This window comes from Trichosurus vulpecula, chromosome 4, assembly GCF_011100635.1.
Source record: "Trichosurus vulpecula isolate mTriVul1 chromosome 4, mTriVul1.pri, whole genome shotgun sequence".
Taxonomy (NCBI): Eukaryota; Metazoa; Chordata; class Mammalia; order Diprotodontia; family Phalangeridae; genus Trichosurus; species Trichosurus vulpecula.
In genome coordinates this window covers 422,539,267-422,611,355 of record NC_050576.1, presented here as the reverse complement: position 1 = coordinate 422,611,355, position 72,089 = coordinate 422,539,267, and positions in this window count along the sequence as shown.

Genomic DNA, 72,089 nt, shown 5'->3' with positions numbered 1-72,089 from the left:
TTAAAAGCCAAACAGAATATTTTTATTTCATCCCTAAGGTGATAGGGAGCCACTGGAGCATATTGAATGGGATGGAGTGGGGGGAGATGGGCAGAGCTGTGTTTTAAGAAGAATATTTTGACATCTGAGTGGAAGATGGACTGGAGTTGCAGGGACTTAACATAGAAAGAACAACCAGATAGTTATTATGATAGTTCAGGTATGAAGTGGTGAGGTCCTATATCAGGGTGGTTGCAATATTAGAAGAGAGCAGCGGCATAATAAGCAAGATATGTTCCAGATGTAGAAGTGACAGTATTTGTCAATTGATTGTGAGAGGGAGGACTCAAGGATGACAGTTCATTTGTGAGCCAAGGTGACTGGGAAGATGGTGGTGCTCTTGACAATAGTGAGCAAGAGGGAAGGACATATAGGGGAAAGATAATGAGTTCAGTTTTGGACTCGTTGAGCTTAATTTATCTTTGGAATAGCCAGTTTTTAGATGTCTGCTAGGTAGTCATGAGTCTGGAGATTGGAGAGAGTTTAGGGATGGATAAATGGATCTGTGAATCATCTGCATTAGGAGGATAATTGAATCCATTGGAGCTGATGAGATAATTGAGTGAAATAGCTTAGAGGGAGAAGGGAAGAGAACAGAAGACAGAGCCCTCGGGAACATCCATAGTTAGATGGACCTGAATAAAATCCAGCCAAAGAGACTGAAGATTGATCCGACAATAGGAGGAGAATCAGAAGTGAGCAAGATCACAAAAAAATACAAACAAGAGAGAAGCTAGTATTAAGAAAAGACTTTTAAAGACTATTAAAAGCTATTGGGATGTCAGCAAGGATAAAGAATTAGAAAAATCCATTAGCTTTTGCAATTAAGAAATCTTTGGTAATTTTGGAAAGAACATTTCATTGGAATGATGAGGTCAGAAGCCAGACTGCAGAGAGCCCAGAAGAGAGTGAGAGGCAGGGAAGTGGTGGCATCAAATGGAGATGGCTTTCTTATGGGAATGGAATGAAGAGAGATTTGTCAATAGTTTTCAAGATCAGGTTAGGTTTTGGTTTTGGTTTGTTTTGGAAGAAGACATGAACGTATTTGTAGAGAAATAGCTGGCAGTCAGAGAGAGATTGAAAATTAGTGAGAGAGTGGGGGGTGATACAGGGAACAATCTGCTGATGAAGGGTAGGATTGAGATCATTTGTTCAGGTAAAGGGTTTTGTCTTGTCAAGTAGAAGGAGGCACAGGATTAGGCAAGGGTAAAGGAGGACATAATAGTAGAAAGTGTCATGTGAAAGAGGGGTGAAGGAGGAGATAGTAGTGCAAATCATCTTAGTGCTGTTAGATGTGGAGGAGTGGAAGTAGGGAGAAGGAGTTCTTGACAAATTGCTTCAATTTTTTTTTCAGTGAAACATTAGATTTCTTAGCTGAGATAGTCAAGTTTAGGAAAGCCACAGGAGGTTTGAGGAGTGATGAAAAGGTTTAGAAAAACCATTTTGGTGAGTAGGACAGTGAATTCACTAGGGAGGTACCAAAATGAGGGTCCAGTTGAGATTATTTAGCATAGACCTGTAGGGCACCCAAGTTCAAGGATATGCTGGTAAATGTTTGATAACTGACCCCCCAAGAAACAAATCCAAGTTCACCTGACACATTTTAAAGTTTTATATTTATTAAATTGACAGTTCTCTATTATTTTTCTTAAGTCTAGAGAATCAACAAAACAATGCATCAAACACTTATTTGTAGTTTTTACCAATTTCTGAAGTGTAAATGTTTACAATGAAATTTTAACAGTTGACCCTCATAAAGTGAATTGAGCTGGTTCCAGCATACTCCTGACCCAGTTAGCAAGGTTTCAGTGATTTTCCCTAGCTTTATTTATTATCAGGTGAGTAGGAATGAAGGCAAGCATGTGGTTCATGGGAGTAATGGAAACCCGAGTCCAGGCAGGGTAAGATCAGAGGTAGGAAAAGAGGGCAGGGGGCTTGAGGGAAGTGGATAATGTGGAGTTGAACTAATTCATCATAGAGTCAAGATGTTTAGTAAACTTATTTTGTTAATTGTTATAGGGTCTGTTAGTGCCTCCTTTCATTTCAATCCCAGATTGGCACAAATCAAGCCTGGCATAGAATATCATAGCACAATTGGCTGAAACAATTGGGGACATTTAGCTTCCAGAAAAGACAACTTAGTGAGTACATAAATACTATCATCTAACATTTGCAGGGCTTTTAGTATGTGGAAGGGTGATTAAACTTGTTCTGCTCTATTATCTCTTCAGATAACAGAAAGAGTAGAAATATATGGAAGCTAGAAGTGAATTTGAGTTAAGGAGACCTTTCCTAACAGTCACTCAAAAGTGGGACTAATTTTGTGAGACATAGATTTCCTTCCTTGAAGGCTAGAGGTCTTCAAGCAAAGACTTGATTATTTTCAGATGTGGAAGTAATATGGTTTAGGTATGGGTTGGATTAGATGATCTTTAAAGTTCCTGTAAGTTCATAGGTTTTGTAATTCACTGATTCTGGACTTTTACAGGAAACTTTTCCTATTTATAGGACCTGTTAGTTTTTCTTTGGTGTATCCCAAAGGCTTTCCTCTAATTTCAATGATAAACAGATTTATGTATTATTAGAGGAATGAAATTAATGAATACCAAACTTCTATTTTATAACACTTCATTTTCATATAACACCACCATTATACTCAAAATTTAAGTTGACTTAAGTTTTTCAGAGCTTGTTATTATTAGATAAATATGTAGAATTTATTTTCATTACCAAAATATTAGCAACTACAAGTATTTTACTCTCTTGTGGAGACGGTACTCTAGAACATTTATCTATAATCTTTTTTGATGATTTAAATAAAAAAATTAGCATATGCCTTCAATATCTAATTTTATCAAATAATATATGTGAGGTGTTATTTAATGATTATCATTAATAATGATATTATTAATCATGACTTATAAAGTATATGCTTGCACTTTTGCAGCTAGCTGACACAGTTCAAATTTGTCTCAAATATTTACTGTCTATATGACCGTGGGCAAGTCATTTAACTTTTTCTGTCTCAGTTTCCTTAAATGTAAAATAAAATGTAAAGTATTATTAAAATGTGTCATAATAGCACCTACCTCAAAGGGTTGTCAGGATCAAATGAGAAAATATTTGTAAAGCACTTGTCACAGCGCATGGCACAGAGTACACATTAAAAAATGCTTATTCCTTTACCCCCTAATGATTATATAGATTATCAGTCACAAAAAGAGAAATTTTAAAAGGATGAAGTAAAAGTGAAATAACATTATATTCTATAGTCAACAGTCAAAGAGTCAGACCCCAGGAGTTACTGAATAGAGGGGACTTGCAATTGTGCTTTAGGAAAATCATTTGGCATCTCTGAGGAAAATGGAGCCCAGTTATGAGGTCTTTGCAGTAATATATAGGAGGAGAAAGATAATTGGGGTCTGAACTAAAGTGGTAGCTGAGTGAGGAAAGGGAAGGAAAAGATGGAAGAGATATTGTGTGAATAGAAGTGGTGACTGATGGGATTTGTAGGCTGAGTAAAGAGTTGAGAAGGATTAGGAGATGATAAAATGATAATTATTGGAAAGATAGTGTAGTGGATAGAGAATTGGCCTGGAAGCTAAGAAGACTGGACTTTCTAGTCCTGCCTCCAACAGATACTGGTTGGGTCACCTTGGGCAATTCACTTGAGCACTGAAAGGCCCTCAAGTAATTCTCTAAGTCAATGAGATGTGGACAAGACACTAACCTACACTAGTAGAGGTATTTTCTTCACCTGTGAATTCCTCATACCAATTAAATGTAAGACTTGCATGTCATGTGATCTGTACATACAAGGTAGAAATAGAGGAACTTCATCTTTTACACCCAGTTAACAGTATTGGTGTCTAGCATTGTATCAGTTAAGACTTTGGAATTCAAATGACTGGAATGTAAAACTAAAACTAGCAATTAAAAGTTAGGTAAAATGTTCTAACAAATAGGATTTCTGCTTTTGTTAAATCTACCAAATCCTCATTGAAATAAATATCTTTTTATGTGCCTCATCCCTTTCACTGCTAAACTCCTATAGAGTTGTCTACCTCCACTTCCTCAACAGTTACTTACAGTCATGCTCTTATCCTAACGATATCCTGAAAGTGATCTCTCAAAGCTTATTCATGACTGCACATCTGATGGTCTATTTTTGGTTTGGATTTGCTTTAATATCCCTTCAGCTTTTGACATTATTAATTATCTTTTCCAAAATAATCTTCCTAAGTCACAGATTTGACTGTCATTCTCCTGCTTTAAGAAATTCTCTAGTTTCCAATTGCTTCTAGAATCAAATGCAAACTTCTTGGCTTGACATTTAAGGCCCACCAAAGTCAGGCTCCAACATATTTTCCAGCCTAATTTATATTATCTCTAGTTTATAACTATGCCCCATTCCTGAAGTGCTCAGTTTCTCATCCTTGTCTTTGAGAATGTGTTTTCACTTAAAGCTGAGCTTATGTAAGATCTCCTCCATGAAGATTTCCTCATCCATTACCCTACACCCAACCTGAAGTTGCTACTGACCTCATCTCCTCCAAAATACTTTCTGTTTATTTATCCATACATATGAAACATTTTTAACAATACACTGGAAGTTTTTTGAGGTTAGGCACTCTTTTTTTGTCTTTGTATCCATTTTCCTTAGCAGTAGTGCCTTGCCTATCATCAACATTCAGAGTTTGCTCAACTGAATAGAAAAGTGTACTATAATAAGAGAAATGAAACTTAAAAACAGCAAACATTTTAAGAAAAAATTTATTTTAAGATTCTGCTTTTTTTTTCCTTCTCAATATACCCCATTTCTATGGAATAGGGAATTTTCATTGGTCTACAAATAAGACACACTGATTTTTCTGGGTTAAACCAAAGTCTGAATGATTTTTTTTATTTTTCAAGGGCAACTGAAAGTTATAATTTGTGCCATAGTGACCAAATTGAATTCAAAGTAGTGTAAATATAACTCAAAATAAGCTTATTTCTTACTATGAGAGGTTCAGAAAAGCTTATAAATCATATGTTTATGATGATGTTTTTTTTCTATTTGTAATTGTTCATAGTCTTGAATTGATGAATATAATGGTTTGTACTTATGATTCACTTCTAATATACTTCAGGAGGTTCTGAAAATTCTTCCATTCATTGCCTCATGAAAAATTATAATTATTACTCATTTGAAAAAGGCACTGCAAAAATCTCCTTGATTCATGTATGTACACATATTTTAACCTTTTTAAGCAAAATAACGAAAATAATACTTCCGTACCTCTTCACAATAAAGGATCTGAAAATGTTTCATGTATACAAAGTAACTGTGGTTCTCAGTATTCACTTCTTGACTTTCACTAATTCAAAATTAGTACATGAATATTTTATTATTGCTTATTAAATTTGCAAAGAAAAAAATCAACTTGATGATATTACAATATTTATTCCAGGTTCCATGTTCTAGGTATGGGGTTCACAAATGGATCTTACATCAAGGAATGAAAGTAATTTGTATTTAGTTCTTTTAGTATTAGGCTAAGAATTTCTGTTCACTGGAAAATATCTCCATTCCCTTTGGAAATAAGATGTGTCTATTAATCTTTTTTTTAATCTAGAAGAATTACCTAACAATAATGTGCTAGATCTTTTCCTTTTGCTTCCATTTCCAATTCTCTAATTTGCAAAGTCCTTTTAGCAGGGAGTGAATCGCTTCTGAAAATTAAAGAGTTTTGAATTCCTTAGAAATCCAACATGACATATTATAACTTTTTTTTCTTTTCCATCTTATGTTTGCCAGTGCAACCTGGGAAAAAAGAATATTGCACTGGAATTATATTTTAGAGTTGTAGCCCTAACTCATATAACCTATTAGTTTGTGACTTTCATCCTTTATTCTTATGTTTCATTTTCAACTCTTTCAGTCTGAATTAGTTATGAGACCTTAGAAAAATTCACTATGCTCTAGAACTGTCGAAAATAATACAATGATAATCATAATGCTTTTCACAAGGCAGAACTAGAATATAAAAATGTTTCAGAAAAGCAAAATAGTATTTATGCATTTTATGCAGATGGAACATCTTTTTCTTTCTTTCCTAGGGAAAAAATTACTCTTCAATCATAAAAAAGCAGTAAAAATAAATTGTTTCAGTGGAAAAATTCACCCTCTGTATTGAAGCATTTTTTCCTCTTTGCATCATCAGTCTGTGATAGGTATTTATTTTTACCCAAGTTTGAGTACTTATTTTATGCAGAGTGACAATCTCTGTATCCAGACACTGTATACTCATATAGAAGATGAAGACATGGCATGATTTATGCATTTGCTCTTCATCAATAGATTCATGTTAACTTCCTTTAAAATATTACCATGTCATAATTCATTTGCTAAAATTAGGAAAAGCTTTCAAAATCCTCTGTATTACAAAAATAGATTTGAAATTTTTGTCTTATTTATTTGTATTCTTTGCTGTGAAACCCAAAAGGCAAATGAAGAATGCTTGCAATAAGAGTATTGTTTATGACGTTTCTTCCAATGATGGGTTTAAATAATATGTAGGGGAGACCTCAATATTTGTAAACACTTGTAGTTTAACTTTAGAGGATTAATGTAGTATCTGGTTTGTGTTTTATTTGTAAAATGATCCATCAAGGTTATAGTAAAAAATCTGACACCTGATTTCTCATCAGTGCCCCTGGAAGCAAAGGTGAAGAAATGGGTTTCTGAGCATGCGATTGCATCCCTTACTGGATTTGTCTTAGTGTATTTTTATGACCTTCTTTTTCTATAGAAACAAGTTGAGATGAAAGTAGTTGAAAGAAAAAATGTGCTAAAATATATCAAATAGATTTTTTAAAGAAAGCTAAAAAAAGCCCAAAATGAGTTTGAATAGTTCTTGTAAAAAGAAATGGCAGCCACCACTTAATTGTGTGGTTGCAATGCATTTATGAAACTCTGTCTACATGGTTTAGCATTTTTCCATTTATGTTTTGAAGCTGATCAGAAAACCCTTCAATTTTTATGGGACTAAAGTGCCCTTCAGATTTAAGGAATGTAATAGAAGGGGGACAACATGAGCACCACATAGAACATAAAAGTTTCACTGAGCTACAACACTAAAGAGGCAAAAGGCTGAAGAGTTGTTTAAACAACTTACTGTTTAAAAAAAGAGTGCAAGCTCTTTCTTTGACATAAACTAATAGTTAACATAGTGATTCAGTCAAGTAGCATTTATTAAGAGACTACTATGTACTGGATACTATGCCAAAATAGTGGTAAGACATAGTCTTTGCTTTTAAGTAACACATAGTATCAGAGTATAGACAGCAAGCAAATAGCTATGTACAGACACATTATCGGGTAAATTGGAGATAATCTCAGAGAGAAGAAACTAAAATTAAAGAAAACTGAGAAGGGCTTCTTGTAGAAAATACAACTTTATCTGAGACTGCAAGCAAACCAGGGAAGTTAAGGAGGTGAAGAAGAGGGAGAGAAATCTAGGCCTGGGGGACAACCAGGATAAATGCACAGTCTTATGATGGAATGTAGTGTTTGAACAGTGGCAAGAAGGCTGGTGTCATTAGATGACAGAATACTTTTGAAGTTCTAAAGTATAAGAAGACTAGAACAAAACAGGTCAGGATATTATATTTGGTCATGGAGGCAGTAGGGAGCTATTGGAGTTAATTGAGTGGGGAAACACTAGGCTTATAATATTCTGTTTTAGTCATTTTGATTTTTTCTGCCTTTTCATTTTTTTGTTTCTCTTTAAGTAAAATATGCGAGTAAAATGCAAGTATGTTTTGTTTTAAGGGGACAGTATTGACCCAGCCAATGTAAGAAACCCTACACAGATCAATTGTTGCGATGTGCAGGTGTTGTTCTAACAACTTTCCAGCTCTCACTGTGCTGTGGAAGTTTCTCCAAGATTACACTATGCACAATTTGCCTAAAGTTTCATCGTAGCTACATTGCTAAGATGATTCTTAATCAGACACTGTTATATTATATTAGGAATGAGTGATTATTAAGGAACAAATTGGAATATCAAATCCTTCAGATGTCAAAATAATAACAATAAAAACTTCATTTCTTCTTTCTTTCTTTTTTTTTTGGTGTGTAAGCTAGTCAGGGTTAGATGACTTGCCCAGGGTCACACAGCTAGTAAGTGTCAAGTGTCTGAGGTCACATTTGAACTCAGGTCCTCTTGGCTCCAGGATTGGTGCTCTACCCACTGTGCCACCAGCTGTCCCTAAAAATTTCATTTCTTTACAGAAACAATAATTTTATATATATATATATATATATATATATATATATTCTCTAATCCTTTGTCAAAAGATTATTCTTCTTCTTGGCTTTTTTTACAAACTAATGAATTCCTGGGGACATTGAGGCAATTTGAGAAATGTCACTTTGGGCATGTGTCACAACTGAATACATCTTAGCACAAATTTTTCCTGCAGCCTTAAAACATTATTTGTATTATGTATATATATTTATATGTATATATGTTATAAAATATATAATTATATGTAATGTTATTTTCTATATGTACATATATGTATACACACATATAATTGTAGATAAAGTGAAACTTCAAAAAGGTATTTTGAATTGTCTAATAAACTTTGGAATGACCTTTCAAAGACTGATGTTATTGGTTTACGTATTGGCCTTTCTCCTATACCTGTCACTTGATTATAATAAAAGATACAATCTATTTCTTTGTTAAATAATACAAAGTTATAATGGAGAGATTTGATATATTACTCAAAATGCTAACCATCTTTGCTGCCATCATGAAATATCTATTTCACTGTATTTAACCCATAAGATTTTTCTAAAATCTACTTTAAATCATCAAATACAAGAAAAATTGAAATCAGATCACTCTTGCAGTCTTAGAAAAGCTCTACCTATGCAGGAAAACATTATGGCAATTTTTTTGATAGAACTTAGGTAAGTCAACTTCACTGCAAATAAGGCAGAATGGGCAGTCTTTCCTGTGGTACTGCCAACAGCAAAGAACTGATTTCTATTCTGTACTTCATTCAATCAGAAATTGCTGAAGACAAGTATGATATCTTTAAGAGCTCTATAAATAAAACCTAACATGATGCTGTTATCTTAGATAAAGAATGAATCCTATTTTCTTTTCGGGAAAACCATCATAATTCTTTTTAGAGAAAGCACTGACATGCAGTATCACATTTTCTAAAACACACAGGATCTTGGCAGGCAGTGTCTGGAAAGGCAGCCCACGTTGTGGCTGAAAATCCTTTGGATTTTGATCTGGGCCATCGAAAAGACTTAGAGGAGGACATTTCTGCTCTTTTATGTCTTTGTTTTGTTTTATACTGTGGTTAGACTATTCAGCAAATAAGATATATCATGAATAAAAGAAAGATACCATAAAACAGTTTTAGGTGATTATTAAATAAATTTGAAGCCTATATTTTTAAAAAAATATTCCTTAATCGGTAAAAATATTTGAATAAAGTTCTATGTTCATCTTAGAGAACAGGTAGAAAACACCACTGGCAAGAAACATTTATGAATCTTAGAAAAAAATGTAGTTATACTTGGAAAAGGTGATTTTAAAAATAGGTATCAACAATACCTCTTTCATAGACAATTATTGAAAATGTAATTTTCCTTCAAATGGGGAAGTAAAGATCCTGGAAAGGTGAAATCAGAGTCAAAAGAGTAGCGTTTCTTTTCAGAAATTTTGAATTAAGATTATTGTCATTTTTTACTAACAGGCTTATTGTAATCTTTAAAATGCTGTTTAAAATGAAAATTAGAACAACTTTTGGATATGATCTTTCACCTATAAGACTGGTTAAAATAATAGATGCCCTTCACTCGGGGAAGGGCCAAATACATCGTGGTGTATGATTGTGGTGGAGTATTACTACATTGAATGGAATGATGAGCTGGTGGATTTTATTTTTTAAAATTTATTTAATTTTAATTTACAGAATAAAACAAGCATTTCTACAAACATAGTATCATAAAAAGATGATTGCATGAAACTGCAGATCTTTCTTCATATGTCCTTTATAGTTAATTTGAATTTTTATAATAGACGAAATAACAATCACTCAAAGTCAGTCTTAAAACTATTGCTGTTAACATATGCAATGTTCTCTTGGTTCTGCTCATTCATTCTTTATTATTTTATGCAAGTCTTTCCATGTTTTTCTAAAGTCATTGAGCTCATCATTTCTTAGAGCACAGTGGTATTCCATCACAATCAGACGCCACAACTTGTTCAGAAATTCCCCAAATGATAGGCATCCCTGCAGTTTCCAGGTTTTTTGCCACTACAAAGAGAGCTGCTATAAACATTTGACAGCATATGGGTTCTGTTTCTTTTCCTCTGATCATCTTTGGAAATAGAGCTAGTAGTGGTATTGCTGGGTCAAAAGGCATGGGTAGTTTAATATCTCTTTTGGTGTAATTCCAGATCGTTCTCCAAGATGGTTCGATCATTTCACAATTCCACCAACAATGACTTGGTGTTTCAATTTTTCCACATCACCTCCAACATTTGTCACTTTCCCCTTCTATCATTTTAACCAATCTGATAAGTGTAAAATGATATCTCAAGGTTGTTTTAATTTGCATTAATCTGATCGGTAATGATTTAGAGCATTTTTGCATATGACAATAAATTGTTTTGATTTCTTCATTGGAAAATTGTCTATTCATATGATTTGACCATTTATCAATTGGGGAATGAATTGCATTCTTACAGATTTGATGAAGTTCTTTATATGTTTTAGATATGAGACCTTTCTCTGAGAAACCATCTATAAATTCTCTCCCCCCCCCATTTTTCTGTTTTCCTTCTAATCTCAGATATATTTGTTTTATTTGCACAAAACCTTTTTAATTTAATGTAATCAAAATTATCCATTTTATACCTAACTTTACTCTCTATCTCCTGTCTATTCATAAATTGTTTGCCTATCTATAAATGTGATAAGGAATATGTTCCATGTTCTTCTGATTTTTCTTGTAAAATCTCTCTTTATAGTTTTGTCATGTATCCATTTTGACCTTATCTTGGTAAATGGTGTAAGATATTGTTCTATGCCCAGTTTCTGCTATACTGCTTTCCAGTTTTCCCAACAATTTTATCAAATGTTGAATTCTTATCCCCAAATTTTAAGTCTTTTGACTTGTCAAATCCAAGGTTATTATGTTTATTTGCTGCTGTAAATTTAATGTCTACTCTATTCCATTGATCTGCCTTTTATTTCTTAGCCAGTACCATATAGTTTTGATAATTACTGCCTTACAGTATAGCTTAAGATTTGGTACTGCTAAACCTCCTTCCTTTACATTCTTTCATTATTTCTTTTGATATTCTTGACTTTTTGCTTTTCCAAATGAATTTTATTTTTTCTAATTCAATAAAATTTTTTGATAATTTAGTTGGGTTGGCATTAAAATATAAACTAGTTTGGGTAAAATTGTCATTTTTATTATATTAGCTCTGCTACCCATGAACAATTAAATTTTTCCAATTATTTAAATACTGATAAAATTTTCATGTATCATAAGTAAACAGTTTGACCTTAATCAGTACCTTGTACTTAATCTTCATGATTTCCTTATATTTCTTCTGGATCTTTCATGTCAGATTTTTCCACTCAGTTCTCATCTTTTTGTTATAAATTCTTGAAAATCTTTCAGTTCTTCAAATGTCCATTTTTCCCATTCTGGATTATACTCCACTTTGCTCAGTAAGTTATTCTTGGATGCAACCCCTGGCTCCTTTGCTTTTCAACATATAATGTTCTAAGACCTATGGTCTTTCAGTGTAGAAGCCATGTGGTCAACAGTAGCTTTTTTCTATTTCTATTTTACCCTCCTGTTCTAAAACTTTAGGGCAGTTTTTCTTAATAATTTCTTGTGATTTTGTATCCAGATTCTTTTTTTAAATTGTAACTTTAAAGTTGTTAGACAATTCTTCTATTGCCTCTTCTTGATCTCTTCTCCAAATCAATTGTTTTTAATGAGATATTTCAGATTCTTTTTGTTTTGTAATTTTACTATTTCTTGGTGTCTTATAATATCATTTGATTCCATTTGCCCAATTCTAATTTTCAAGGAGTTATTTTCTTCCTTAAGATTTTATATCTCTTTTTCCAATTAGTTAACTTTCTTTTCATAGTTTTCTTGGATTTCTTTTTTTTCCTTATTGTTCCTTGATCTCTCATATTTGATTTTTGAATTTCTTTTTAAGTCCTTCCAAGAACTCTTTGTGGCCTTGTGACCGTTTGACATCACTCTTTAGGGTAGGAGTGGTTTTTTTTTTAACCTTACTATCTTCCTCTGAATATGAACCTAGATTTTCATTAACACCAAAGTAGCTATCTATGATCAGGTCCTTTTTCATTTGCTTACTCATTTTTATTTTGTTTTATTTTATTCTTAGCAGGTTGTTATTATTTTTAAGTTTTAATCCTAGATTGTGGGTAATGCTGCCTTACTCTTCAGATCCTCCTTACCGTTGTTTTCTGAATTCTCTCCAGGGATTCAACCTCAGGGAATCTTCTCTCCTGAGCCACTGTCAGGGCCCCAGCTGCACTGTCCTGAAAATATTCTTGTTCCCTGTGGTGCCCCCTGAGCTTGTGCTTGCTCCTCCTCACCTACAGCCACAGCCTGAGATCATGTCAAATCAGCACTGCTAGGCCTGGCTTCAGGAAATAGCAAGGGTCCTTCAGTCTTCCCCCACTCAGTGTTCTGTTGTGCTGAGGTGAAATTTCTTGAGGCTTAGTACCCTCAGGGCCTGTGTGTCGATTCAGTGGAGTCAGCCTGGAGGTGTCTACACTTCACTCTGGCTGAACCTCAGCTCCTGGAGGGTCCTGTCTTTTGTTAGGCCTTCTCAGGTTGTCTTAGGAGTTCAGCTACTTTACTCCCTTATTTTCGTTGCTCTATCTTCATTCCTTGGAGATTTTCTGTCTGTTGTGGAGGAAATATGGCGAGCCTCAGAATTTTTGACCTACTCTGCCCATCTTCCTAGAATGCAGTTGGAGCTGGTTGATTTTAGAAAAACATGGAAAAACTTGGGCATGTGAAGGAGGATGCTGTCTACCTCCAGAGAAAGAACTCATAAATAGAAGTATGTCTGGTATGGTTTTACATATATGCCTATATGTATGTGTAGACATATGTATGTATATGTGTGCATATGTGTATATTTATGTTCCTGTGTATGTGTATTCATGTTTAATTGTAGCCTTTCCTAGGGAGGGAGGAAAAAAGTGCACAGCAGAGAACAAAATAAAACTTAGAAGGAAGCACAGAAAAGCTGGGTAGCTTTGAAAACAATGTGTAGTATTGCATAGTTTAAAAAAAGTAAATAGTATGAAATTGAAATTCAGGATTTTATATTAAGTCCTCTATGTTCATTCTCTTTGAGAATGAATGATGCACAACAACTTTCTGCTATGTACGTGGAAATGTTCTTTTTTTCCCTTTTTCTCATTTTGTATTTGTTTAAAATGAGTAAAAAATTTTAAAGAATAAAAAATGCTGTGAAAATTTGAGTTTTTATTATTATTCACACATACACATAATGTCTTATTTGTGCCTATGGGCAAAGCATATAGGGGCAAGGAATTAAATAGAAAGGATTTTTCAGTCATTTAATTCAGTACTCAGAGAATCACCAAATCTCAGAGCTAGCCTCAGAGGTTCCATACTTGACCAGTAATCCCTTTTACAATATAATGAACCAATAGCCACTTGGCCTTTGCTTGAACACCTTTAGTAATGATGAATCCAACGAACCCATTGCACTTTGGGTGAGCAACATCTTTTTCAATTTTTTTTGCTTACATTAAGGCATAATCTGTTCCATGAGTTTGATTTGAGGATAAAAGGACACACACACACATACTTTCATATATACATATACACATAAATATACACACACATACATACATATGTATGTGTATGTACATATATATTTAATAGTTGTCATGACGAAGCAACTTTGTGAAATTCAGTGATAACATAGTGGTTAGATCAGTGGCTTGGACTCAAGACAGCTTCAGTTTTGGCCTCTGACATTTATTATCATGTAAGCATGTTTAAACACTCATGCTTTCTGAACCTGTTTTCCCATTTGTGAAATGGTCATAATCGCACCCATCTCACAAGGTTGTTGTAAGGCTCAAATGAGACGGGCTATACAAGTGTGAGTTATTGTGTCACTGAACAATAATGTGGTATAGCTTTTCCTAAGCTTTAATTATTGGCCCTCTTGAAATTAATTTGTATATACTTATTTGTATATATATGATATCTCCTCAATAGAGCATGAGCTTTTTGAGGCCAGGGACAATTTCTCTCTTTGTTTTTGAACACCTATTGCATTATACAAGTTAGAAAGTATTTTATTAATTAGAAATATGATGGATTTAGGAGGCTCATAAATGGAAAAGTCAAACCAGCTATTTCACTATTGTCTTTCTGTTTATGCTATATTATTAAAGAAAAAGCATACATGTAAACTAAACATTATTTTATGATGTCAGAATGAGTGCTAGATTGTAGCTCCAATGTTTTCTCTAAAGCCAGATGTTTTGGGTTTACACAGTTTTATCTTTGCATAAGTTTCTGCCATTATTAGCAGGTACTTTTTTGATGTAAAGTTGAATTAAATCAGTTTGAACTGAATCACTGCATTTTCTCTTTTTTGTTTTATGTCTTCTCTTAAGTGCTGCTTTAGTTCTGATTAATAAAACACTATCATCTTTTTTGGACATTTTTATAGACTCTTTTCTTTGCTTATTTCCCTTACCTTGCTCAAAAAAATTTCTGACTCTAGAACACATAAAAGTATGAAAGTGATCTATGTTTTCTTATTACTTGATTATGCTGCAAAAGAAGACATAAGGAAGTCAAAGCAAACACATCAGGGACTTTCTACATGAATTAGGATGCTACAAAGGCCAGTGAAGGCCTTCCTTCTCGTGAGCTCCACCGACCTAATTAGAGTGGTTAGATGGAGATTTTGGAATCACATATGTCATAGTTCACAGTATGATGAAAGGTGAAAATTGAGACTCAGTGAAAAAACCTTGGATTTATGCCGCACATTCACTTTGGTACATCCAGTCATTGCTGGACCTATTTAAATCTCTGTGTGCGTCTCTCCTACGCTCTCCTCCCATGTTTCTTCTCTCTCTTCCTCTCTTCCTTCGTTCAGTTCATATATGTTGAAAGCATATATGATGTGACCCCAGTGTACCAATCATTTGCTTTGCCCACTTCTGTTTTCACATTTCCTTTTATGTTGTATTTGACACGTGAAATAATCTTCCATTCCCATTTGGATCATGGTTCTTTCTCATATTAAAAAAGGTCACTTCTTGGAAGAATGCAAACTGTTATGTTTTAATTATCAAATCACATCTAGCAGAGGGGAGTTAAAAGAAGAGATAGGAACAATAATTTATCCCCTCATTGGAAATCTTTACATGGTAAAGTTACTGTAATCAATAATCTGTAACTGTGATTGTAGGAAATTTGCATGTATAATTTGAGTGTAAAAGTAGAGGGAAATTTCCAGAATACGTATTGCATTTTTAAATTCTTGAAAAATATTGGAGGGTTGAAGTTGAGGACATTAAATTTGCATTCTTACTCAATTTAAATTTTAAGAGTTAACTTGATCCAAACCACATTTGGCTTTGTCCTAAAATAGTTCTGTTTTTCTTTTAACACTGGACCAAAAGAGTTTGCCCCAAAACATTCTAATTCTGAAGAAAACAGCCTTTTTTTTGGGGGGGGGGAAGAGTTTGAAAAACAAAGTAATTTATTTTAAAATAAAGCACTTATACATTAATTCAACTACAAAACAGTTTTCACAGCAACACATTTCTTTTGAGCATTTCCCCTGTATTTTAGAGGAAAGGGAACTTACTAGCACAACCTTATGGTGCCTGTACATCATGCAATGATAAAGATGATAGAGAAGTTCAGTTTTAGTGATAGAAAAAAGTCTTCAACTTGAATTTTTGTCTCTTCTCTACAACCAGGAAAGTAGTAGACCTTCATAATATTGAACATATTGTCATAGAGCACCAAGGAAAATGAGAATTCTGTAACATATTTACTTGTAGCTCAAGGAAGGACTTTAATTTTCACTTGTTATCCTACCTGCTTTTATAGTTGAGATTCACAAATTGAGCAGAAACTCTTAATTATTCTGGGACTTTGTGCTGTGGTTAAATATCCATTTGGCGTTCAGCTATATCCTTAAACCCTTTAAAATCATGACCAAAGACAGATATGAACCTCGGTCTCCAGGGAGAAAAAGATAATGCATGAAACCAGTGTACCATCTTGTCCTTGGTATTTACTATTTTCCTTTGGTATTTCCTTTTTACCCAGTAAAATCTAAAGGAGTGGCTTTTCACGCATACTGTTGAAATTCTAATCTAATTAATCGAAGACTAAAATTTATGATTTGGTTGTTAATTAGACTTAAAGAACAAAGCTAATGTTCCATTTAGTGTGAAAGGCCTCTCAGGAACATAGCACTGACCAATATTGGTTCTCATGCTGTGAAAACACTGTGTATAAACAAGTCCCTTGAGTTTCATTACTAAACCTTTTAGACAAACACAAAATTCATCTTAGTATATTTGAGAACCTTACAATGCAGCTTTATTGTATAGCTATACATTTTTCACATTGACGTGTCAAGACTTGTAAAAATGCTTTAATTGGCATGATGCATATTATAAATTATATTTTTCTTTAAATATAACATGATAGGAACCATGATCAGAAAATTAATAGGCTCCTTTTTAAAGATGTCCTTTGCTAAATGAACTACAATGAGAAAACATTGTAATGATAGCAAATGAACTCTGCATTGCAAAAATAATCAACTTAATATTATTTAGAAAATTATTCATTGCATGAAGTTTAGAATTGAGAATGTTTCCTTTTATTTATATTAAAAATACCTTCATGGAAATATTTTTATATGTCAACATGTATTCAGATACAGTCATGCTAGTTAGTTTCTTTCAATTGTATTTCTATAATATTCTTGTATGTCTTCCTTCCTTTCTAGTTCATCATCCTTCCTTTCTAGGTCATCATCCTAGTGCAAGTTCTAGCTAGCAGTTGCCTGGTCTAGCATATTGCATTGCCTGTCTTCTTATCTCTCCTCCAATCACAGCACTATCAGATTATAGATCTGTTTATGTCTCTCTTCTTTTCCATAAATCTTCGCTTGCTCCTTTTTGTTTCTTGCGTAAAATTTTGGTTGTTTCTGTTTTTAAATGTGGGATCTCATCCCTACTGCTCTCTGCCTCTTGAAGTGCTTCCTGTCTTTTAAAGTCAAGTTCAAACATTACTACTTCCATGAAGCTTGTTCACGATCCTGCCTCATCCTCTTCCTGCCTTTGAAAATTACTTGATGCCTCAAACCCTACATAGCAGCTTGTTTTATGAGTTTTTAATATGCTTTTCATTAATATTAAACCTGTTTGTGGTTAAAGACCTTATTTTACCTGACCACTGAAGCTATCTTTCCATATAGTTCCTTATACTGTATTAAATACAATGGGTGCTCAGTAAATATTTATTTTATTGTGATACTTTTAAAAGTCTTTAAAGCAAGTTCGATGTTATGGTGTGTATATCTTCGTGCAGTAGACATACTTAAAAAACCACATAGGGTGCTAAGAATTGTGGATTGGATTTTTTATCATTCAGTGAAATATTGACATTATTATGATCTGTGTTCTTAAACTAGCATGATCACTACCAGGTGCAAGAATTTTTCTCATAAGTGGTGTTGGTGAGATAGGGTGATGAAAACACTTGATCTCTGCCCACATGAGGCTCCTCATCATTCTCTTCTATATGAAGGTTTTATCTACACATCTGATGAACTCTTACTAAAATTTAATGGACTAGTCATACATCTGGAAAACTCTTACTAAATAGGAAGATCTTTAATTTATTGTAATGGTCAGCCTTGGTCTAATTGAAAAGACAACTATTTATAGTTTTCTGCCAACCCTGCTGCCATAATAGATGAAGGCTAATCATTTGACACAAGAGTCAAGGTTAAATGATTATGTGACATCTCCTACATAAATATAGAAAAGTCTTCTTGCAGATTTACCAAATTTTTATTATAAAAATTTCTCTTTTTATCATATAGTAAGTGAGTAATGACTTTCCTACGTTAGAGGAGGAGGTGACTTGACTTGAGTTTATACCATATAAATTTGTTAAAGGAATTGGGGGTCTATATCTTAAAGGAAAGAAGGCTTAGGGGGAAGAAGTTTTGTCATTTTTTTCAAGTTTTGGAAGAACTGTCATGTGAAAAAGAAATTAGACTTGTTCCACTTGGTCTCATGGAACACCTTACTTAAAAATGTGGGAGAACTTAAAAGACTTTTGTTTAGGTGTAGGTCTGTATAACCTTGGAATAGACCTCATGGGTGTGGAAGCTATGGGAATCATGTTTTTATGAGAGTGATTGTATAGACAAATTAATGTCTTCCCTGTTGATTCTGCCATGGACTGAAAAGGGTAAGGAATAGATCATGGTCTAATGATGACAAAAGGGTAAGGAATAGATCATGGTCTAATGATGACAAAAGGAGAAAGAAAGGCATGGAAGTTGGAAAAAGGTCAAACTTAGGCGTAAAAACTTCCTAACAATTAGAGTTGTATAATGGCGGAATGAACTGCTTTTAGAGGTGGTAGGTTCCTACTCACTTGACATCATCAAGCAAAGGTTGATTGAACTATTGCAGAGGGAATTTTTGTTGAAAATGTGTTGGGCAGTACCAACTCTGAAATTCTTTGATTCTTTGGAGTATCAATTCTGCTTAGAATTCAGCTTGAAGATATAAAATAGCTGTTATATCACCATTCAAATTTTAATGGGGTCATATAAAGGAAATTGTCTACGAATTATTAGGAAAAATGTAAAAAGATGTTTAGAATATCTACAATGAAAAATAATCTTAAGGAAAACAATTTGGGGATTTATTAAAATGTAAAGTTAGGGTGGTTTTGTGTGTGCATGTGTGCATGTTTGTGTTGAGATTTTTTTTTATTTTGGTATGGTAAAGTTAGTGGAAATAGTGCGGATGGGATGGTGGAGTGAGGAAAAGTCCCTAGCAGATACTTACCAATCTCAGACCCAATTAGTGCTTAGATCAGACAATAAAAGGTAGAACTAATGTTTATCAATCTTGGTTCTACATAAGGATTAACCATACTGCCTAAAAGGAGATTAAAAAATCACACTTTCACTTCTTTTTAAATCTGTAACCTCAGTCCATCTCCTTTCTAAAGTGTATTTAAATATTTCTCCTCACTGCAGCCCCATGATAACTTTTTTTTTAACTTTCCACAATAGAAGTTTTTTCTCCCACATTTCTTTCCTTAAGAAATACCTCACTTTAAAATGTAGGAGAACCTGTAAGACCTAAGGCCAAGTCTAATTGTAGATGTGTACTTTTAGAAAAGGTGTTATGAGTCAGGACACCCTGAGAGTCTTTGTATTGTTATAAGAATAAAATTATTGGAGAGACAAATTAATTTTTTCCTTGCTGGTTGAGCCATGACCTGAGGAGCAGAAAAGGGTAAGGTCTGGATCATGACCTAATCAATAGGAGATAAGGAGATACCGGATTTACTTGGGTTTTCCAGTGGTTCCCCTTTAGAACATATGTAAAAGAAATTAATTTTTTTAAATTTTATTTTATTTTTCCCCAATTATATGTCAAGACAATTTTTTTACATTCATTTTTACAAGATTTTGAGTTCCAAATTTTTCTCCTTCCCTACCTACCCTCCTCTCTTCCTAAAATGGTAGGCAGTTTGTTATAGGTCATACACATGGTATCATGTAAAACATTATCATGTAAAATATATTTCTATATTAGTCACAGTTGTGAAAGAAGAAACAAATCAAAAGAAAAAAACATGAAAAAAATAAAGTAAATGAAAAAAATGCTTTGATCCATATTCAGAGTCCATTAGTTTTTTATCTGGATACAGACAGCATTTTCCTTCATGAGTCCTTTGTACATGTCTTGGATTTTGTATTGCTAAGTAGAGTGCCATTCATATTTGGTCATCACACAATGTTGCTGGATACTGTGTACAGTGTTTTCCTGGTTCTGCTCATTTCACTTGGCATCAGTTTGTATAGGTCTTTCCAGGTTTTTCCTGAAATCTGCCTGTTCATCATTTCTTAATGCACAATAGTATTTCATTACATTAATATACCACAGCTTCTTCAGTCATTCCCAATTGATGGGCATCCAATATTTTACCACTACAAAAAAGCATTGTTACAAATATTTTTTGCATAAGTAGGTCCTTTCCCCTTTTTATGATCTCTTTGTGATGTAGACCTAGAAGGGGTATTGCTGGATCCAAGGGTATGCACAAGTTTGGTTGCTCTTTGGGCATAGTTCCAAATTGCCCTCCAGAATGGTTGGATCAGTTCACAACTCCACCAGCAGTGCTTCAGTATCCCAATTTTCCCACATCATCTCCAACATTTAGGATTTTTCCTTTTTGTCATTTTAGCCAGTCTGATAGATGTGAAGTGGTACCTTAGCATTGTTTTAACTTGAATTTCTCTAATCAAAAGTGATTTAGAGGGGCAGCTAGGTAGTACAGTGAGTAGAGTACCAGCCCAGGAGTCAGGAGGACCTCAGTTCAAATCCGGTCTCAGACACTTGACACATTTACTAGCTATGTGACCTTGGGCAAGTCACTTAACCCCAATTGCCCTGCCTCTCCCCCTGCAAAAAAAAGTGATTTAGAGCACTTCTTCATATGCCTATAGATAGCTTTGGTTTCTTTATCTGAAAATTGCCTGTTCATGTCTTTTGATCATTTTTCAATTGGGGAATGGCTTGTATTCTTAAAATTTGACTCAATTCTCTGTATATTTGAGAAAAGAGGCCTTTATCAGAGACACTGTTAAAATTGTTTCCCAGCTCTCTGCTTTCCTTCTAATCTTGGTTGCGCTGGTTTTGTTTGTACAAAAGCTTTTTATTTTAATATAATCAGAATCATCTATTTTATATTTCATAATGTTCTCTATCTCTTGTTTGGTCATGAATTCTTCCCTTCCTCATAGATCTGGCAGGTAAACTACACCAATTTGCTTATGGTGTCACATTTTATGTCTAAATCACGCACCCATTTTGATCTTATCCTGGTATGCAGTGCGAGATCAAACACTAGGTTACTATCTCCATTGACTACTGTGTCTTGTATGCCTAATCTATTCCACTGACCCACTGCTCTATTTATTAGCCAGTTGCAAAGGCAATCAATAAGTGAAAAGATGCCCCCCCCCATTTGAATAGGCTTCAGGTAGGGCTCCAGGTGGGGTCAATGAAGGGAGGTCTGACTAGATCTTTGCTCCTAAGTAGGCCCCAAATCCCTAATTACTAGGTGTTAAGCCAATGGGGCATGAAGCCCTCAGGGCCCTAAGGGAGATTGCTAAGACCAGAGCCAATGGTATGTGCCTAAGTTCTGGTCAATCAGATGACATTTTAGCCAATTGGATGACGGCTAAGACTGTATAAAAAGAGAGAACAGAGTTGTTTGTTTGGGGCTCTCAGTCACTGTAAGAGTGGGGTGGGACTCTGGGCAAGCCATTGTTGAGAGCTCCCCAGCTCGTGAACCTACATGTTGTTGCTTTCCTGGTAACTATGAATTGTGACTTGGTCTGTTTATATTGTGTATGTTCATAATTTGTTAGTATTTGCTCTGAAGTTCAGGGTGCTGGCTTTTCCTCCTGAACCACGTGAATGATATTTGTATGTTGGATTAAAGTAAGACTGTTAACCCCTTAATGTTGCTTTCCTTGGTAAAGCAGATCAAAGAACCTGTGCTGACAGCTCTTGTTGCTGGTCTTGCTGTGTCTTACACGCCACAACAGCTGCTAGCTGAATTGTTGCTACACCAGTACCTGATAGTTGTGATGATTACTGCTTTAGAATATAATTTGAGATCTGTGTTGTTAGGCCACCTTCCTTTATATTTTTTTCATTAATTTCTTCGATATTCTTGACCTTTTGTTCTTCCAGGTGAATTTTGTGGTTATTTTTTCTGTGTTTATCAAATCATTTTTGGTAGTTTGATTGGTATGCCACTGAATAAACTAGTTTAAGCAGAATTGTCATTGTTATTTTATTGGCTTGGCCTACCCGTGAACAACTGGTATTTTTCCATTTGTTCAGATCTGACTTTATTTGCGTGAGAAGTGTTTTGAAATTCTGTTCATATAGTTCCTCGGCTTGTCTTGGCGGGTAGACTTTCATGTATTTTATATTGTCTACAATTATTTTAAATAGGATTTCTCTTTCTATCTCTTGCTACTGGGCTTTGTTGGTCATATAAAGAAATGCTGATGGTTTACGTGTGTTCGTATTATATCCTACAACTTTGCTAAATTTGTTAATTATTTCAAGTAGTTTTTTCCTTGATTCTCTGAGCTTCTTTAAGTGTACCATCATATCACCTGCCAAGAGTGATAGTTCTGTTTCCTCACTGCCGATTCTGATTCCTTTCATTTCTTTTTTCTTCTCTTATTTGCTATAACATTTCTAGTGCTTTATTAAAGAATAGAGGTGATAATGGTCATCCTTGCTTCACCCTGATCTTATTGGGAAAAATTCTAACTTATCCCCATAAGAGATAGTGTTTTAGATAGATCCTGCTTATCATTTTAAGGAATGCTTCCTTTATTCTTATGCTCTTATGTTTTTAATTCTTGTGTTTTTAATAGGAATGGGTGCTGGATTTTCAAAAGCTTTTTCAGCATCTATAGAGATAATCGTATCATTTCTGGTGGTTTTGTTTGTTATTCATGTGGCCAGTTATTCTGATAGTTTTTCTAATATTGAACCAGCTCCGCATTCCTGGTATAAATCCCACCTGGTTATAGTATATTATCCTGGTGATACATTGCTGAAATTGCCTTGGTCTTATTTTGTTCAAAGTTTGTGCATTGATATTCACTAGGGATATTGGTCTATAATTTTCTTTCTCTGTTTAAGCCTTTCCTGTTTTAGCTATCAGCACCATATATGTGTCATAAGAGGAGTTTGGTAGAACTCCTTTTTGCCCATTTTCCCATATAGTTAATATAATATTAGAATTAATTATTCTTTAAATGTTTGATAGAATTCACTTGTTTACCCTTCTGGCCCTGGGGTTTTTTCCCTAAGGAGTTCATCAATGGCTTGTTCAGTGTCTTTTTCTAAGTTGGGGTTATGTAGGCATTCTGTTTCCTGGAGTTTTCTTTTCAACTGAGCAAATCAAAAATAGAAAGAAAACAAAAAGAAGAAAAAAATTGTGGGAGAATACAAGGGCATTTCTGAAATCCAGGTTGTTGAACAAAAGTTAAATTTATTCCTGAATATTTTAACTATTCAGGGTAGATTTTTTATTTTATCTGTATATACAAGCTTTTTTCCTAAATCAGGTATATAAATCTTTCAGTATTTAATTAAGTGCAGGCATTTTCTTTGTGGACACAAATAGCTGTGTGGTCATAAAGAAGCCACATAAGGATTTGACTTCTGGCATTCATTTCAGTCAAAATGTCAGTGACAGAGCAAGGTATAGTGGAAAAGCCACTGGTTTGGAATCAGAAGACCTGGGTTCAAATTCCTGTTTCACCCCTTACTTGTGGGCTGATCCCTTACAGACTTTGAACACCAATTTTCTCATCTGAAAAATTAGAATAATTTATTTCTTTTGGTACTACCTGCCTTGCCTCATAAGAAATTTTTTTGAAAATTACTTAGAATTTCTATACTGTTTATCTTCGTTATTAATCCTTATATTTTATTAATAACATTAGTGGAAAATGATGGTATGAATGAAAGAAAATGATGGTAAGCAAGGCTTGGAATCAGATATTTTATTTAAAAATAACACTTATTTTTGCAGCAGTGATTCACATTAGGTAGAACTTCAATGTGAGCTGGAACTTGGAAAGAATTCTGAATTTAGTCTTCAAGTTTCTTCTCTTTCAAATTATCTAAAACCTAAACTGCATCTCACTATAGATTGCCCTTCCTTGTGTCACTTTTCCTTATCACTTCCCCAGGCCTGGGCTTCTCTGTGCTTTTTTAGTCACCACAGTGACAAATAAATGAAAATAATTTGTTAAGTGCTTACTGTGCGTCACATACTCGGCTAAGGGTTGAGAACACAAATACAAGAAGAAACCAGTTCTTGTTCTCATGGAATTCACATTCTACTGGATAAATACAAAGTATAGGAATTTGCTACAAAGTAGACGACACTGCTTTGAGATTCTAATGAAAATACTGATGGCGGAGCCAAGATGGCGGCTGGAAAGCGGGGACTAGCATGAGCTCCCTGCTGAGTCCCTCCAAAAATCTATAAAAAATGGCTCTGAACCAATTCTAGAATTGCAGAACCCACAAAAGAGCAGAGGGAAGCAGGGCTCCAACCCAGGACAGCCTGGATGGTCTCTGGGTGAGGTCTGTCCTGCACGGAGCTGGGAGCAGAGGGGAGCCAAACCCAGCCGAGCCCAGCATGAGTGGCGCGGATGAACCAGACCAGGAGCCAGACGGATTGTGCCCCAGCACCCTGAATCAGTGAGCTGCAGCAGTTACCAGACTTCTCAACCCACAAACACCAAAGACAACAGAGAAGGTTAGTAGGAAAAGCTGCGGGAGTGGGAGGAGTTCTCAGTTAGGCCACCACCCGGGGGCCAGCGGAGGTGGGGCAGCTACAGAACTGCAACTGCAGCTGCTTCTGGCCCCAGGCACATCTGGTGGAAAGAATTAAGTGAAGGATCAGAACAGGAGTGAAGAGCCTGCTGAAGATCTAAGTCCAGTCTGAGTTGGGGGTTCTTGGGCAAGGAGGAGTGCTGGTGTGGCAGCACATCCGCCCAAGCTTGGAACATAGTTCTCTAAGCTCTACAAGCAGTCACACCCCACTGAAAAACTCAAGGGTCAAATTAGTTGGCTGGGAATATGGCCAGGCAGCGAAAACACACCCAGATTCAGTCTCACACTTTGGATTCTTTCTTTGGTGACAAAGAAGACCAAAACACACAGACAGAAGAAGTTAACAAAGTCAAAGAGCCTACAACAAAAGCCTCCAAGAAAAACATGAACTGATCTCAGGCCATGGAAGAGCTCAAAAAGGAGTTGGAAAAGCAAGTTAGAGAAGTAGAGGAAACATTGGGAAGAGAAATGAGAAGAATGCGAGAAAACCATGAAAAACAAGTCAATGACTTGCTAAAGGAGACCCAAAAAAATACTGAAGAATATACTGAAGAAAACAACACCTTAAAAAATAGACTAACTCAAATGGCAAAAGAGCTCCAAAAAGGCAATGAGGAGAAGAATGCCTTGAAAGGCAGAATTAGCCAAATGGAAAAGGAGGTCCAAAAGACCACTGAAGAAAATACTACCTTAAAAATTAGATTGGAACAAGTAGAAGCTAGTGATTTGATGAGAAATCAAGATATTATAAAACAGAACCAAAGGAATGAAAAAGTGGAAGACAATGTGAGATATCTCATTGGAAAAACCACTGAGCTGGAAAATAGATCCAGGAGAGATAATTTAAAAATTATTGGACTACCTGAAAGCCATGATCAAAAAAATAGCCTAGATATTGTCCTTCAAGAAACTATCAAGGAGAACTGCCCTGATATTGTAGAGCCACAGGGCAAAATAGAAATTGAAAGAATCCATCGATCGCCTCCTCAAATAGATCCCAAAAAGAAATCTCCTAGGAATATTGTCGCCAAATTCCAGAGCTCCCAGATCAAGGAGAAAATGCTTCAAGCAGCCAGAAAGAAACAATTTGAGTATTGTGGAAACATAATCAGAATAATCCAAGATCTAGCAGCTTCTACATTAAGAGATCGAAGGGCTTGGAATACAATATTCCGGAGGTCAATGGAGCTAGGATTAAAACCAAGAATCACCTACCCAGCAAAACTGAGTATCATGCTCCAAAGCAAAATATGGACTTTCAATAAAATAGAGGACTTTCAAGCTTTCTCAGTGAAAAGACCAGAGCTGAATAGAAAATTTGACTTTGAAACACAAGAATCAAGAGAAGCATGAAAAGGTAATCAAGAAAAAGAAATTGCAAGGGACTTGCTAAAGTTGAACTGTTTTGTTTACATTCCTACATGGAAAGATGAAGATGATGTGTATGATTCATGAGACCTCAGTATTAGGGTAGCTGAAGGGAAAATGCATATATATATATATATATATATATATATATATATATATACACACACACACACACACACACACGTTTATGTATATATATGTATAAATGAATGTGTATGTATGTATATATGTGTGTGTGTATATATATATGTGTGTGTGTATATATATATATATATATATATATATATATATATATATATATGTCTATATATCTATATATACAGAGAGAGAGAGCAGGCAGGGTGAGTTGAAGATGAAGGGAAGATATCCAAAGGAAATAAAATCAAATTAAAGGATGAGAGAGGAATATATTGAGAGAGGGAAATAGGGAGAGATAGAATGGGGTAAATTATCTTGCATAAAAGTGGCAAGAAAACACAGTTCTGTAGGAAGAGAAGAGAAGGCAGGTGAGGGGGAATGAGTGAATCTTGCTCTCATCAGATTTGACCTGAGGAGGGAATACCATGTACACTCAATTGGGTATCTTACCCCACAGGAAAGAAGAAGGAAGAAGATAAAAAAAGGGGGGGGGGAATGATAGAAGGGAGGGCAGATGAGGGTGGAGGTAATCAAAACCAAACACTTTTGAAAGGGGACAAGGTCAAGGGAGAAAATTCAATAAGGGGGATAGGTTAGGAAGGAGCAAAATATAGTTAGTCTTTCACAACATGAGTATTGTGGAAGGGTTATACATAATGATACACATGTGGCCTATGTGGAATTGCTTGACTTCTTAGGGAGGGTGGGTGGGAAGGGAAGAGGGGAGAGAATTTGGAACTCAAGTTTTAAAAACAGATGTTCAAAAACAAAAAAAAAGTTTTTGCATGCAACTAGAAAATAAGATACACAGGCAATGGGGCGTAGAAATTTATCTTGCCCTACAAGAAAGGAAGGGAAAAGGGGATGGGAGAGGATTGGGGTGACAGAAGGGAGGGCTGACTGAGGAACAGGTCAACCAGAATATATGCCATCTTGGAGTGGGGGGGAGGGTAGAAATGGGGAGAAAATTAGTAATTCAAACTCTTGTGAAAATCAATGCTGAAAACTAAATATATTAAATAAATAAAAAAAATACTGATGGCAAGATCCAGAAATCCTTAGGATGCACAGAGGTGTCTCATGGATTAGGAGGTCTAGGAGGAAACAGATCACCACCATTAGAAAATGGAGGAATGAGTCTAAGGATTGGAGTGGATTGGGGAATTTTGGGATCCCTCCAGCAAAGGATAGGAGTGGGATGATGGAGAGGGACTCCAGAAACCTTTAATAGTATTTGGAAAAAATAATTCCTCTCACCTGGGTTGGAATCTGACAGAGCTGTCTTCAGGTTTTACTTTGCTCATTAGTACTGACCTTCATGCTTTCCTTTAGGTTCAAACTAAAATCCCACCCACTGCAGGAAGCCTTCCCTGACCCCTCTTAATTCTAATGCCTTCTCTCTGTTAATTATCTTCGATTTATCTTGTACATCATTTGCTTTGTACATATTTGTTACAGGTCATCTCCCCTGTTCTATTGCAAGCCCTTTGACAGTAGAGACTGTCTTTTGCCTCTTTTTGTATCCTTGATGCTTAGCACAGTGCCTGGCACATAGTAGCCACTTAATAAACACTTATTTATTTTTTCTTATATACTAGTTTTGTATGATTTTAGGCAGTTCATCCAACCATTTTGTGCCTCAGGTAATTTTATGAAATTATAAGTTACAGATGCATTGTCCATTGACGTAGGATATTTTAATGAGAAATTCAGATATGTACCCTCTTCCCAAAAATAAATTCTATACCCCTAATACATTGTGACATTTTTATTTGGCTATTTTACTTGTTCTTGGATGTTCTAAGCATGATTTTCCAAAGGAAGTTGAGAAAGTTATCTTCAGAAAGTTGAAATAACTATATTTGTAAATAGAAAATGGCATTACACATTTGTCATATTTTAGCCAAATGGTTTAAAAAAAGCAATAACTTTTAAAACTTTAGTGAGTTTGATTTTTTAAAGAGGATATTTTCTTTAAAACCCTCACTGTTCAATATTTTCTGTTTTAAACTTTTAAAAACATCTGCTATATGAAATAAAGTTAATAAAAGTAAATAAAACACAATAATAAAAAGTCTTTAAATTTTTTGAAAAGATTTTTTATTACATAGCTTGTAGGTCTTTTAACTTTAAAGAAAATTGTTAACTAATCATAGCTTTTCAAATGTTTTCTGTGTTTTACAGGGGCAGAGTTTACAAATTAAATGTTTTAAATCTAATGGTGACAATTATGTATTTATAGTGTATTTTATATGACTTCAAATTTTATGGTATTCTAAAAAAATTAGGAGAAAGTGCTTGTTGAACTGGGTGTTGAAATATATAGGACCTATATCATTATTAAGAACATCTCATATATGTCTCCATCTACTAGTCTTCATAAATTAATCTTAAAAAGAACACTTTCTCTTTAAGGCAGAGAAAGTATTGTCCTGTTGAATCAGGGGACAGACCACCAATTGGCAGACCCATTGGGTGATAAATGTCTAAGGGCTTCCAGGCTGACTACACATTTTTCATCATTAATCCAGCCCATTTGTGAACTGGTCCACTCACATTGATTTGAAGTAGGGGGCATCATCTGCTGTTAAAAGGGTGATGACTCGCTAAAAATGAAGGCCTGAAACTAATCAAGTATAGTTAGAGCCTTTCCTGGCAGCTTCCTTTTATAGGTGTAGGCTATTAAAAGGAATGCACCAGGTATGTCCAGAGGCACTCAATTTTGTATGGGAATGCAGGGATCCCTTTGAAAGTCCTTTATGTGATTATAGCTACTCAAAGGTGAAATGCAAATGATAACACATCCAGATTCCCTTTTAATTACATGCTGTATAGCATTTAAAAAAAAAGAAAATTTGAAATAATGTAATGTCACTAAAAAAGTAAGAAATTATTCATTTCAAAAGAATCAAGAATTCTAAAACTGTGATTTCTTTAGGCTTGCTAATTTTTGTATTTATGTGTGGGTGTCTAAAGTTTTGTGGTAGATATTTATTTAATTAATAGAAATGTCTGAAATACTCCTCTACTACTCAAACCCATTCTGGTTTCCTGGTTACCATCATATATTTTTTTGCTTGTGATAATTTGAACTTATGAGAGATATTTTGATATATTTTATTATTTGGTATATGTGATACATTTTAATATGAATCCAGTGAACAGTTTATGAATTTTTATTTTCAGATTTGTTGTAGTTATTCTTTAAATACATGTGGGTTAAGTATTATTACTTTTGTTATTTAAACTTATGCTGCTAAAAGTTTTCCTAGAAAATAAGAATATAAAATTGGGGATGGGCTTGACCAAGATCAGGCAAAAGGAACGGGATACAAGTAAGACGAGCTAGTGCCGAAGAAGCAAGGGCTTTTGATGATGTAGGGAGCAGAAAGAGGAATGCAAAGGAGTGGGAGTGATGCCAACCATAATTCACCCCAACTCTCCTCATCTATATAGCCATTTGTCAGCTGTTGGTCATATCTCTATATCATATCATGTGACCCTGTAGTCATCGAATCTCGCTGTTGGAAGAGACCTCAGAGATAATCTGTTCCGCCTTTCATCAAGTTGTGTGCCATTCTTTGTTGCTGGAAGTCAGAGTACTTTCTTTAAATACATAATTTAAAGAATACTTTTTTTTCCTACGTAGGATAATAATCATTCACATTAATGATAGTGCTTTAAGATTTACAGACGGGCTTTCCTCATGACAGATCTTTGGGGGGTTTCGAAATGATGGATTTCATTTTAGAGATTAAGAAACTCTGGTTCGGAGAGGTCTAATGTCACACAGAGACACAACATGAGCCAAGCTCCTTTGAATCCAAACGTAATGCTTTTTCTGCTGTGCCATGTTTATATCATCCATTTCCGGTTATATCCACGGCAAAAACAGATTGGAAAAGATAGGATCCTATATAAAGCATTTATCTGTCCCTTTAAGGGTTGCAAAACATTGTCTGTCCACATGTAATCTCATTGATCATCACAGCAGGGGCTATTATCACGCCTATTTTGTAGAGCAGGAAGCAGGAAGGAGTGTCATGTCCAGGGTCTCACGGCTCTGGAATACATGAGGCAGGATTTGAATTCAGGTTTTCCTTATGCTCATTCTAGCACTCTATCCACTCTCCATCATCTAGCTTTACCCAATCTGTGTTCTAGCAATTCAGAAAACACACATTAGGGGCATGTGATGTGCAAAGCAAGATGTTAGGATGCAAAGATTAAAATAATGTGAAGTAGCAATATTCTCAAGTAACGTCAAAGATCGTGATAACAAATATAATAATAATGAAATGTTTGAAATGTTGCAGTAGCTACAAAAATGTGACACAGAGACACAGTGTAAGCTCATGCTGTCAGAAGAATGGTGCTGATAGACTTCCTCCCTACGGGGTTACTGCAACCCTTCAATTTGTTTTAAAAAAACCAAACCTCAATGTCTGCCAAGTGTAATAAAGCAAGGCATAATGAAGCGAGGTATTCCTCTAGTTTATTTTCTAGCAGCATGATAACATACACAGATAAGTAACTTTAATAGTCGAATATATCCATGATTGTTGTGAACACTCCCTTAGATTGACATACGTTGCAATCTTTCTAAGCCGTATCGCCCAGATTCACAAAACTAATAACCATCTAAGGTTGGATTGAACTCAGGCCCAGGGTTCTGTCCATACCGACTTCAACCTCTATTCCACAATAAGGCATAAGAGTAGGACTTTAATGGAGGGCAAGACTTTAATTCAGGCAAAAAAAACCATACACTCACAACCTGAGTTTAGACATGCACAGAGTATGTCATTGACAGGAAGGATTTCTTTCTCACTGGTAAGAGATGATTATATATTTAGACTCAGAATTTGAAACGAATAATTATAAGGTTGCTTCTCTTATAAAATAAGTTTGACTGAAGAGCAAATTTGGCAAACAAATATATATGTTGCCTCGTTCTACCTGGAGCCAGAAACAAAGTCCTCTTGTTCATGTCTGAGCAGTATTCAACTAAGAAGCAAAGAAAGGCCCAATTAACTTGTTGTCAACTTGCTGGGCCAAGTTTCATAGGTGCTAATAGTAGGATGTTTGTAAAAATACATGTTGAAGGTGTGTTAAGGCTTGATTGCCACTTAATATACTAAAAATATCGATCATACTAATGTTCTGTGGTGATCTTTAAAACACAAGCAAAGTTTACGTGGCCTCTTTGAGTTTGTTAATTTATTCATATTAATAGATTATTATGTAATATCTAAGATTCAGTCATTCTGTATGGTTGAATAGTGGGGAATAATGTTTCCTGTAGTGGCTACCTCACTGACTTGTAATGAGACTTAAATATGTGAAAAATATTTTGTGTTGATTTACATGCATGTGATAGAGTTTTACTGTCGTATGCAAAATGATGAATAGAATTGGTTTAGGGAAACTGATGAACACAGAGAAGACTCAGACAGGTGTGTGCAAAGTGAAGTAAACAGTACCAGGAAAATAATATACGTGATGAACAAAATAAAATAATAACAACAAAACCTACAATTTTATGATGCAAAGCTATAATGATTAATTTTGACTCCAAAGAAGAAATATAAAAAATGCATCTCCCTCCCTTCTCTACAGATGAGAAATGCTGCATACTATAGATTTAGTCAATGTATTGATTAGTTTTGCTGATTGATTTGCTGTTATTTTGCCTCTTTTCTTTAAAAAAGTTCCTTGTTGCAAGGGATGGCATTTTGGGGGGGGGGAGATGAATATATGGGAAGATATAGGAGATATGAAAATTATATCAATAAAAATTTAAAATAAGAAATGTCCTATAAACTTTAAAGCATTATGTAATGTCAGCACACACTTGAAGCTCAATGGGCCTCATTTAGAGGTGTGGTGATTTAATGGTCACATGGTTAGTACCTTAGTAGAGCTTGAATTATAATTATTTGTCAGATATAGGAGGTTGATGTCTTCATTCATTGGCAAGGGGGACTTGTAACTATGAAAACTCCCTTTATGATTCAGAATGGAAACTCTCAGTAAATTTGAGAACTAGGGAGTTGTCTAGGGGCACTGAGAGCTTCAGTGGTGTGCAATTCTTCTCATTTATCAACAAGCATTAAAAAAGGAACCCCAAAAGTCGGTACCTTCAAGGAGTCAGAATCAATAAACATTTATTAAGTACTTACTATCTGCGGGCACTGGGCTAAGTGTCGGAGATACATGGAAAGGCATAAGAAAATCCTTTCTCTAAAGGAGCTGTTAACCTAATGGAGTTCTCAGCTCTCAATGTAAGCGTATGTTTTGTTTGTGGTAAAGAATCCACAGATATATGTATATTATAGAATTGTGTCTATATTTATACTCATACATACAAAGTAAAGACAAACTACCAACTCTAAGAAATCAAGAAAGGAGGTCTCGTGGAAGAGTTGGCACCTACTCTGATCCTTGAAGGCACATAGCATTTCCAAAAGGCAGAGTTGAGGAGGTAGTGCATTACCAGCTTAGGAAATAATCTCTGTAAAGACACAAGGATAGAAAACATAGTGTTATGTGTGCACAGCAAAGTCTACTTTGGTTGGAGCCCAGAGTGAATAAGCTGAATAACATGAAATTAGTTTGGAAATATGAGCTGCCACCATATTATGATGGCCCTTTACTGTCCAGTGTGTGAGGTGGTGGGTAGATAATTGACCTTAGAATAAGGAAAGTCTAAATAAAAGTCCTGACTTTAATACCTACCAGACATATGACTCCATACAACTAACCTCTTGATGCTGTAGGCATTTCTGGATCTAAAAATAATTAACATAGAAATGATAATTGAAGTTCAAAAGCATAATCATCTAAAAATCAGAAACAAATTGTTACTGCCAATGGCATGCCTAGTGAATAGAATTTAAATCCAGGTTTTGGCATCAGTGTTAACATCCATTAAAGTTCTAATTAACACAAGGAGGTGATGTGATCGCTGAGAGTGTGTTGCCAGTGGTAGAGGACAAAGCTTCGAGGGGCACCCACAGCTGGTGATCTAGCCATCGAGTCTGAAAAGGATCATTGACAAGCTCTGAATGAAAGTCTTCCTTCCTGTATCCCCTGTGCCATATCGCCTCTCTGATTTATCTATGATCATTGACATTTATGTAGCATGTTGATTAAAATGTCTGATCCACAAGACAGCCTTATGAGGGAGGTAGGACAGGTTTTATTATTCCTATATTAGAGATATAAAAGTTGGAGCTCTGAAAAGTTAAAGAGATTTGCGTATGATTATACAGCTTGACTCAACTCTACTCTTCTGTCTTCAAATTCTATATTTATTCTGCTGTCATATTATGCTTTTATGCAAAGAACTAAGAGATTCAATTTAGGCTGCATATTTCCTGCTTAAATTACATTTTCAAGGAAGGCAGCTTTTTAAAATTTTTGTGCGGAAGTAAGTAGTCAAAAATTTAGAAGCTAGAGAGAGTGTAAAAATAATATCAGAGATAAGAGAATTTGTCCAACTGTGAAATTACTGATCACTAGGATTTTTTTTTGGTGTTTTCATTGCATGTTGCAAAGTGAATAGAAACATTTTCTCCCCTATACAGCACTTCTCTCTCATGGTACTTTCTACCAATTTGCTCTTGGTGATTACATGTCCATCTTGCTAGAGTTGTAGAGGGATGCTGAATGGTTTTTAAAAAGTGGCATTTCATAAGGGATAATATAGTAATAACTCATGCTACTTGTGATGTACTAATAATGTTCTTTTTCTGCTTCAGCATAGGAGTTGGGGAAAATGTTTAAGATTTTTTTCTTGTTCTTACAACTCTTCTTTTCCTTCCTCTCCCTCTGTCCTCTCTCAACCCTTTCCACAAGGTAGTTTCAGTTGCCCTAACGTAAACTCTGATGACAAGCTTTGGAAATACGGCGTCTAGAATATTCCCTGATTCCAGGTTATTGTGGCAGCTCTGTTGTGTATCAACTTTATACAAATGGTTCTGTGACTCAATGGTGATATGAAGAGCAAAAATGGAGGGATTAGTGATCCAGTTTCTTTTCCCTGCATGCTAGAATTGTCCTTGGAAAACACTGCTTTTTAGCATGTAGAACGACATTTCCCCAGTCAGTACTGGGAACATAGCTGTAGTGGTTGGCAGTTGAATAATTCTTCATTCTAACCTAAGTTGCAAAATCAGGAGGAAGAAGATCGAAGGGAGGTAGGTCTCCCTTATTCCTATGGCTGTGGAAGACATATTGTCATACTGTACCACACCCAGGTGATAGATTCCAGCTTGTTACTTGCATGTATCTCTTGTTCCATATATGCCAGAATGAAAAGGTTTCACATGAAAGATTCACCCTGATGGGGATTGTTTATGCAGTTTGCAGAATAGTTTGTGCTAGAAGGTCACTTCTCCCATTTTCCTGTTTGCTGTGATTAAGAGGATTAGGGAGCCTGTGGTGCAGATATGTCATGTGAATGATTGATCACACACCATTTCAGAAAAAAAGGCAATGGATGGTTTATGGCCATTTGAGAGTTTGAGAATAATTTTAAGTTAAGAATTTAATTTCCTCAGCACATTCATTACATGAATAGAAATCAATTTTCACATCTCCTTGAAAAAAGTGAAAAGATTAATATGTAACTAACAAGATTCTAGGGATGACAGTATTGACATTTAAAATGTGGACTTCAATTTTTAATCTGTAAAGGGGATTCTAGAGAGATTCCATTTATTTTAGCCTTTAAAAAAGTCATAGATGATTATAGACCTTGTTTTTTTCTTTTTAACATAACGGTAGACTTTCTTGACTCTTTCTCTAAGACTATATGTAATAGCTGTTAGTATTCGCCTCCTCTCCATCTTCTTAAGTATCAAAGCACAAGGTGACTTTTGCACAGACATCAGCAAGTTTGGAGAAAATCCTGAGAAACTCCACTGAGATTTTTGTTTAGGTCTCAATGTTTCTGACATATTCATCAATTGTGACTCAATTGTTCAGGAGGGGGACCTTTCTGGAGATAGTAAGATATATTTCTAGACATTATGATAGTTGAAATTTCTGTGATTCACTTGTTCTCTAATTTTCAGAATAGATCCTGGCAGGAAATTTATGTATTAAAAAAATGCTTCTCCCACAACACTTTAGCAAACATGAAAGCTTTCTGGCTCCTGTTTGGGTACGCCTGTGCATATCTGGTAGAATAAGTCATAAGTAAAATAAGGCTTATCTATTATATTCTTACTTAAGGCTTATTATTACATGTCTTTCCAGAGATTAAAAGTTCAATGTAGGCAAGTTTTACAAGTTTTCAAAATATGTAGCATTAGCTTCCTTTGAAATCCTTTGAATATCAGACAGAAGTCTTACCCTTTTTAGTGACATCTGCTCCTGTCTTGGGCTGATAAGAGCTGCTTCCTACTAGCTCTAGGGTTCTTTCTTGACCTAGTTGGCATATTATATAGTGCTTTCATGACCACACAGTGTCCATATACATGGCCATAAACCATGTATTGGGTAGTACTGACTGCTTTCAGGTATCATGTCCGTGATCATCCTACAGTCCTTGACAGTGCTCCATTGAACGACTCCAACTCCTGCTATGGTCTCTACAGTAGTGTGCCTTCTGTGAATGGAACTTGAGTCCCTCTTGCTTCTAGAATTGTATTACTTCTCTCAGTTTTGAAATCAACTGTTAGCTTTTGTTGGCAGTTCACCATGTTTAGCTATGGCCCAGACAGTTGGTTCAATAAAACAAGGGTCATGTATATTACTGGCATGCTGTCTGATAGAAGTCACAGTTCTCAGAAGTAATTCTACTTGATTGGGACCCTGCTCCCTGCGTATTACTTACAATCTTCACTTCTTCCTTAGACTTCACCAAGTTTGGTGTCACTGAGCCACTGTGATGTGGCATCCACATCTACATTGGTCTTCTCTGCTAGGTAGTCAGAATGGAACTTTAAGCTCACTCTGGCATCTATTTGGAGGATTGGATAAAAGAGGAAAGAAATCTGAGGCAGGGAAACCAATTAGGAGGTTTTTACAGTAGTCCAGGTGAGAGGTGATAAGAATCCAAACTAAGATGGTAGCTGGGTAAATATCTAGAACACAAATGCAAGAGATATTGTGGAAGTAGAGTCATTGCGATTTGGCAGCTGTTTGGACAAAAATAATGACAAGGTTGCAAATCCTTATGTCTGGAATGGTAGTCATGGCCTTGAGAGACATAGGGAAATTTGAAAGGGTGGTGGATTTTGAGGGAAGGATAATGAATTCAGTTTTGGCTGTGTTGATTTTGAGATGTTTATAGCATATACAGTTCTAAATATTTAAAGTGTAGTTGTTGCTTAATGACTGGGGCTTTGGCGGGGGTTGAGGTATAGTTTGGAACCAGTGGCTTAGAAGTGATAATTAAACCCATGGGGACTAATGATGTCACCAAGCGAAAGAGTCGAGAGGAGAAAGGGAAGAGGACCCAAGACAGAGATTTTGGTCATACCCAGTTTGGGAGATGTATGATGGGGAAACGAACAAGCATTCAGGACAGATAGATGATTTTGTTAGGAAGCTATGATCTGATAAAGAAATGTCAGAGTTTTTGATGAGTAAGGTTATGACCATCTCTTTGTGTGACTGAGGGAGAATGGAAGAGTAGTACGTTATAGTGGTTGAGATTAAGGATTTGAAAGGATTGGATTTTGGAGAGGCATTATCACCATTTAAATTATGCTGAAGTCCCCTAGTATAAATCCAGGTATTCTGGTGGAGAGAAGACTGTGATTTGATATTAAATTCCTTAAAAAGATGGGGATAATATGCTGTGGGCCGATAGATAATGGGTATGAAGGTGTTAGTTGACTATGTAAATTTAAATTGAGTGTAGCAGTTCCTGAGTGATGTAGGCAAAAGGGGAGGTGGCAATGAGTATTCCTTCCTATTGCCCCTCAAGTTTGAACATATAGAGATCAGGAAAGAAAATAATGTTGGTGCTGAAGAGAGTAGCTAGAAATACAGTGTTACCTGGCTGGAACCAAGTCTGTGATTATGAGTAGATGGAAAGAATATGACAAGTGTGCTGAGTCACAGGAAAGTTTCCTGATTGTGGAATAAGAGTTCTACCATAGGGCATGGTAGAAGGGGCAGGCCGGAGTGGGACGTATGATGAAGTAGTATGGTTGACAGTGAATGGAGATGAAAGAATGGGAAGTGGCGCCTGGAGACAGACATGACATGCTCCATTGCTCAACAATTCATTAATATAGCATTGGAAAGAGAAGGGGGCAGAGTAAATAAATATGGAAGTTTTAGTCCTTGAATGTGGGAAGAGAACACTGGGGATCCTTTTCCCATAGAACCCAAGAGTCTTTGAAGATGAAGGAATGCTGTAAGTCACAGCTAGGCTTTGAGGTGGTTTCGTCTCAACTCTCAGGTAGCAGTTGGATCCACTTTCAAACAATCTCAGCTCTGCCTTCATACTTGATGGATCTGACTGGGCAGCTGAGGAAAAAAGCCTCTCAATCTAAATGACTTTGCAAGAATTAGAGCATGATGTTTTTTACCCTTTTGCTTCTGGTTTAATTTAATCATAGATCTTTAATAAAATTCATTCAGTACTTTAGCCAAATACTGCTATGATGCCATATAGCGTAATTATTAAAATTTTTTGATAAAAACTGCCATACCCGAGAACATTTCTTTAAGTGTGAAGTTTCTTTGAAAGACTCCAGTTTAGGAGCACTTCTGTCTTCTCTCATTCAACTTGTACTTGTCACTTGACAGCTTCATCGCATCTATCTGTGTTACCTTATGTTCTTCCAGTGTCTTTCCGAAGAAAATACTGTTCTTTACAGATCTCAGAACTTCCAGACCATTGATGTCTCTGATTATTTTTTTTATCAGCTATTTGAAAGTGTTTGGTGCTACCAAGATACCTTGGGGCATACCCTCAAACTTGTGAAATCTATCTTGGCAAAGGAAAGCGGTTATCCTTTTTTCTTCTTCAGCCATCAGAACTGGACTGTTTCTTGAGTAACTCCAATGCTCAGAACCACTGGCTGCCTGACATACCCTCAGCATGTTCTAATTAGTGGTCCATGTTAGTTTTCTCTTTCAAGTTCTAATAGTCTACATACTTTCATATTTTTCCCTTCTTTCATGCTGCTACTGTAAGTGATGCATATGGACTCTAAATTATTCCATAGTTCTTTGGGAAGGTTTTTAAGTTCTTTCATGGAAAGAAGAATCTGTGTATATTGTTCATAGAATGATTAAGAGCAGGCATGCACAATATATGGCCCATGGCCCGTTTGCAGCCTGCGGGCCATATATGGTGGAGGCCTGATTAAGAGTAAGTGAAGTGGATTCTTTCTGTTGTTCTTTAGACATATCCTGTGTCCTACTCAAGCAGTGATATGCCTGTCCACTCCCTTGCTTCCTCTTCAGTGACCTTCCATTCTCCCGGTATTAGGGAGTCACTAAAAGTCAAACTTCTCAGGATCCCTTTATGAGTTTTAACAGTCAATCTTCTCATGCAATTGATTGATACCACTTAATAGTAGTAGCAATGATAATATTAATAATAAGGACTAGTACTTGTATAGCAGTTCTCTTAAAGATATTGAACTCAAAAATTTTCTCTTGCCCTGTGAACCTAACTGTGAATATTGTAGCCTTTTTGTGGTATTTGTTCTTAGTTAATATAAGACTTAATCAAATTCATGAAATTTGCTTTTAAATTCCTAAATATTCAGAAGAAAGTGTATTAATGATATGTAGCACATGCAGCTGACATATTTGGAGACTTAGAACATTTCAGAAAATGTCAGGAGCTAAAGTATCTTGTCTACTCTTGAGAACTGATTTCATACACAACAGGAGCTTATGATGGATTCCGTCCCCTAGTGGGAGTTGTTCGTGCATATCAGAAGGTAGAACTGGCTCTAAGAAAGAATCCATCATAAACTCTCATCCGTAATAGTGAGCGTGTGTATTAGAATTGGATTGTACTGATTTTGCTTCCACGTATCCTTTGTGTTCCTGAACCGTTATGCAAAGTTGTGCCTAGTGTAAAAAGAGCCAGAAATATATTCATATCTTTGCCACCACCCATGCATTTATTTCTCTTAAAACAAAATACTGCATGTGGAGTTCAAAGTTTCCTAAGCATTCAGAATGTGACAGTATTCATTTTCCTACATAATAATAATAATAATAAGATTTTAAGGTGAAATCGGCATTCTAAAGATACTTGTATTTCAAAATAGTTCATCAGATTTTTTTAAGTTTATGGGAACTCAAATAAACAACTGAAATGCATTTTTAATCTCTCTAGTTTTCTCTAGATACAAATTGAATTGAGAGAGATTATACATTGAAATCAGGAGAATCTATTGCATTGATTAATCTTGATATAGCTTAAACCTATTAGAATAAATGAGTGCATAAACAGAAAAAAATTGTTTATTATATGTCAAGTCTGCTCAAAGTACTGTGTACAGATACAAAAGAGAAGACTTTTTCTGTTCTCCAGGGTCTGAGGCCTGCCAGAAATAATGGGTCTGTATTTTGGGATTTTAAATAGATCATTTGCAATTCTATCACCTCCACTAGGTTTACTGTTAGAAATGTTTCCTAAGGTCCACTTGATTTCATTCTCCAAGATATCTGACTCTAGATCAATAACCACATAATCATGTTACCATGGGTTACCACTGGTGATGTTAAGATCTTTCTTGTACAGTTCTTCTATATATTCTTGCCACCTCTTAATCTCTCCTACTTCTATTAAGTCACTACCATTTTTTTGTCTTTTATCATGCCTGGTTTTGTAAGAAACATTTCCCTGACCTCTCTAAGTTTCTTTAAGATGTCTCTTGTCTATCCCATTCTATTGTTTTCTACTTCTTTGCATTTCTTTTTTAAGGCAATATTCTTATCTTTCCTTGCTATTTGCTGGAATCCTGCATTGATTTGGGTATATTTTTATCTTTCCTCAAAAATAACAGAATGATATCCATTTATATCCAAGGCAAACTGTTCAGTATCCCAGTAGTACAAATTCATTTTTCAACCACTGGTGCCAAAGAGGCCTTAGTTGATCAGTTATATGAAAACCTATAGTATCTTCTAGAAATAAGACCAAAAAAGTTGTCACCTTCATCACAGGGCATTAGTATGCTAAAGTAGAAAATCAAAAGATAATTGCAATAACAGGCAAATTTGGCTTTGGACTACAAAATGAAGCGGGGCAAAGACTGATAGAGTTTTGTCAAGATAGCTTGCTGGTCATAGCAAACACTCTTCTTTAACAACCTGAAGGTCACTACATATGAATATCACCAGATGGCGACTATCGAAATGAGATTGATAATATACTTTGCAACCAAAGGTGGAGAAGCTGCATAAAGTCAGTTAGATCAAGATCTGGAGCCGAATGTGGCTCATATCATGAACTTCCTATCGCAAAATTCGAACTTCAGTCGAAGAAAGTACGGAAAACCATCAGATTGTAAAGTTATGACCTAAATAACATCCTTTATGAACGTGAAATGTAAGTGATGAATAGATTAAAGCAATCAGATCTGGTGGATAGAGTGCCTGAAGAACTATATACAGAGGGTCACAATATTGTACAGGAAGCAGCAGGAGCAAGAACAGCAAAATTCCAAACAAAAAGTGAGGCAGTGAAATGGCTGTCTGATGAAGCTTTAAAATGAATGTACTGCCATAATTAAAGAAAGAACCGAACTATGGATTCCCTATTGCAAGCCCAGCACTTATTCTACTACATTGTCATGACTTTGCATTCGAGTAGAAATTTAAAAAAAATAAACAACACATTTTTATTGAATTTTCACATTTAATTATGTTTGTGTCATGGAAGTGCATCTCAAGTAAAATCAAGTAAATTTGCAAATGTCTATCCATTCCATTAAGTTATCATTTTACTGGAATACTGTGAAGAATAATTTCTAATAATTTCCTGTTTATTTGTTGTATGTTACCACTGCTTATTTTTTTATGTTGACAATTCAGTCTCCTCTTTTTATTGTATTAGATAACTACTTGTTTATTATATTAGTCTTTAAAAAAACTAGTTCATATACTTTTAATTAAGTTTTTGCTTGTTTTGAATTTTATCTCTTAATTTTCAGAATTCATATTTTTGTGTTTGGTTGTTATTTTTTATTTGTCTATTTTATACTTTTTTAACTTGCATGTCAATTTATTATTTTTTCTTTTGTTTATAAGTGTTTAGGGATATAACTTTCCCCCTAAGTACTCCTTGCCTTTATTGTCATTTTCTTTCATTATATTATTAGTAGTTTCTGAACTTTTCTTTTAAAAAATGATGGGTCCATGACCCATCAGTTCTTTAGGATTAAATTCTTTAGTGTCCATTTAAGTTTGAATCACTTCATGTTTTTTTTTTTTTTGTGATGTAAGCAGTTACAGATGTGCTTAATATTTCTGCTTTTCTGTGTTTGTTTATGAGTATTTTATGTCTTAGAAAGATTTAGTTTTTGTAAAAGTTGCATTAGTTATTTTATAGCTAGGAATATGAGCTAATTATATCCATCCAGTAATTATCAGATATCTATCATATCTAATTTTTCTAAAATAAAATTCTTTAAATTTGTCTATTTCTAAAATAGGAATATTGAGATCTGTAACTAATATAGCTTTGCTATTTCCCTTTGTAATTTGATTAATTATTCCTTTAAGCATTTAGATGGCATGCCATTTCACACATAAATATTAACCTTGATATTATTTTGTCATCTGTAGTAGATAAGGAAGTAGGCACGCAAGTCAGTAGTTGATGTTCTCTTAGTCATCTTTTTTGATATGAATAAGGTCTGACATTTTTTCCCCACATCTTTGGTGTCTTCCTTTCCTTAATGTAGTTTGCATATCAATCCTATCAGTCCTATTAATTTTATTGCTTTCAGCATTGCACTTCTCTCTCTCTATATGTGTTCCTATCTAGCTTCCTTTCCAGTCTTTGTTCTCTCTATAAATACTTGAGGAACTGTTTTACTAAGGTCCAAATATGATGCCTATATTATTTTTGATGGAGAATATAATTTGTTGAAATGCTTTTTTAGAAAAAGAAAAATGTAAAAAATGGCTCACAGTTATTTATTCTTATTATAATTTTCAAATTTTCCCCTAAAAATTAGGTAAACTATGCCTTTAGCATTTTTATAATCAAATAGTTTAATAATCCTGCCAAAAGGTTAGTTTGGGAAGATGTACTCTCTTTTTTCCCCAAACTGCATCCGATTTTATTACAGATATTTTCATAAACAATCATGATAATTCAGGCAGAACATAGGTTATAAGTGGAAAGGTTATACAATGGCTTTTAAACTCTTTTTCCTCCATGGACTACCAAAAATGTAAAGTCACTATAAAACCCAATGAAGAGTCTTTATTCTAAACTCTAAACAGGGAAGTTTGGAGTGAGGGTGGATAGTTTCACATTGAAAGTATATTGTTTAACAACTTTTCATAAGCCTATTCTACCTTTGTGGAAATGAAATGAAAACTGCAGAATTCTGAATTGAAAACGATTCCCAGTGTGAAAGGAACTGCAGCTCTTTTGAGGAGGTCACCCCAGAGCCGTAATTCAGGTCCAGCTTGCCTGAAATATTGGTATCCAACATGACTGATTTGGGGGGTGGGGAGAGGAAGGAAAATAGGGGAAGATCCTGTTGGACCCCTGGGTTTGGAGGAGTCAAGTTGATACTTAATGGCAGACAGGGAAAAATACAAATTTTTAAAACTTGTTTTTTATCGAGAACTTAAGAACTAAAACAAGCATTTCCATTACAAAGTAGAATAGAAAAAAAACAGGATTGCATATGAAGCTGCAAATCTATTATGTATAACTTGCTTTTCCTTTTAAATATATAAGATTTTTTTCTCCTTCCTTTTCTCTCTTCCCCCACCCTAGAGATGGGCACCATTAGACACAAATATGCATATGTATATATGTACATACACACATATGTAAGCATGAATGTCTACATAGACATACATGTATATTTGTACATATGTTCACATATGCATACATGTACATGCATATGGGTATATACGTATATGTAAAACCATACTGTATATTCTTCTATTTATCAGTTCCTTCTCTGGATGCAGATAGCATCTTCTTTTATAGGTCTTTTGTAGTTAATTTGGTTTTTATAATAATCAATATGACTTGGTTGCTCAAAGTTGTTCTTAAAACAATGTTGCTGTTACTGTGTAAAAGGTTCTCTTGGTTTTTCTGCTCATTTTGCATTTTTTATCTATTGCTATCCCCACCAGACAGGCTGAGGGTATTAGTGTTTATACGAATGCATCAAGACAGAGAGAGAGAGAGAGAGGGAGAGAGAGAGAGAGAGAGAGAGAGAGAGAGAGAGAGAGAGAGAACCTCCTTTTGGTATTCAAGGAGAGAACTCTCTGAAACTAGGAGAGGAAGGCCTAGCTTTTGAGACATCCTCTCTGCAACATTCTCCCTTCCCCTCCAAAAAAACCAAAACATTTTGTGCTAACAACATAGCTTTACAAAAAGGAAAACAAAATTCTGTATTTTTATGAAACTTGCTAAAATAGTATTTCAGATTGTACAGTCATCAGAAGTACACAATTATTAAAAATTCACATAATTCACATGGCGTTTTTCTCACCTTCATCTTTCTGTGTCTGGTCTGTTGCGGCATCTCCATTTTCTGCATGGTAGTTCCCATTCTTATTGGCATCAGACTTTTCCTTTTTTTCCTTTTGGGTAACTTTTCTCCCTTCTTTGCAGGTGCCTCTTTGGTTTGGATTCTTGCTTCAGAGGGACAGGTTTAGAAGATAATCATGTTGGAAACTGTGGTTCCTCTTTAATCATGGTCTGGTAGCCTTTCTTTTGGGGGTGGTGGTGATAGAAGAGGAGAGTGGGCTGTAGCAGTGACAGTGGCTAGTCTGATGGTAGCTCTCATCTCCTTTTCATCCATATGATATATTCTTGATTAATCCATGTTGCCTCTTTTTGAGCATCACTTTCTCTTTCACATTAACCTCTTTCACAGTGTTTTCTAGAAAATTGTCAATTAGCTCACATTGACTGGCTGAATATGCTGTCCTCATTCTTGCCTCCCCTCCCCCACCCTGCTCCCCACTCTCCTTCTTTAGGAATAGTAATCACATTCACATTTTTCCAGTCCATTGATGACTCTTTCTCCATGATTTTGCAAAGTTGATATAACCATGTTTATCCTTTTGGCACCTTAAAACGTAGTTTGCTTGAGTCTGGTGACTTGAACTTACCAGTGACAGCCAGGTACTCTCTTCATATGTTGCTAGACAGCTCTCTGGGCTTCTCCACTATACCCTAGAATGTGTTCAGTCTGAAAGATCACTTCAGATTTGGAATTCACACCTCAGAAATAATCTTTCCACTCCCTACAGCCCCTTTCTCCCACAGAATCTCCTATTAAAGAAGGTGCCCAGAACGTGATCTCTTCACTTCTACTCAGTCTGCCATCCAGACTTCTCCATCAGGTACTGTTGCATCCCAAGTTTCAATTTCCTTTTATGTGCTCTCTTCCCATATTATAATGTAAGCTCCTTGAGGGCAGAATGTGTCTTTCATTTGGTTTATGTTTGTATTTCTAGCATTTAACAAAGTTCTTTACACATAGTAAACCCTTAGTAAATGCTTACTGATTATTGTTGAATGACTGTCACCCTACTTGTCAACCTACTATCTTAGACATTAAATACAGAAACAACATCAAATTTGAGCAATTCAGCTTCTTTTCTTCCTTCCTTTGTCATTTATATAGAGGAATGATCCTGTTTCTTCCTTTTGCTCAAAATAGATTTAAAAAGCCCCCATTTTATTGTTATAGTCTTCATTAACAGACTCTGATTTTTCCCAGTTCACTTGTTTTCCCAGCCAATTACTTTACTTTTTAACTCTGTTAAAGTTGGACTGCTTCCAGTGTGGAGGGTGTACTGTCCCAAGCTTCAGGGGCTTTGTGCAGCTATTTTCAGAGATATTTCTAGGGACCTGTAAATTTTCAGTTCTTCCAAGGTGGTATGCTCAAAGGAGAAGTGTTTACTCCTTTCCTGGCCTGTACTCTGGTCTGTGAGTGACCACAAGCACTCTTTTCTGCCTTGGAACTGTGAGGATTCTTTCTCCACCACCACTTCAAGCTCTGCCATACTAACACTGCTCCTTGCCCCAGGACCGCCACCTAGGACTGCGACCCAGATCCAAGCAGGGTAAAAGCAGGAGAATCCTGCTTCAGCCCCAGCAAAGAGATGCCTGCAATATCCTTCTGGTCAGCTGCTCAATCCCTGCACTGTCTGTGGTCCAAGAGCTCTGGAAGCAGCCTCTGCCACTGCCACTGCCTCTGCATCTGCCACACCCGGGCTGGGGCCAGACCTCTCCCACCCAGCTCCCACATACCTTTCCTACTGACCTTCTAAGTTGTCTTTGGCATTTCTGGGTTGAGAAGGCTGAAACTGCCATAGCTTCCAGTGATTCAGTCCCCTAAGGCCTGGGGTTCCTTGAGACGTCGTCTATGCTGGCACGGCCCACGTTGGACTGTGTTCCTCTCCCAGCTGGGTGCAACAGATTTTTCCCATTGACCACCCAGTTTATCTTGGACTGGAAATTTGTTTCATTCATTTTGTAGGGTCTGCTGCTCTAGAATTTGTTTGGAGTCATTTTTTACAGATATTTGGAGGGGTTTGGGAGACAGCTTAAGCAAGGCCCTGCTTTTCCTCCACTGTCTTGGCTCTACCTCCTCCCCCTCCCACTCTGATTTTTCTGGGCTTCATAATTTCTATCATCATTCTTTTAGGACTGTGGTAAACGTTTGTATTTATCCCTGTGGCCTACTTGATTTTGATCTCTAATTTCTTTTGCAGTAGCTTTCACTGTCTCTTGTCCAGGCATCTTCCAAAGGCCTTATAAATTGAACTGTCAAGAAATGCTGTAAAAGCATATGATTGTAGCAGAAAAAATGTTTTGGAGTATTAGGGTAGGATGTTATCAAGCCATTTTAAAATCTTGTTAAATCATTCTGTTTTCAAGTACTGTGTTCAGGTTCTTGTGAAAGCAAGTTATGGGGAGTTTTGTACAAGAAGGCAGATATTACATAGAATTACAGAGACTGTTTTAGAATGGGAAGGACTTTAGGTTTTAATAGATCAAGCATCTCACTTTATAGATGAGAAAAGTTATGTATAGAGAGGTGATATGACTCAACTGGAGTCACCTAGATGGTAAATGGTACAGCCAGAATTTGAACCCATCTTCTAACTTTACCCTATACTCTTTTCAGTGCACTATATTTTTTCCCTAGGCTAACTTCCTAGCTTTTACATATGGGGAAACTGAGGCCCTACCGCTCAAGTCACCAGAATTTAGAAAAAATAAAGTTCTGCAGATGGATCCCTTTCTTACAGAACCATATTTTGTGAGTCATGTTAATTATACTTTATGACATTTACAACAAAAAAAATTAAGCATGTTTCCTCACTGTCCTGTAAGAGTGAACAATCATCCATGCATTCACTTATTCAACAACTGATTATTAAGAGCAAATAATTTGTCTAAGTACTATGTAGTACCTGTGTAATTATTCACTGATAAAACAAATGTTCAGGATTTACAATAAGTAATATTCTAGGAGTACAAAAGAAATAAAACAATTCTGTGTGGTCCAGGGAAAGAAAGATCACTTTTGAATGGTTAATACTTAACTGTACTTTTAATGTTTTTAATTTTCTTAATTGCTTTTTTAAATAAAAATGGGATTTGATAACTGTGCATATTATTAACATTATGTTTTACTTTCATTCTTTTCCAGATAATTCAAAAAGTTGAAATTGTTCTAGACAGTAATTGCTGTTTAAACATTTTAACATTATAGATTTAAACATTTAAACCTTTAAACATTTTAAACCTCTTAATGTCACAGATTGCTCTTTCTTATTTCTTTTTATTTGTACTTATAGTATTTATATATATATATACTTATAGTATTTATATATATATACTTATAGTATTTATATATATATATATTACATATATATATATTACATATATATATATATATAATAAGATGGTTTTTGAGAAAAAAATTAAATGTCTTTTGTGCAAATTGGATCTGTTGCATCTTAATTTAACTATAATAGTTGGTTTAAACAATTCTCAAATGTGATTTTATAACAAAATATATTTTGCTAAATTTAATATACATATTTAATAGAATATTTCTATTAAAATTTGCTAGTACTCTTGTGCAATATTTTAATTATTCTGAGACTAGATATTTTAATGGCTTAATTGTCTAATATCTATAGCGATGGAAGAATGAAAACAGAAAAATAATGCATGTTCATCAGCCTTAATTCAGAAAGATGTTGATATTTACACAGACATTTCAGATATACTCTTATTACTTAGCTCCCTACCCAAAAGTATGTAGAATTCTTAAGTTGATAGATTAGTAAATCCTAAGTTGATAGATTAATATATTTTATTGCTATTTATTTAAAAATAATTATTTAAATTATGGTTGAAGACAATATCAGAATGCTTTTCATATTACTATAGAAACTTAGGATTTTGAAATTACTTGCACTTGAAATCAGGTAGTCACTGAATATATTTTTGTAGTAGGCTTGACTAATTTCACTTGACTAATGAAGAAAGATTAGTATCTCTTTCATAATTTAGATATTAATGAATTTTCAATCTTACACAAGAAAGCTATCCATTTATCATGTACCAAAAGATAAATTATTGTTTAACTTGTACTTCAAGTGTTATTACATGGAAAATGGGAAGAATCATGTGTTTCCTGTAGAAAAGTAATGAGAGAAATATGATAGTCAAATTAACATTTAGTAAATATTTTAATGCTATGGATTTGGAAAGTAGGTATCAATTATCCTATGACTCTTCTTACCATCCTTGTTAACTTCCCAGACAAAAACATCCCGTTCTGTCCATCACTTCGTCATATGAGTTGCTTTTCCTATTAAAATGTGTCTTGAGGACAGGGACTGTCTAGCTTGTTGTATTTATATATCCTTATGCTTGCAGAATGACTCGCACATAGTAAATGTGTAATAAGTGCTTTTTCATTCATTCATTATCATTATGCATGTAAACATTTTAAAATTGATATAAGTACCCTCGGCATTTTCCCAAACTTTGCTTGTGCTATTCCCTGTACATGTAATGCTCTTTGTACTGCTCTTCTCCTGCATGGTCAATTGTTGAAATCCTGTCCTTCCTTCAAGATGAGTTGAAATGTTACTGCTTGTGTATATTCCTTGATATGATCCACCTCCACTTTGAGGCAACTTGATGATTTCTCCTTCCTTAGATCTCTCATATAACTTTATATTTTCTAGATATTTAGCATGTACTATTTTATATTACCTGTATTTCTGTCAGTCTTATACAAAAATCCTGTATCTTATTCATCGTTTTATCTCCTAAGAGATTTCCTTGTATCTCCGCACAATGCTTTGTTCATATTATTGGCTTAATGAAATTCATATGTTGGACATAAGTTGTAACAGTAAATGCATAATTGTGTATACATGACATAATTATGTAGATAGTCTTGAAAAATGGTTGTGACAATAAAAAATTTTGGTCTTGTTGAAGTCAAAGACCCTCCACACTTAGCTATACTGGTGCTTCATTTTTTTTTGTTTTCATTTTTATTCTCAGTACCTCAGACCTCCCTGTCCACAAGCATTACAGGCTTTGAACTTGAGAAGGGGTAACAAGGGCAAGAGAGGGGAAGTTATTATATGGAGCCATAAAGGGCAAACAGAGAAGGGGAGGGCAAAATTGCCACTCTGAGGGACTCATGGTGGCCAGGTGACCAAGGATTGTGGAATATTCAGCATTAAGTGCTTGTATGGCCCACAGGATGTTGGGAGACATTTTATTATACATATTGCACATATATGCACATACACACACATGCATGGTATCCCAAAAGACTTAGTGCAGTTTTAAGTTTTAAATAAGCAAAAATATATATGTATATATGTATTTATGTATATGTTTGTATATATCTATATATTAAACCCAGGCTGTCCTGGCCATAAGGCCAGCTATCTTTTTTTCCTCTTTTCTAATTTTTAAAAATTTTAGACTTAAATACTAAAACTTAAATACACAATAGAGAAAAGAAGCAGAACCATATTAAAATTTAAATACAAAACAGGAAAAGGAAAAAAAAAACCAGCATGTCATGTGCAAAGCAGAAGGTAAGAGGGGATTCAAAATATATAGCAATAAATTTCCATTTCAAGAAAACCTATATAATAAATACTAAGTGTTGTGTTGAAAACTGTCCATCTTTTCTTTGCCTTCTGGTAAGTTTTTTGTTTTCTGTTGTGCACTTTTTATTTGTTCTTTTCTCACCCTTTCCTCCTCCCACCCCAAGAAGGCTACAATTAAGTGTGGATATATGGATATGTTTTTATTTATATATACACACCCATATATGCCTATGAGTACACACATACATACATGCACATAAGACTTACATAGATACATATATAGACATATACTTTCCCTAACAAATTCTTCCCCCGACCTTTGTTTTGTTTGTGCATATCTCTTATTTCATATCACTCTTGACTCTTCTGCTTTACTCCTACTTGCTACCTTGCCCTCCTATTACTTAAGCTACCCCACCCCCTCCAAGGATCCCTCTCTTATTCTCCAATTCCCCTAAATCTAAACACCCTTAAGTCCCCCCTGTTGACCTATTCCCTCACCCTACCTTCTAGAGATCCTTCCCTTATCCTCTCCCTGCTCCCTATCTCCTTAGTGTTTTGTTTCTTTCAGAATTTAGAAGACCTTTATAATCTTCTAGATATATATGTATCATTCCCTCTTGAACCCATTCCTGATGAAATTAGGTTTCCAGAACTAACAGCCTTCTCCCCCATGTAATTCCTTTGTGTTGGTTCTTCCCCTCACACCTAAGTTGTGTAGGATAATTACTCTTTTTAGCTGTTCCTAAATGGTTTTAGTTTTAAAAGTCAAATCATACTCAGGTGTACCATAATCTTGCTTATGGACTACCCTGTTACTAATAACAATCTTAGCTGTACGTTTTACATGTTACATCCAAGAAAGTTAAAGAGTTGAGACCCTTGTAATTAGTCTTTGGTATTTCTCTTGGCCCTTGTATGTCAAATCTTTTATTACACCCAGGGTTTTTTTAAACAAAGTACTGAGAGTATGACAATTCATTAAATTTACATTTTTTCATTAAAGATTATGTATGATATTTTGGTCTGGTATGATATTTTCGGCCAGAACCCCATCTCCCTTTCTCTTTGGTGTATAGTATTGCAAGACCTGCAGTCTTTAGTGTTGCTGCTACTATGTCTTGTGTGATTCTGACTGTGGCACCATTATATTTAAATTTTTTTCTAGTAGCTCATATTTTCTCCTTGAGCTGGGGTTTTTGAAATTTGTCTATGACATTCCTGTGGGTTTTCCTTGTAGGATCTCTTTCAGGTGTTGATCTATGGATTTTTTATCTGTTTTTACTTCCCCCTCATGTTCTAATGCTTTGGGACAATTTTCTTTAATTATTTCTTATATTATTATTTCAAGATTCTTTTTTGATGATAACTTTCAAGTAGTCTGGTTATTCTTATGCTTTCTCTTCTTAATGTGTTCTCCAGATAAGTTGTTTTCCTTAATAGATGTTGCACATTCTCTTCTATTTTTTTCATTCCTTATATTGTTTTGTTATTTCTTGAGCTCTTATAACTTCATTGCTTTCCCCTGGCCCAGTTCTGCTTTTCCAGGAGTTGTTTTCTTCCTTAAGATTCTTGATAACCTTTTCTAATTGGTTCACTTTCTTTTCATAATCTTCTTGTTTTTCTTGGATTGTTCTCTTTTTTTTAAGTTTTTCCTCAATCTCTCTCTTTTGATTTTTAAAGTCTTTTAAAAGTTCTTTTATGAATCTTTTTGGGCAGGTGACCGTTTAATGTTACTCTTTGTGGTAGGAAAGGGTTTCTTACTTCAGTATCCTCTTCCGAAGACAAACCCTGGTCTTCTTTATTTCCATAGTAACTCTCTAGGGTTGGATTCTTTCTCCTTTGCCTGTTCTTTCTTTCTTTTTCATAGCAGCTTAGTTTTTGTAATTACCTCTATTCCTGGGGCATGAGGGATGGTGCCTCTGGGCGCAGATCCTCTGTCAGTTACCCCCTCTGGCCTGGAACTGGAGCCAAGACCTCCAGCCTTCTGTAAGTGCCCACTGTCTGTGGCATCCTTGCCCCACTGCTTCTGCACTCACCAGGCAGGTGCTGGTTCCTTCTCACCCCTACCATGTATCTGCAGCACAGCTGGGTCTGGTGTCTCTTGTCAGCAGAGGTTCCTCGATCTTCCCCGACTCAGATGCCCAACTCCCTTCACTGTCCTGGGGATAAAAGTTCATGTTGCTGGGGCCAAGGAAGGCTCCATCCCAACTAACCCCAGGGCTTACAGCTCCTTGTTTGAGTTTTCCTAGCCTGGAGGTGTTTACTCTTTACGGGGAACAAACCTTGTCCTGGGATTTTTCTTCAGATCTTCACAGACTATTCCTGGAGCACCCCTGTTCCGTTCCTACTCCTTTTTATTTTTATTGCTCTATGTTAGCTCTGAGGTGCTATTTTATCTCTTTTGTGGGTGAAAATCTTGAGAACTTGGAATTTTCTGACCTACTCTGCCATGTTCTCAGAATCCATTCGCTATACTGGTTCTGTACAGAAATATAGTCCTATTTAAGCTGAACGGTTATGTGAAATGCTGAATTTCTTGAGAAACTTGAAATTTGAGAACTTGGAATTTTCTGACCTACTCTGCCATGTTCTCAGAATCCATTCGCTATACTGGTTCTGTACAGGAATATAGTCCTATTTAAGCTGAATGGTGATGTGTGGGCACTGCCTTTACAAAACCAAAGTAATTCTGACCTAACACCATGCCAACAGAGCATAAATCTGGCAGATTCTACCATGCATGGAAGGTTTGGGATGTGTTCCTGCAGACTGTCTGCTTTATAAAAACCAATTTAACTGTATGGAGAGGTTCATCAATAGTGGGATGGCTATTAGACAGTGCATACTTTAGTTATGATAACCCATGAAACAAATAAAAACAAAGTAACACTCAGCCCTGTGTGGCTTCCTTCTCTTCTCCAGTGAACAGTGGGGTTAACAAAAAGTGAATGAAACATAATAAATCACATTTTTATAGCATTTCTTCATTAACATGTAAATACATCAAGCATAGAGACTTTCATTTTTTTTTCTTTATGCCCATCACCTAACACAGTACTTGACCCATTCATATACCTTTAGAAAGTTTACATTGTTTTAATAATTCTTGGTACAGTAACGGTAATGTGGGATCGTTGTTCAGTGACCAAAACAATGTTTTTGAAAGAAATAAAGATCAGTACTGCTCTTACCCAGGATAATGGGGAAGACAAAGAGTGTTCCAATTCAGTTAAAAAATATCAAAGCACATCTTTGTGAAAGACCCTTAACTAGGCCTTAGGAAATATATTGAGGAAATTAGTAGGGGGAATATAACAGTACATATGTAATTCAATTTACAATCTAATACAAGGACCTCCAGTTGCTGTTTTGATGAATTGTGTTATAAGAAACTGTCATCAGGCCATATGTCCTAGTTTATTGATTTATGTTACCAAAATGCTTTTTTTAATACATGTGAGCAAAAATCTCAGTAATTTTAGGGTAAGAAATAATTTATATAAAAATAACATCGTATAAATGTTTTTTAATGTATCAGAGTTGCTACACAATTTAAAAACCTCTCTCTATTTTCAAAAAGTTACATATATCTCTTTGATCTTGAAGAAATATTTCATTCTAATGACAGGAAGCAGAATGGTAAATTGACAAAGCTTTAATGTTAGTGGTGTAATTTATATTTGTTCCATGGGAAAATATGGTTTAATCCCAAATTTATTTTCTTTCATTTTTAAATAAGAAAACCCATTAAACTGCAGACATCTGGTATACTAGGCACTTAAAGTTTCAGATCCCAGAGAGCACTTTACTTCCTCTTTAAATATGCATGAAATGTTGTTTAGGTAATCCACTTCACTCTGTCAGAAATAGCATCAAGTGGTATATATTTATGATCTCTTCTCCCACTGTTGGAAATTGTATAAATGATCACTCAAGTGTAGCTTTATTTTTATGTTATAAAATTAGCTGCTACAGAATCTTTAATATAACCTTCTATACTGTCACAATGAAAGTTCATGTGTTTTTTATATACTTCATCATGAAGTATATCTTTCAATAAAAAGTGATCCAGTATAACTATGTACTATCTAATACATTAATCTGAAAAACTGAAACCCATTGGCTTTAATAACTTGGTAAAATCAACAATAATTTATTCATATTTGGTGGACCATGAAGCTCAAAGACATCAAAATATTAAGAAAAAACCAAGATTGAGTTGGGGAACCAAGTTTATAATTTCTAATTTACATTGTTTGATCTAATTACTGCAGAACGTGTCTAATACCAACTTAACTTTTTGAACTGTTACTTAACATTATAGTGTCCAAATATCTCTTCATAATATGATGGACAAATGAGTCCTTTTCTGGAACTGGTGGAAAGAAAGTGAGTAGATCTAAGTGAGTAGATCATAATTATGTTGCTTAGAATTGTGCTGTTTTGTTGTAGCTTCCAAATGTAGCAAAATCATGTTTAACATCCTTTTTGGTGATTATATGACTTATTTCAAAATTAAGTCAACCCAAGTTTGAGCATTCAAAGTTAGGGTTTGCAAGAATTGTTCCAACTTGTGTGCTTCAGGAATAAATATTCAGTATAAATATAGAGTGACTTGGAAACCTTAAAGTACTATATAAACTTATTCCATTTTTGCTCAGATATAAGGTTTTCTAACATTTTTGTCCAACTGGCAAAGTCCAATTTGTCTACTAAAAGTGACAGAATCAAAGTCTCTAACATTGCCTTACCAGTATATCTAAATAGGTGGTAAAAATAAATAACATATAAGGATTCCTATTGATTATGTAGACATGGAACTAAAATTGTTTTATATAAAGTTGAGTCCAAATGAAATTGAAATCATTTTCTGTGAAATGCTTTAATTTATTAGGTCATAAGTGAAAACTTTGATACTGTGGTAAAATCCAGTTCATTCAGAGTCATCATGAAAGGTATATTCTGGTTAATTGAATATAGTCATTTCCTACAATTATCAACCATCCAGGAATATATGAGTTAAAAATTTTAGATACTTGGAACTTGATAAAACTTGGTGGGAAAGTTTGCTTTCTTTAATTCATGCCTTTCCTCATCTAAGGGTCTTTTTCTTCATTTAAGAGGCCTTTGCTAATTTCCCCAGTTGTTAGTCTTTTCTACTCTGGCCCCCCTCCATCATATTATTTTATACATACTTTATGTGCATTGTTTTTGTTCAGTTGTTCAGTCATGTCTGACTCTTTGTGACCCCATGCACCATAGTGCTCCAGGATCTTCTGTCCTTCACTGTCTCCCAAAGTCTGTCCAAGTTCCTATTCATTTTTTCCTTGACACAATCTATCCATCTCATCCTCTGCCATCCCCTTCTCCTTTTGCCTTCAGTCTTTTCCAGCATCGGAGTCTTTCCCAAAGAGTCCTGTCTTGTCCTTATGTTGCCAAAATATTTAAGCTTCAGTTTCAGTATTTGTCCTTCCAGTGAATAGTCAAGTGTCTTTGAGCATTGACTGATTTGATGGTTTTGCTGTCCAAGAGAATCTCAAAAGTCTTCCCCAGCGCCACAATTATACATATATACCTAGACGTCCATCCATCCACCCATCTATCTATCATCCTATCTATCTATCTATCTATCCATCCATCCATCCATCCATCCATCCATTTATCTAATTTACTTATCTGTGAACATGTTGTACATGAACTAGCTAAGAGCCAGCATTATCTTCTTTTCTATTTCCATCACTAGCACAGTGATATTAGAAGTACTTATGAAATACTTTTCATTGGTTACTCAAGGTTGTGTGCTGGTGCTGCCTCCTCCTTGAAGCTTTCCCTGGTGTGTCTAGATATAAAGGATCTTTCTCCTTGAGTATCTCATATAAATGTGTCGTATTACAATCTGTATTCTTTTTTGTACCAGTGCACTTATTTTGTTACCCCTAGCAGATAATAAGAGGCATCACGTTGTATTGGATAGAAAACTAGTACCAGAGCCAGGAAGACATGGGTTCAAGTTCAGTCTTTGTGACCCTTGGTGGGTCACTGAAACTCTTAGCATCCTAGGCAATTCTTCAAGACTACAATATGTTGCCAGAAATATGGAGTTTCCTCTTCTAGGAGTTTCCTACATTGCTGAAATCACAGACCTAGCCTCAATCCCTACCCCTAATAGATCAGAAATTCCTTGAGGGCAGATATTCTGTCTTTTCTCATCTTTGTATGCTCCACACATTGCAAGTGCTTACATAGATTTGTTTACATAAACTACACCTGACACTGAAAATTAATATTTTAAGAATCACTAATGCCATGATACATTTCTTCTTTGCTGAAATGCTTATGATAAGCATTTTATGAAAGTTTGTTGAATTAAATTTTACTTAGCATTCATTTCTTTCCTATAAAGTGAAAGGAATTCCAGATAAGCTGGAGTTTAGAGTGTTTAGACATGTAGAGTATTAGACATGTGTGACCTACTATATTGTAGTTCAGTAGCTGACACTGAGACCTCTCCTTCCCAATGACTGGAGAGGGTAGAAAATAGACATCAGAGAGCTACCAGTACTTTTTTAGTTGCTTTCCCATTTAAGTAAGGCAGCCTGGATATTCACCTCCCAATTTCCTACTGCAGTTGAAGTATTTCACATAGCCCCTGTACTGAGTACTCTTCTCTTTCTATGTTGTCTTCCCCCATTAGATTGTGAATTTTGTGAACACAAGGACTGTCTTATTCCTTTTCTTTGTATCCTCAGCACCTAGCATTTAATTGGCTCTGACTCTGATATAGTTGCATGATATATTAGAATCACAAATTGATTGGCTGATGCTTTGTACTTTGGCACAGATATTCTAATTCAATTTAGTTTAGTTCAGTTGTGCATGAAGATAGAAATTAAATATTCCCTGACTTCAATGAGCTTATATTCTACTGAGGAATACTACATGAAGTAAATGAGTAAATAAAGAGTTTAAGGAAGAAAGGAGCACTATCTCTTCAGACCAGGCTTGTAGGAAAATAAAGATTCTAAAGAAGTAGTCCTAAAATGGGAATGTGTTCTGGAAATTGAAACCATGCCTGTTGAAGAACAGAGGCAGGAGACTAAATGTTCGCATAAAAGGTAAGAGGGCTGATATTTTTCATTTTATTTTTCACAGGCATTTTAACTCACAATTGTTGGTTCTTGTTTTTCTCTTTGAAAACTACAGTCTGTAAGATACATAGACATTTAGACTCCCAATACACTGAGTACATAAATATTTTTAATTAGTAGGAACAGTAGCCGACAAAGGCACTTTTGGTGAAATTTTTCTTCCCTTAATCGCTTTTTATTATTAATTGGTTCTAGCTTATTCAATTTTACATATGCTCTAATGTTGTCAAATGCCCTCTTTTCCCTAGTTCTTCTCTTTCCTTATGAAAGTTTTTGAATTCCATTATCACTGGGAATGTAGCTTCTACTATACACTGCATGTATATGAATTCTTCTTCCTCTAATTTTATTCAGTATGCAATTTGTTTAATCTCCTGTAGCCATGCATTACTAGTCAACCTTTTATATAAATTTTATAATTAATTAAATTAATAAGTATGGGTTATTTCAGACTAGCCTATTCAAAATGATTTACTAAAGAGATAGGGAAAGTACCTGCCTCTAAATCAATTATGTGTGCATCCCCTATCTGTTGTGTATAATAGTGTATTAAAATCCACTTTATATATATATACATATATATATATATATATACATATGTTTAGATGACTCATTGAAACTGAACTAACATTCACAAGAATGTAATAGTACTTGAGAAGCTATAAACATTTAAATGTTTATATTCCTCATTTCCAGACTAGTATATGGAAAGAATTGTCATTTTTAGATATATCTTTAGACTATACACAAATTTCATCACATGATGCTCATTATATTAAAGTTATACCACTTTTTCTGTAATACATTTTAGGGAGAAGTAGCTAAAAACAATCTTAAAAAAAAAAGAAATCAGCACACAGCTCATTTGACTTTGTGACAGTTCACCTCTATACTGACTCTGTGGTCTAGTAACTATTGTGAATTTCTGGAGATCTGATTAAATTTATCTGCATGTTATTTATTGTTGGCAAAATAAAATATATGTAGTTGTATAATAATTTCTCTACTCTCTCCTTCCTCCCTTCCCCCTCTTCATTCAGACTTGTACCCTGACTTACCTTCCTCCCTCCCCCATACCTGCATGTACTCATAACCTAGAATTTTGGTTGTGTGTGTTGAAGTATGTTCTGTAATGTGCAAGATCATGTGAAAAGCCTTTGTCTATATATCTTTGCTGAGCCCTGCTCTCAGTAATAACCATCCAGCTCATTTCATACACAGCGCAGCTCATTTTCTATTCTATTACACTTATGATATATTATTAAGTCACATATGGGTATGTGCCTTTTCTCTCTACAAGAACAGGAATCCAGGAAGTTTCAGTTGTTTTTGGATCTCCTGTTGTGCCTAGCAAAGTTCTCTGCACACAATAGGTGTATAATAAACTTTTATTATATTAATTACATACAAAAATTAGTTTGACTGCTTTGAGCAATTTGATCATAAAGGTCAAAGTAGGTTGAAATATCAAATTGTTTATCCATCTTATTAAAAAACTAATTTAGTTAAGTAGATTATAGACATTGAACTAGTTTATGCAAGTGAAAGTAACTTTATTCAGCAAATTCTTGAGCTTATTGTTCAAAATAGAAGGATAAAATGCATTTGAAGGCAGTATAAAATTTAGGTATTTTATTAATAATAATAATAATAATCATAACCATATACATGTAGGTTTTCAAAAACCCTTCAAGGTAGCTAGTTCATGTATTATTATTATCATAATTTACAAATGTGGAAACTGAGGCTGTGAGGTGACTTGTCTATGACAACTAGTAAATAGTAAACTAGTAAACTAGTAAAACTAGTTTAAGTAGTAACTAGTAAAAGAAGAAGGGTTTAAAATCAAGTCTCTCATCTCCAAGTCATCAGTGACTATATATATCCACAAATCCCTACACTTTCTTTCATGGTATCATGGGAAAAAACAGCCTTTCCTAGGAGGTAAGTGGGCATTCCATTGTAGGAGTGACAGATTTTTATGTAAAATTATCACTAAACATTATTATTAAGTACCATAAAACTAGAATCTTAGTTTTTCTTTTAAAAGCCGCCGAAATAGCCACAATACTCCTCAGGTGAAAGCAAAGAGCTTCACTTAGACTCCTTTTCAATTTAATAAAACATCTGATCAGGTCCTATGTTGTGCAAGGCATTTTGCCAGATGCTCAGATACAAGGGTAAAATTAGAACCATACCACGACCCTCAAGGAGACTGTGAGTCAAGAGCTGTGATTAGAGAACCTTGTTATATGACATTTGCAGGGGTAATGTTATTTCAAACATTAGCCTCTCCTACGCCTTTCTTTTCAGATCATGTCCATCAAAAAGGACCCAAAAAGGCTTTTTGACTGATTGCATTCATTAATTTCTGAACATAGGCATGATACAAATTAATACTTAATATTCTGTCAATTCCATAAAACACTATTAATATTGTAACCAAACCCCAATGCACGCCTCTTGGAGAAGAGAGAGAATGAAAGGGAGAGAAAGAGAGCTGGGAAGGAGAGTTAGAGACATCGTCTGAATGAAGTCTAGGGCACCATTTCCAGAGGCTTGTACTTTGTCCTCTCTACTCACTTATAATCAGCATTTATTCAGAATACAGTGAAAATCAGTTTATCTATATCTGGAGACAGAAGTCATTTTAAAAGCATAGAAAGTTAACAAATAAGATTTAAGAGGAAGTCAGAGGAAAGGAAAGAAGTGTGGAGTTGCTTAATTCACTCAGTCCCAATACAGCAGCAAATTCTGTCCAGGCAAAGCACTCCTCCAGCGAATCATTGAACCAGACAAGGCTTGAAATGCTCATGATTATATGCATTGTGGGGTGGCAGTGCCTTCCCCTTGCAATTTGCTGTTAGCTTCATTTGGCTCTATACATCCATCATGAAGCTCCGAAATCCCCAGGCTTTCCCTGTCCAGAGCATCTTCGGCTTCCCATGACCTTCTAATCCCTTATTCCAGCTAGGAAAAATTACACTCCTCATCAGCCTCCTTTCCAATAAGGGGCTTCACAAAACAGCATTGTAAACATAACCAGTTCTTTGGAGGAAAAAGTAACAGCAAACTAATCAACCCTAGAAACATTCATACTTGGACCAGTCTTGGATGCGCTGGACAGTGCTACTGTGAGACTATAACAATCCTGGAGAGCAAGGTGGGAGCAGTCCCTCACTCCTTTGCCCCAGGGAGGAGGGACGTCGTGGGGAGAGAGAAAATGGTATTTCAGTTATAAAGACTGGATTTGGGGGCAGCTAGGTGTTGCACTTGACACACTTACAAGCTGTGTGACCTTGGGCAAGTCATTTAACCCCAATTGTCCTGCCTTCCCCCTCCAAAAAAAGTAAAATAAAAGACTGGATATCGAGATCTTTTAAGGAGCCATGTTTGACCCTTTTGACTGAGTCGCTGCTGATATGAAAGACATTGCACACTTTGGGGATCTCTTACTTCCCTCAGAATAATCTGCTTCCACCCTGGTAAAGTCTGTAAACTTGAGTAACTGGCTTCTTTTGTTCCCCCTTTTCCCCTGGAGATGATCTGTCAAGTCAGTCAGAGGGTTCAAATAAGTTAGCATATGTTTACATCACTTTATTTTATCCATGCATTACTTCAGCATAGCCAACACAAATATCAAAACTAGGAGTAAGAGCAGGCCAGTTTTCTAGCTGCTTAGGATGTGATATGAAGGGAAATATAATGCGATGCATTTTCAAACATTTTTATATTTATGTTCCTATAGCCATCATCTGATGTTTCTTGGCAGGGTTGGAAGAATAGGTGAAGGAGTAACCCTGTCCTTGGAATTTGGTCATGCTTTCTAAATGATACATTCTTCTACCGCTCGTCAGTCACAACTAAATATCATTGAGAGGAAAACAGTGGGAGTGGGGGGACAGTGTGGCATTCACATCCCCATCCATCCCCAGTGCTAACCTACCCTGAGAAGAGGCTTGAGCTTAAAGGCAGAAAGCCCCAGGTCCAGTTTAAATTCCATCTTTTGGAAGTTTAACCTAAGTTTAAGACTCAAAACTAAAGGGAATTCTCTTTTTTCCCCTTAGAACTCCTAATTAGCACAAGAAGCCCTATTGTTTTAGACAGAAGGGTTGAACTTCTGCCTTTTCTTCTCTATATCAATTCCATCTGTTGTCTTTGTCTCTTGTAATAAGAAATAACTAACCACAAAGCAGTTGTTATGACCAAATATAGTTTTGTCAAAGGTAAGCTAGCTTTTTGAAAGTGTAAGTTTAATCAACATACAAATAATTCCAAGGAACAGGTGAGCTTTGGATTTGACACAGACTCTCCTGAAGGGACAATGGTGATGGGAAGAGGAGGACAGGTATTCAGGGACAAATACACACGCGCGCGCACACGCGCACACACACACACACACACACACACACACACACACATACACACACACACACACGCAAAAGCATATTCAGCCTCAAGCTGCCTCATTGCTTGATTAGTGTAGACAGCTTTTGGGGAGATCCCAAGAGGCTTGTCTTCTGTTGAAACTTTATTCCATCTCCTTCCTCCAAAAAAAGCGCAGCTTGCTTCCCCCTGACAACCATTAGGATATATGTAGAACTCTGTGCGGTTCTCTCAGAAGAAGGAAAACAACAACACTGTCTGTCCTGAATAATCATTCCAAGAATTCACACAGCTAAGTTTCAGAGCCTTTCCCTTCTGCTAGGAAATACATCTGATTGTCCAATCAGATGCACATTTTTACTGTCAGAAAATTTAACATTTTTTGGATTCGTTTCTCTTTAAAAAGCCACATTACAATAAATCTTTATAGCTTTCTGTATTCCCTACTGCTACGCAGGGGATAACATTTTCAAAAAAGTAAGGTGGTATGAAATTTTACATTTTTATTGATATCTTTCACTTTAACATTGCCTTCATTTATACTTATATCCCCCTCTCCTCCCAGAGAGCCACATGAACTAAGTTGGAAAATATATACAGTGTTGATGGTATATAGTTTTCCAACCATGCCCAGGGTTGAAAAATGCTTTGCCCTGAATAGGACAGATATGTAAATGCTACATATGCTTTCTGCCTCACTGTTGCATAAAATGACACCATCCTCTAAATCTTGAACTTCAAAATTCCACTGTCTGACCACAATATTCTATCTTCCTACCCTCCTCAGTCACAAGGAAATGCCTGTGCTATGACTTGACTGCAATCTATATTTAGTCCTGTGAATCGACTTTAATAACTCTCTAGTTACTAACCTTCTTTTCTTCACCCACTGGAGCATACTAATCCTGACCAACGATCAAGCCCAGGGGAAACCCGATGTGTAATTTCTTCCCTACTCTTTCATCACCATTGGAATTCACAGGAGCAAGTAAACACACCAATTGATTTCACCCACTTTTACACTGTTGTAAGACCTAGCTTGGACCTTACTTATGCGTGAATATCCTTTGCTAATACTTTTATTGACTCCTTATCATTTCCCATAGCAAATGTCTTACAATACATTTCTCTTTCCTTTTAAAGGAAAAAAGAATAGTACTTTAAGTGCCTACTATGTGCAAGGCATTGGGATATACTTTAAATAGGAATTGCTTTATCATTATCCCTTCCACATCATGACTTTTCCCATTACAATTTCTATGTATTGTGAGTTGGCATAAGAAATTTAATGGGCATTTTGGGGAGTTTTCTGGAAGCCACAGACAACAGGCAAAGGCCAACAGATGGCACAGAAAAGGTTTAGAAAATCAGAAATGCAGAAAACATATGTGTAGCATAATTTCAACATGTATGGTCTTTTAAAACCACAAATCTACACAATTTCTTTTTTATTAAGTTTAAGTAAAAAGTTAAAGTGAAAGTCAACGGATGACACACAAAGGCTAGAAATGTAGAGATGTCTTAAAAAGTTTAGTAATTCATAAATGCATAAGATATATGTACTGTTATGTTTAATATTAACTATACAGTATGTATTTTACTGTTTAATAACATAAATGAACAGCTACAAATTTTTTTTCTTAAAATTAAATTTGTAGTAAAAGAACTGCTGCTCTACACACTGGTTTGAAGATGCCAAGTGTGTTTATGACAATCTTTCACACGACATCTCATGCTGATCTCACAGTGATCTTTGCATCTTCAGCTTCTCTTATCTTGTGTTGTTGAAACACCATAAATTCTATTAAAATCATGGGTCCCAAGCGGAGCGTTCCTAGCGGTGTGGAAAGTCTTCTTCTTCTTCATGAAGTAGTTTTACTTAACATCGACCTACATATAGCCTATGACCAAATACATAGTCCAGATTTTACAGTAAGGTACTGTAGATACCCCATAAAAGAAAAAAAAATTCTTTGGTAAAAGGGATGGCAAAAAAATGTATGCGTATTTTCTGGATCCCACCGTGTGGAAGGGATAGCTGTATTTTTTGTACCCTTAAGTAGAAATTGTTTTGTTTTATTTTATTTTTTGTATCTTTAGCACAGTGATTTAAAACAAATGAAAGCAGGACTTAGTAAATGACTGTTGAATTGAATTGAACTGCCCTCTTGTTCTACAGTTACACTTCACTGAAGCATCTGATGGCAGTTCCCTCAGCGTCCCTCCTCAAAGCTTCTCAGAGCCATCATTTTTTCTCTTCCGTTCCCTCGTATTTCAGATGAAGAGGTATTCTTGCTAAGGCTACTTGAGCTCCCAACTCATATCCTCCAACCTAACCTAGCATTTTATTTCAGCTTTCATTCTTTTCTTCCACAACTTCATGCATCTTCTCCCTGAAACCTGTCTGAAAGATGTTCAAGTGTCCCCAGTCTTTGAGAGGCTATTCCTAACCCTTCCGTTCACTTACTTTTCTACCTTTATTCTCTCTTTGATGGTTAAATTTCTTGCAAAAATTATATGCAACCAGTGGATCTACTCATTCAGTACTCACTCATTCCTCAATATAAATTTGAAGCACTTTGTTTAGATGTGTTAGTAGAAGCTAGGGAATTAAGTTAGACAGCCTAAGGAGATCACACAAAAGGGTATTAATTACAGAATGTGGGAGTGTGATGACCCAATGGACAAACAAAGAAGATAATAGAGGAAAAACCATAGAATAGTATAATTTCTTGGAAGTCAAGAGAATATTAAGAATGAGGTAATCAGTGTCAAGTGCTTTGTTACTTATAGAGGAAAATGATTTAAGGTTTAAAACTGTAAGCAATAGTGAGTATGAGAGAGAAAAACTTTTCTTTACTTAAATTCAGCAATGCAGTTCCCTAACACAAATAAATAACTCCAATAACTGAAAAAAATAATTACAAAAATTTACCTTACAGAAATATCATAGTGGTACAAGACCTGCTCTTCTGTGTAACTAGAGAAGGAAATTAGCTTTTTCTTAGGATTTCTGTTAGAATATTAGAATCGACTTATGCTGAAGTACACAAACCATTTTTATCTTTTACCTCTAACATATATGCTTTTTGAGCTTTTACAAAAGTCTACTGAGAAAATAAAAATTAGATTAATTAGAGAGATGCACAGAGTAAAGATAAGGGGCTAGAGCGTAATCTATTATGCTTCAGCTAAAGTAAAAAAAAAAAAAAAACAGTGGTACCAATCCTGATTTCAGACAAAGCAAAAGCAAAAATAGCCCTAATTAAAAGAGATTAGGAAGGAAACTACATGTTGCTAAAAGGTACCATATAGGCAGTGAAATAATATCAATACTAAACATATACACACCAAGTTGTATAGCATCCAGATTCTTAAAGGAGAAGTTAAGTAAATTACAGAAAGAAAAAGACAGCAAAACTATACTAGTGGGGGACCTCAACTGTTCCCTCTCAGAACTTGATAAATCCAACCAAAAAATAAACAAGAAAGAAACAAAAGAGTTAAATAGAATATTTAAAAAAGCTAGATATGAGAAAACTGGAGAAGACTGAATGGGAACAGAAAGGAATATACCTTTCCTCAGCAGCAGATGGCACCTACACAAAAACTGATGATGTAGTAGGGCATAAAAAATTTAAAATCAAATGGAAAAAGGCAGAAATATTAAATGTATTTTTTGGATCATGATGCAATAAAATTACATTCAGAAAATGGCAGTGGGACTATAGACTAAAAATTAAAAGGAAAATAAATAATCTGATCTTAAAGAATAAGGTGGTAAAAAAAAAAAAACAAATCATAGTAACAATCAACAATTTCGTTGAAGACAAGAATAATAATGAAACAACATATGAAAACTTATGGGATGCAGCCAAAGCAATATTTTTGGGGAAAATTTGTTTCTCTAAATTCTGACTTCAACAAAATGGAAAAAGAATAGATCAGTGAATTGGGCGTGAAACTAAAAAACCTGGAAAAGGAACAAATTAAAAATCCCCAGTTGAGCACCAAATTAGAAATCCTGAAAATCAGAGATGAGATTATTAAGATTGGAAGTAAAAAAATAATTGAGCTAATAAATAAGTTTAGTAGCTGGTTTTGTGAAAAAGAAAACAAAAAGATAGATGAGCAACTGTTTAATTGAATTTAAAAAAAAGAAGAAAAGGAAATATCCAGTATCAAAAATGAAAAAGGCAAAATCAATACCAATGAAAAAGAAATTAAAGCAATCATTAGTTTGTGCAATTATGTGCCAATAAATCTTGACAATCTGAGCAACACTGATGAATATATATATATATATAATTCACATGTATATGTATGTATACACACACACATATACACACATACACACGCACGTGCGCGCGCGCGCGCACACACACACACACACACACACACACACACATATATATATATATATATATATATATATATATATATATATATGTATATATGAAAATTTAAATTGCCTAGGTCAGGAAATAGAATACCTAAATAACCTCATCTTGGAAAGAGATATTGAGCAAGCCATTAATGAACTCCTTAGGGGGAAAAAATGCCAGGGTCAGTGAATTCTGTCAAACATTTAAAGAACAATTAATTCCAGTACTATATAAACAATGTGGGAAAAGGGTCCAAAAAGGAGTCCTACCAAACTCCCTTTATGACACAAATATAGTACTGATACCTAAACCAGGAAGGGCTAAAACAGAGAAAGAAAATTATAGGCCAATTTCCCTAGGGAATATTGAATGAATGAACAATGAACATATTTTGAATAAAATATTACCAATAAGATTACGATAATATGTCACAAAGATTATACATTATGACCAGGTGGGATTTATACCAGGAATGCTGGGTTAATTCAATATTAGCTAAACTATCAGAGTAACTGACCATATCAATAACAAAACCCAGTAGAAATCATATGATTATCTCAATAGATGCTGTAAAAGCTTTTGACAAAATACAGCACTCGTTCCTATTAAAAAAATAGAGAGCACAGAAATAAAGGGAGCATTCCTTAAAATGATAAGCAGTATCTGTCTAAAACCATCAAGAAACACTATCTGTAATGGGGATAGGTTAGAAGCCTTCCCAATAATATTAGGGGTGAAGCAAAGATGCCCATTATCACCACTATTATTTAGTAAAGTATTAGAAATGTTAGTTATAGAAAATAAAAGAAGAAAAATAAATACAAGGAATTAGAATAGGCATTGAGGAAACAAAATTATAGCTTTTGCAGGTGATATGATGATGTACTTAGAGAACCCTAGAGAATCAATGAAAAAAACTACTTAAAATAATTAACAAATTTAGCAGTTGTAGGATACAATACAAACCCATATAAATCATCAGCATTTCTTTATATGACCAACAAAGCCCAGTAGTAAGAGATAGGAAGAGAAATCTCATTTAAAATAACTGTAAACAATATAAAATACATGGGAGTCTGCCTGCCAAGATTAACCCAGGAACTATATGAACATGATTACAAAACACTTCTCACACAAAGTCAGATCTGGACAAATTGAAAAATACCAGTTGCTCATGGGTAGGCCAAGCCAATAAAATAACAATGATAATTCTGCCTAAACTAATTTACTTATTCAATTCCATGCCATTCAGATTACCAAAAATTATTTGATAGAGCTAGAAAAAATAACCACAGAATTCATCTGGAAGAACAAAGGGTCAAGAATATCAAGGGAATTAATGAAAAAAATACAAAGGAAGGTAGCCTAACAATACCAGATCTCAAACTATGCTACAAAGCAGTAATCATCAAAACTATCAGGTACTGGCTAAGAAATAGAGTAGTTGATCCATGGAATAGATTAGGTATACAAGACACAGTAGTCAATGACCATAATAACCTAGTGTTTGATAAACCCAAAGACTCCAGCTTTTGGGATAAGAATTCACTTTTTGACAAAAACTGCTGGGAAAACTGGAAAATAGTATGGCAGAACCTGGGCAGACCAATTGTACACAGTTTTAGCAACATTGTGTGATGATCAATTATGAATGACTCAGCACCTCTCAGCAGCACAATGATCCAAGACAAGTACAAAAGAATGCTATACGTATCCAGATAAAGAACTGATGGACTCTGAATGCAGATTGAAGCATGTTTTTTTCAGCTACTTTATTCTTTCTTGTGTTTTTTTTTTTCTTTTGATCTGCTTCTTTCACAACTGTGACTGATATGGAAATATTTTTTACATGATAGCTTATGTATAAACGATATCAAACTGCCAATCATTTTCAGAAGAGGGGAGGGAAGGGAGGAAGGGAGAAAATTTTGGAACTCAAAATCTTGTAAAAATCATTGCTGAAATTTTTCTTGATGTGTAACTGGGGAAAAATAAAATACTATTAAACTAAAAAAAAGAAAATAATTACAAAACTGTGAAAGTTTCAAGAGAAACAGAGAATAAACTAAGAATCAACTGTGCAGAGGATAAACTGGTTTTGTACTAAATTAGAAGACTGAATTATTTTTCATCGTTGGAAGAGATCTACTCCAGATGAAATTCTCTGTTGGGGTTCCTGTTCATCAGTTTCTGTTTACAAATCAAGTGAAAGAAAAGAGACATAAAATTGATTGGACTTATAGTTTATAACCCTCACATTAGTTAGGATTAAGACTCAGAATTCCCTCTATCTGATGTATATGTTTGTTATGCCTTTTCTTAAAATGCTGAACCATACAGTTTTTCTGGGGAATATATTCTGTAGGAGGTTTAATGTTTGTTAGGAAGTCTATAATGCATAAAAGCAAAATATATCAATATATATTTTAAAAGATGCTTGAAAGGTGCCAAAAACCACCACAACAAAGATATTGATGAAAAAAAATAACTGTAAAATTCTGCTAGGGCCATTCTAATAATTGAGAACTAATTTCAGTTTCCAAGTCAATACACATGGCTTTTGTGGTTTGACATTTTCCTGATATTGAAAGATAATGACATAAAAGCTTTTCCTTTCCCCCATCACATAGTTCAGTATGTTATTGCCAGAAATTCTTTTATTTTTTTAACATTTCAGTAATGACATGCACATTCCAACCTGTTGCTAAAAATTAGTGTCATTTAGATTTCCTATTGTCCAATTAGTGAATTTTTCCTATATGAAAAAGTTTTGATAACTTTTTTGTATTTCAATGAATGAAGAAAGCATTTATGAAGTACTCTCTATGTGCAAAATACTGGAGATATAAATAGAAGAGTATGACAGTCCCTTCTTTGCAAGAGCTCATATTCTAATGAGAGACAACACTTAGGAAAGGTTATCAGTTGCAAGTCAGATGGAAAGGGCCAATGATTCTGAAGATTCAGTGGCCAAACAGATCTTAATGCCTTTCCTTTAATATCATTTCCACTGATAAATCCTATCATTTTCTGATGTTGAACCATTTGATGGTGCCAAGCACTTTGGTAGCAAGGACTTTCTTTTCTGAGTCTTTAGTGGCTGTTGCTCCAGCACCTTCAGGACCCGAAAATTATTGTAGAATAATAAAAGGTTGTTTAACCTAGTTATCTTACATAATTTAGCTAAGTGACAGTAGATTGACCACTGGAATTTGAGTCAGAAAGACCCAACTTCAAATTGTGTCCTAGACAGCTGTATGGTCTGGCACATGTTATTTCAACTCAGTTTCCTCATCTGTAAGATGGAGATAATGAAAGTCCCTATCTCATGGGGTTGTTATGAAGATCAGATGATATAATACATACAGTAAGCACTTTGCAAACTTTTAAGTACAATATAAATGCTAAGTGCTAACTAACTACTTAATGGTCTGAGATTATATATGTATGTATATATATGCAACATACATATATGTAAACATAATTGTTTTCTCTGGCAACTAAATGTCGTTCTAAGAAGACTGAACTCTATAAAGTGATTTTTTTTTTACCTCCATCAATTGGAAATATATTTCTTGTCAAGTTCAGATGACTCTAAAATTTTACCTATACTCTTTCACACTGGGGTGCTTTTTCTATAATTTTTTTTAAAAAAGAATAGGATCTTCCGCATACATATAACATTAAGTTAGATTCTTCTGAGAACAATGGTGAGTACCATAGAGTCTCCCAAAGGCAAGAAGGGGGAATGATACCAAAATAATACTAGTTTTGGCCAACACTGGAGGCAAGATGCTCTAGCATACCCATACTTGCCAATTGGGATGTATAGATTTTGTATTGATTTATGTTTCTGTTGCAATCCTTGAAGTAAAATTTAAAAGACTTATTTGAGAACTGGAATTAATTTTGCTATTATTTTCAAAGAGAAAACCATTTTTTGAAATGAGAAGAATGAATGCTTAAAAGTACAGTGGAAGAAAAAAGAAATTAAAGATAAATATATATATTATAAGATTTAAAAAAATTCTAAAGTGAATAGGTAAAGGAATTTTTTTGGGGGGGGGAACTCCACAGGTATCAACTATATGTATTCTTTGAAAATTTTAAACATTCATTTTCAAAATTTTGAATTCCAAATTCTCTCTCTACAGCCCCTCTCTCAACCTATTGAGAAGGCAAGTAATATGATATGCAGTATACTTGGGGCAGCTAGGTAGCACAGTGGATATAGTTTTGTGCCTGCAGTCAGGAAGACTCTTCTTCTTAAGTTCAAGTGCTCTCAGACACTTACTGGTTGTGTGACCCTGAGAAAATCACTTAACTCTGTTTACCCCCGTTACCTCATCTGTAAAATGAGCTAGTGAAGGAAATGTCAAACCACTCCACTATCTCTGCCAAGAAAACCTCAGATGGGACCATGGAGGGTTGGACATGACTGCTTTAGGTTTGGCATGACTTCACCTATTTCCACATAAGCCATGTTGCGTCCCCCTTCCCAAAGTAGGAAAAATAAAGTGAAAAAAAAATATGTTTCAGTCTGAAATCAGAATTTATCAGTTCTCTCTCTGGAGGTGGATAGCATTTTTCACAAGATGTGTTCTTGATCATAATTCTATCATAAAAAGTGATTTAGGTGTGGTACTTTTAGAAATAAAAGTATTAATGTAACTAACCTTTTAATTTCTTGCTCTCCTTTAGTGGGGATATTTAAAATCATCTTACTTTATTGTTGTTGTTTTAAAGTTCTTTGGGTGATAGGATTATTAATTTAAGGTGGGAAGGGACCTAAAGCAAAGGTCCAATCATGTTATTCCCCAACTTAATAATCTCCAGTGACTGCCTGTTGCCTCCATGAGAAAATATATCATGCTTTGTCTGGCGTTCAAAGCCCTTCATAACCTAACCCCTTCCTAAATTTCTTTATACTCCTTATTCCCCAACACATCCTTGATCCAGTGATATTGGCTTCCTGGCTGTCCCACCAACACAACACTCCATCTTTCCACACCAGGCATTTTTGGCACTGTCCCTCATGCATGGAACACTCTCCTTCCTTCATTCTGACTGATGACCTCTGGTGCTTCCTTTAAATCCTAACAAAAATCCCACTGTGTAGAGGAAGACTTCTCTAATGCCTTTTAATTTCAGTCACTTTCCTCACTTAATTATCTCCTTATCCTATACATTATTTTGTATATGTTTCTTTCCATGTTGTCTCCCCAATTAGATTGTAAACTTCTTGAGAACATGGACTGTCTTTTTTCTGTTTCTGTATACCTAGTGCTTAGCTAGGTGCCTGGTACATAGTAGGCACTTATTACATTTTTATTGATTGATCTTAGGGGAAATCTAGTTCCACCTCCACATTTTGTGAATGAGGAACTGAGGCCAGGAGAGGGTAAATGATAATCCCAGGGTCGCACAACCAGTAAATATCTGAGGTAGAATTTGAACCCATATCTTCCAGAGTCCCTCTCATGTGGTATTATTTTAGTTCAGTTCATGAAAGATATTTGTTAGTCTACTTTTTCATGAAAAAGATTGCTTTTCTTCACGTGTAAGTAATCTCTCTGACCATGTAAAGAATGTGTTTTTAAAAGTTTCAGAACCATATACTTTTAGGTACTTTAGGTGTTATTGAGTTTAGTTCCTTCATTTTTTTATATGAATCAGGACCCAAAGGGTTTTAACTTACCTATGTCTTGTGACTCTCAGTTTAGTGATCATTGTATTGCCTCATGATCCTTCATTTAACCTAAGGAATCTTTGTGATTTTGAACAAATAGTAAAGCGTCTATGCCCAGATCCATTTGTCAAACTCTTAAAATGATCATAGTAAAATATTTAATGAGTCAGATGACCACAACGGTAGATGTATTTGAAGTACAATGTAAGGAGGACAAAGACAGGAAACACTGAGAAACACCAAATGGTGGTTAACCGTAATTGTGCTGGTAAGGCGAGGATTATAAACCTTTGCATCTTGTCACTTGGGTCATGATAACTCCCTTGCATATTTGCTTGTTGCATGTGATAATAAAGCCCATTAAGTCATCTAAAAAAGGAATGAAAACTGGGAGGAGAGAAGGAATTAAAGCATAAACTTACATACTTCGTTGACTAAATACTGTAGAAACATTAGGGGAAAAATGACTTTATCTTATTTTGTATTCTGTGCTAGTTCCAGTATATTAAAATACAATTGCTTTCCAGAATGTGTTTCCCTGTTCTTTTTAGAGTTGATGATGTGGGCTTTTCATTCTGTTTTAAAAGACAGAAAATCTTTGAGCATTATGGAAATGAACAGTTGCTATTAATATGGATAAAAAAGTGCTTGTTTTGATTATCTTCATCTAATGCCACTGCCCCAGTGAAAGTAAGCATTGTTTCAAATAAATTTTATTCATCTTTTACCAAAAATGCTAACATTGCTAAGAGATCTCAGTGGAAGAATTAGAAGAAGCAATGATTAGGCACCGAACAAAGTGATTACCAAATAACATTACAA